The sequence below is a fragment of the Setaria viridis genome, chromosome 4 (genome assembly GCF_005286985.2).
Source record: "Setaria viridis chromosome 4, Setaria_viridis_v4.0, whole genome shotgun sequence".
NCBI classification, from domain to species: Eukaryota; Viridiplantae; Streptophyta; class Magnoliopsida; order Poales; family Poaceae; genus Setaria; species Setaria viridis.
Genome location: NC_048266.2, coordinates 19,839,190 through 19,911,278, shown reverse-complemented (window position 1 = coordinate 19,911,278; position 72,089 = coordinate 19,839,190). Strand labels below are relative to the sequence as shown.

At 45.7% G+C, this 72,089-nt stretch overlaps 1 protein-coding gene and 2 pseudogenes across 1 annotated transcript; all 3 read right to left on the bottom strand.

Moving 5' to 3' along the window:
* Window positions 1-45,770: 45,770 nt before the first annotated feature.
* LOC117854154 (DNA replication complex GINS protein SLD5-like) lies at window positions 45,771-48,547 on the bottom strand (annotated as a pseudogene).
* A 108-nt stretch (window positions 48,548-48,655) lies between these two features.
* LOC140222603 (uncharacterized) lies at window positions 48,656-49,735 on the bottom strand. The gene has a single exon (XM_072293438.1). It carries the CDS (start codon window positions 49,733-49,735, stop codon window positions 48,656-48,658), a length of 1,080 nt encoding a protein of 359 aa, XP_072149539.1.
* An 863-nt stretch (window positions 49,736-50,598) lies between these two features.
* On the bottom strand, window positions 50,599-53,042 carry LOC140222602 (uncharacterized; annotated as a pseudogene).
* Between the last annotated feature and the right edge of the window lie 19,047 nt (window positions 53,043-72,089).

Sequence of the window (72,089 nt, the reverse complement as noted above, 5' to 3'; positions counted from 1 at the left end):
ATTAGAGATGATAGATTTAGGTGATGGCACCAAACCAAGGCCGATGTACATTAGTGCTAACTTGGATCCCGAATACAAGTGTAAATTGACAGACTTATTAAAGGAATTTAAAGATTGTTTTGCTTGGGAATACCATGAGATGCTTGGCCTAGACCGGTCCATTGTTGAACACCGGTTGCCCATAAAACCAGGATATCAGCCATATCAGCAGCCCGCACGATGATGCAATCCTAAAATTCTACCTGATATAAAGGCCAAAATTACGAGACTGATTGAAGCGAAATTTATTCGGCAGTGCCGTTATGCTGAGTAGATCTCCAATATTGTACCTGTATACAACAAAAATGGAAAGCTGCGCGTGTGCATCGACTTCAGGAACCTTAATCAGGCTACGCTGATGGATGGGTATCCATGCCGACAGGTGATGTTTTGATAGACACCGTCGTGGGACATAAAGTCATCAGTTTTATGGACGGTAATGCTAGGTACAACCAAATATTAATGGCCGAAGAAGATATTTCGAAAACGGCTTTCAGGTGCCCGGGTCACCTCGGTTTATTCGAGTGGGTAGTAATGATCTTTGGATTAAAAGACACCGGCGCTACATATCAACGGGCTATGAATTACATCTTCCACAGGCTCATTGGCGTCCTGGTGGAAATCTAAATCGACGATGTTGTAGTCAAATCAAAAGGGCATCAAGAGCATCTGGCCGATCTGCGAGAAGTATTGGAGTGCACAAGGAAGCATGGGTTGAAAATGAACCCAAACAAGTGTGCATTTGGTGTATCGTTCGGGCAATTTCTGGGATTCATGGTTCACGAACGCGGGATAGAAGTCAACCAAAAAATCATAGTGGCCATCAATAAGGTTGTGGCCCCACAAAACAAAACTGAGTTGCAATCCCTAATTGGCAAAGTTAATTTTATCAGAAGGTTCATATCCAACTTTTCCGGGCGTATCCAAGCCTTCACGCCGTTATTAAAGTTAAAACCCGACCAGGAATTTGTGTGGGGAGAGGAACTGCGAAAAGCACTAGAAGACATCAAGCAATATCTGATCTCGCCACCTGTATTGGTCCCACCACAAGCTGACAAGCCGTTCAGACTATACTTATCGGCCGATGAATGGGCTATCGGATCGGCGCTGGTACAGGAATTCGAGGGAAAGGAACGGGTAATATATTATGTTAGTACAAGACTTCTGGACGCCGAGACAAGATATTCCCCGGTAGAACGGCTATGCCTATTTCTTTATTTCTCATGCACGAAGCTCAGGCACTACCTATTGTCGGCAGAATGCATAGTCGTATGCAAGGATGACGTGGTAAAGTACATGCTATCATTGCCGATTTTGAAAGGACAAATTGGAAAATGGATCCTGGCTCTGTCAGAGTTTGACCTAAGGTATGAATCGGCCAAAACCGTCAAGGGTCAAGTCATGGCCGATTTCGTGGCCCAGCACTGCGGACCGGAAATTGCCGTCGTTGAGCCGGTTCCATGGACTCTATACTTTGATGGTTTGTCATGTGGGGCCTGATCACGAATCGGCATCGTTCTCATATCACCTCGGGGGGCAAGTTATGATTTCTCTTTTCCGATAGAAGCATCTGCGACCAATAATCAGGCGGAATACCGAGCCGTCCTAAAAGGCATTCAATTATTGAGGGAGATAAAAGCCGATGCTGTGGAGATTTTCGGGGATTCCATGCTCATCGTAGACCAGTTAACGGGAAGATCTGAATGTAAAGACGATGTCCTGAGGATCTACTATGAAGATTGCCTCCAACTCTTAAAGGAATTCAAGTCCGCGGTTGTTGAGCATATTCCCATAAGTTATAATGAAGAGGCCAATAGGCTTGCCCAACACGCGTCTGGGTATCGGTCGATTCAAGGCACCATGACTCTGGAACTCACGGCCGATGATTGGCGAAAAGAGATCGTCGACTACCTAAAGGATCCGTCCAAAAAGGTGGATCAGCGAGTGCGTTTTCAAGTGATAAAATATGTATTACTCGAAGATGACTTGTTTTAACGAACGATTGACGGGGTTCTGCTCAAATGCCTAGGGACGGAAGAGGCATGTGCGGAGCTCACCAATCGACTCATAAAATGAAGTGGATGATTAGGAATAATGGATATTATTGGTCGACGATACTCGAAGACTGCTTCAAATATTATAAAGGGTGTCAGGACTGTCAGAAGTTTGGCAACGTACAACGTGCGCCAGCGTCGGCTATGAATCCGATAATCAAGCCATGGCCATTCATGGGTTGGGGAATAGACCTCATTGGACAGATTTATCCTCCATCAAGCAAGGGACACAAGTTCATATTAGTAGCCATTGATTACTTTACCAAATGCGTGGAGGCGGTCCCATTAAAGGCTGTGACATTGGCTGCCATGGTCGATTTCGTAAGAGACCACATTGTTTATCATTTCGGTATCCCTCAAAGCATCACAACTGACCAAGAGACGATGTTCACTTCAGGTGAGTTCGAAGAGTTCACTGCTGATATGGGAATTAAGTTGCTGAATTCTTCTCCATATTATGCTCAAGCTAACAGCCAGGCTGAATCATCCAATAAGGGGATAATTAAGTTGATCAAAAGGAAGATTGAGGAACAACCTAAAAAGTGGCACTTTTGTTTGACCGAGGCTTTATGGGCTTACAGGATGGCCTGCCACGGGGCTACTAAAATATCTCCTTATCAATTGGTGTATGGTCACGAGGCAGTGTTGCCTTGGGGTCAAGACACACATCGCTTTAAGATCAGTTGATGGCCAATGACTATTCCTTACTCATGAAAGGAGAACTCGACGATTTGGCAAGTCAACAATTGAGGGCCCTGATCAACATTGAGGAGAATAAAAAGAGAGTGGCCAGGTGGTACGACAAGAAGGTCAAAGTCAAGCAATTCTCCCAAGGAGATTTGGTATGGAAGTTGGTGCTGCCGATAGGGTCTAAAGATCCCAAGTTTGGTAAATGGTCTCCCACTTGGGAAGGGCCGTATAAAATCGGCCGATGCGCTCCGGGAAATGCATACATACTGGAGATGATTGAAGGAGAGGAATTCACAAGGGCCTTGAACGGGAGGTACCTGAAGATACATTATCCTAGTATATGGGTCGATGCATAACTAGTTATGGAGTGTATCAAGATGGCGCGTCCAGCTCCTATTAGATCTTGTAGCCGATGCAAAGATAAAATCGCCTTGGGAACAAAACATTCGTCCGAGTTGGCCGATTTATTATTCGGTACGAACGATGGGGTACATGGCCAACTCGGTACAAGTCACCCTTAGAACAAAAAGTACCAACACATCTGTTAACCACGCTTTTTGTTAAGCTCCCTCTCTACCCGACCTAACTCTATCAAGAGGCGGATGCTCTTTTCCTCCAAATCTTTCATCGCGGCTTCAGCCTTAACTTGGCGAGGAAGAGGGTGGCTCCGATCAAGCAGTGGTTGAGACGTTCCCGCTGTGGCGTCTTCAAGGGCGACTGGGCGGGGGAGTGGATGACTCCTTTCGATTGGCGGCTGCCTGGGGCAGTTGGCGTCGATGTGATCCCAGATCCTCTGGACTTCAGCAGGGACATGATCCCTGAGTTCTTCAATATGGCCTCTGATCAAATCTTTGTCCTCCTGCGACAATGGTTCATCGGAGTGCATGATCTCAATCGCCCGTTCCAGTTCGGGACTAGGACGTCTCGGCTGAAAAAATTAACAGATAACCGCTCGACATCAGACTGGTTAAAATGTCAGACTGGGGAATGGAGGGCGAAGGAAGATCTCGTACCTGGTTGACGGAGAAGGAGGAAAAGGAGGAAGATGAAGAAGACATCTTGGTGAATAGTCTGGTGGTATGAACTACTAGAGGAGAAGAGGACGAACGAGACGAATGCCCTTGGAAACAATACGGGGTCTCGTACTTGTAGAAAGAAAAGAGGCAAGAATTTGGTAAGACGCGTCCCATCAGACTAAAAGGGGTAATAAATGAAAGGCTGCCATGAAGGACGGGTCAAGATTGGATCCGCACATCAAATGGTCAAAAGACATTAATGTTTTTACAGAGCGGCCAGTACTTTTACAGTTCATCCAAGGAGGGCATTAATAGCCTCAATCGCTCGCTGCCTAACCTGATCGGCCGAGTCTAAAGTTTGCTGGTCGTTGTCGGCTGATCTAGGGACTTCTAGCATATGGCGATGGAGCTTGATTGCTTCGTGGGCCAGGTTATGCCTCTCTTGCTTTAGCTCGGCGATAACAGAACGGAGATCTTGGAGTTTTTTTCTCTTCAATGGCTATGTCCTTGGTTACCTGCTCCATCTCCTTGGCAAGCTCTGCCCTTCGATGCTTGAGGCGGTCTATAGCACCAACGATACCCGGGCGGGAGCTTTCAAGGAAGTTGATTCGATGATGAACCTCTTGGGCTCAATGGTTGTAGGAATTTTCCTCCTTGCGAGCTTTAGCCAGCTTAGCACGGTCGGCCATATGGCGCAAAGCTCTGAACACCAGAATCTGCATTGAATCAATGTATGCGGCAGGTGCTAGAGCTTCTTCTGCCTCTTTTGGGACTCAGCCTCTGATATCGCTGAGGAGCTGTTGAATCAGCGAGGCATCCTCCACCCATCGGCCGATGTCATCTTGGAGGAGGGTCCGTATGCTCTCGAGCTTGGCGCGGACGTCATCAGGGATTGAGCTCAGGGTAACTTGACGTGAAGCAACCTCCTCGTCATCAGAAAGCGCGACCGCGAAAGAGAAAAGGCTATTATTGGGAGTATCTTGTTCCTGTGAAAGAGTAAAAAATAATAAGCATCGGTTAGCCGACGGTAATAGGGAAATTGGCCAATTCAGGTGACAAGTCTCTTACCTCTTTGAAGCGGATTTCTTCTGCTTGCGTTGGCCGGAGTGCTGCTCTTGATTCGGGAACTGGTATGACCAGCTCATCAAAGGAAGAGGATTCGACGATTATCGATGCCCTGCTCGGACCGGCCTCCTAGAAAGATACGAGAAGCAAATTCTTATGAGTATAATACAAATGGTTAGATCTGATGACACGTGGTGTTTGCCGTACCTCCGTGGGTTCCCTGGCCGATGGCTGTTGAAAAGGTACAATTGACGTACCAAGGGTACCTTGCATCAGAATCGGTCAAGCTTTTGATTAAGTATGAAAATTTGAGTTAAGGGATTCTTTACCTCGGTGGGAGGAATTACTGGCACTCTGATTTATGCTTGGGGTGTGGCCGATTGCTGCGGAGGCACCGGAGCGACTTGTGCAGCCTGATATAAAAAAGAAGTTAGTATCAAGAGAATACTCGGGAGGATGTAAACACAAGGTTACCTGAAAGGCTTCAGCTAGCAACGATGCAGCGGCCGCTCCAGCTTCTGTAGCAGCTTGAGGGTCAACTTCCTCAATGACCGGGAGAATCGGCACAGCCAAAGATTCCACCGATGCCGCCGCCGACTGATCGGCCGATTCCGTGCGAGCGCGCACTCGGCGGCTTGTCTTCTTTAAGGTTTTCTTCAGCGTCGGTTTCAATCGGCCAGTGGTGATGTCATCAATGGATGGGGCATGATGGCCGATGAGTGGGAATTCGGTGTATGGGTAGCGATTCTCTATTGGCCTGCCACTCCGGCTGCGCGTTGGAGGAAGTTGACTCTCACCTATAAAAGAAAGTAAGAGTTAGCGATAAAATTTGTGGTATGAGAAGGCAGATGACATCAAAATCGGCTGAGAGAGAAGTAGTACCGCTGCGTTCGGGTCGATGTTCTCACGGTCTAGATCATTGCAATATGTCGTGGGAGACGCACAAAATAGATGCTGCTTCCATTCTGCCCACCATAATTTCAATGGTTGGACAACGAAAGGAGCTACTATCCAGTTGTTCAAATCGATGGTGCTGGAATCGAGCACTCGGTTGCACAGCCGACTGTAGTCAAGACCCTTGCTGAGCTTGTCTCAGAATTTTACGCGACCGGCGAAGTAGACTCGAATCGGCAGCTGACCTAGGCTGAATTGCTGTGCTGCAACTGATGGATTGTAAAACTCGTAAGTAGGGGCATCCTTCCCCGAGAAAAAGTTTGCTGGTAAGATCCCTGGTTTGATCAAGGTGTCCATGATATCATTATCAAAGGTGTTGGACGTCGAATCGTAATAGAAGGGGAGCTCAAAAAGTGGCTCTGTCCTCTGATATGGGTACCACCTGGTAGTTTCTTCACTGAAGCCATTGTAGAAACATCTGAAATATTCGGCTACTTTGGTGGCAGTGAGCTTGCAACCAGGGAAGAGTGATGCTGCTTCGCCGAAAGAAGTGAATCAGCGCCGTATGGTGGGGTTTTCTTCTGACTCAATGTTGGGGAATGTCATATGCTCCACCCGATGCTATGAGATCTTGCTCATATACAAATTAAGCCAGAGATTGATAAACCACTAGGGGCCACCTGGGTTTCCAATCAGCTCTCCCTTGGATAGTTTGACGCCGATTTGGTGTAGCATGTGATAGGCCGATCCTAGTAGATGCTTCCCGAGGGGGACGGAGGCTCCTCTATAATGCTTCGGCCAAAGCTTGTGTGTTGGAAGACGGACCAACTGCCCTGCCGCAGAAAAGATGTTTCTCCAACCACATCATTAGGAAGGCTGCGTATTCTCTCTCTGAACGGTCCCGATCTTCATGTTGTTCTTGATGTACCCCTTCCACCCGCCGATTCCTTTTGTCTCCAGCCGATGGGTCGGCTTGACCAGATAATGGAAGGGGGTATCGGGGGAAGAAATGTCGAGGCCGGTCAACATCACAACATCGGCCAGAGTGGGGGTCATAGGCCCATGGCTGAAAAGGAACTCATTGAGGGCGTCGGACCAGAAGTAGGAGGCTGCCATTACCAAGGGCTCATTTCTCTCCATCTAAGACAGAGAAAGATTGATGTACTAGCTGATTTTTCATTCGTCCCATTGAACTCTCTTAGAGTTGGCTATCCTTTGGTACCACTCTTTCCAACCGGGGGTTTCATTCGGCCAAGATCTAAAGGTGCCTGACCACTGGTCTGACTCCATTGGGGATTGTTTAAACGGAATTCTGTGAGTCTCTAAATTTATCAGATCGGTTGGGTCTGGATTCCCCATAGGACCTAGACAGTTGAGGCTAGGGGCTTCGGAAAGGCGAATGGGGATTTGGTGTCTGACCGCCTAAAAAAGGTAAAATGGAAGAACTAAGAATGGATCTAAAACAAATGCGTGGACGGTAAAAGTAAAAAGAGAAAGTTCCGGATGAGTACCTCCGGGATGAAAGTCATCATCGCCGACGGGGCTGCTGGTGGAGCTGCCGCCACGAATGAAGCTGCCGGTGGAGCCTCCGTCGCCGATGGAGCTACTGCCGCCACCGTTGGAGCTGTCGGCGGAGTCTCCCTTACTAGTGGAGTTGCTGATGGTGCCGCCATTGGGAAGATGAAGCGGAATGCGGATGAAAAGGGGGTCGCCAGAAGATGTGGTTGGAAGCTAAGAGGGCGCCGGAAGAAGATGGAAACTAGTGCGCCAAGAAAGAAAGTTACTGGCTTGTGAAGAAGAAGTGCGGGGCATGCCAGTATTTAAAGACGGTCCGAGAAGGGGTAAAGGTAGGATTTTTACCGCGCTGTCTACACGAATTTTGGGGGAGTGGTTGTCTCAGGCGCCCGATTCGAAAAGATTGCAATCATCAGGTAGAAGACCGCGAAACGGAAGGAGATTTTTGATGCGTTTGTTTCGGAGGAGAAGTTAAAAAGGAATTTCAAAGTAGAAGTTATGTTTTACTCCAAAATTGGGGGGCATGTGTTGATGCCAGATTTTGACACGTATGGAATCGGCGTCAAGGAAGGAAAGGGCTGGCCGATGCGGCAGATTAAAAGGTCACGATTGGGAATCGGTCGATTGGTGCTACAGTTGGGGATCAGTTGATTGGGCTTTAATGTTTTGGCAAACGGAGTTGGTGGAGATCGGCCGATTGGAAGGCTGGAGCGATTGGGCCAATATGGGCTTAAAGTGGGTCAAAGGAAGAAGATAAAGAAGGATTGGCCCGTGGGAGTACAATAACCAACTCCGATATGAGTTGTTTTTGTAAATATTCGTTTCTATTTAAAATTAGAGATAGATCCTAGTCGGTTAGGAAATTGGTTGTAACAGGCTATAAATAGCCATCTTTTGAGATTTATAAAACAACACATCAATCAATACAAACAAATCTACTTTTTCATCGCACTTTACTTTCAAGTCGGCGACTTCGCCAATACTTTTCTTCTTTCACGAGTTCGTACGGGTTGGCAGGGCTGCATTGACACGATCTCCAGCCAATTTTGTAAGCTCCGTTTATCGAGTAATATCTAAGCTTTAACTTCGGGCGCATCGCTGTTGTTTCGTTTAGATTTATTCACAAGTTATCGATATTTACTAGAATTATAGGTTCTATCTGGTGTTCTAGTTTTATCACCAGTTATCCAGCTTGGGATTTGAACTGTCGGCTTTGTTATTGTTATTTTCATTCATCATTATCATATAGTCGATTAGATCCGTTTCAAGTGTTGCTTTCGTAGCCTTGTTCAATTTACTCTAGTAGTTTCCTTCGCAATCGCTACGTGATTGTCGGCTGTATTATAGCCGATTATCTTCACATAGCAAATCGACCGATTCGCTGATACACTTTTCGAGATCAGAACCTTTAGCCCATCGGAACCCCTAGAAATTGACATGTTTTCTTCCTTGCCAATCAACAGGTTAGATTGGTTGGCACACCGCGCGAACCGCACTAGGGCAATCACCCAAACAGGAGGTAGGCAGATTCTCCCGGGTCGTGTGTCCGATGCTGAGGGTCAATCGGCTGACTTTTAGCGCCAACACACTTTTGGCATGCCCAGTGGCACCACTTCAACCTCCAACATGTCGAAAGCTGCCAAAATCTCCGAAGACAATGTCATCGAAGTGACGGAAGCAGATCTCAAGGACAACCAGAAAGAAGAGTTGGCAAAGCAAATGGAACAATACAGGAAAACGTGCTTGCAATCTTTCAGTCATACCAGGAGCGGGGAGACCGTCAAGAAAAAGCTCCTTTTCCAACTCCCCGTCAGATCACCATCACTGAGGATTTGACCAAGATGTCCGACATGATCCAACAGTCCGTCTACCAGGCCTTCATTGATCAATCCCCGGTGATGGCCAACACGGTGTACAATGCCATCATTAGCTCCCTGGCCAATGGCATATCTCAAGGATATCACGGGCCGGCATACGCACCCATCGCAGCCCCAGTCAGGAGCTTACCGTGCACATCTCAATCGGCTCCTCAGCCGATGCCGACACAGCATGGAGGATACAACACTTCACTGCCTTCAATGCATCCAGGATACAACGGTGCGCCATGCTTTCAATCACAAGCACCAGCGCAGCCTGCTCAAGTTTCATCCGTGCAATCATCGCCATCAAACTCAGTGCCTTGGGGGGCACCGTCAACAGCGGCCGTTCTGGATCAATCGGCCGGCTATGGAGGCTCTACGATTCAGGAACCATTCCAGTCGGCCACCCGGCTGACGGTTCCACAGTATCAACCGGCCACGTCAGAAATCGGCAGGGGGGCAGACGCTGCTGAAGCACTCTGAGGTGCGGCGCTGATGATACTGTACGATGAGATGGCCAGTTCACTGCACCATCAAATGTCAACCGCTCAGCCGGCCACGTTACCGCAGAATCCGCCGTACGCTTTGGTTCAGCACCCGGTCATCCCGCCGCCGATCCACCAACATGTGCCGATTCCCCATCCAGTAATTCATCAGCAGCAAGTAGACTGGATGGCAAGGATAGCGGAGGTGATCCAAGATCAATTTGGATTGAAGCCAAAGGTACAAACTTACACGTACAAAATGCCTTACCCGCCTGCCTACGATCTACTGCTGTTTCCCCATCGGTACAAAGTCCACGACTTCACTAAGTTTTCAGGGCTGGATGACACCTCAACTGTGGAACACGTAAACAGATTCATCATCCAATACGGGGAGGCAGCTACACAGGATGCCCTGCGGGTGCGTCTGTTCTCATCATCCCTGTCCGGGTCGGCTTTCCAGTGGTTCACTACGCTACCACCCAATTCCATCATCACCTAGGCCGACCTGGCAAAGCAGTTCCACAAATAGTTCTACGCGGGAGTCCATGAGATGAAGCTATCAGATTTGACCAGCCTCAGGTAGAGGAGCGACGAGCTCGTGACCAATTATGTGCAAAGGTTTAGGGAAGTCAGAAACAAATGCTACACCCTGGTCCTGACCGATGCGCAGCTGGCCGACATTGCCTTCCAAGGCCTCCTGCCACATATCAAGGAGAAATACGCTTCCCAGGAGTTCAAGAGCCTGAGTCAGATCGTCCACCGATTGTTCGGTCAAGAAGTACGCTCCTTTGATCAGCAAAGAAATTTTTAGAAAAAGGTGGCATACTTAGAGGGATCTAAATCTGAGGAGGAAGTGGAAATCAGCCTAGTAGAGTGGGTTAAAGGAAAAAAGCCGATATCGTGTCCTTTCGGGAAAAAGGAACCAGAGGCGTTCGGTTTTGACATGTCAAAGGCCGACAAAATTTTCGACCTACTTCTCCAAGAGGGGCAGATCAAACTCTAACCCTATCATACGATCCCATCGGCCGAGCAGCTAAGAAAGATGAAGTATTGCAAATGGAACAGTGCTATGTCCTATGACACGAACGAGTGCAAAATCTTCCACTAGCAGATACAATCGGCCATCGAGCAAGGCAGACTCAAGTTCGAGGTCCCGACAAGGCTAGCAAAGCCAATGAAGATTGATCAGCATCCTTTCCCCACTAACATGGTTGATACGGGAAGAAATGCGCTTCAAACCAAAATGCTGACGTCGGAATCGGCTAAAAAGAGTGGCGCTGTGGACCCCAGGAATGAAGCTACGTTCGAAGATGTCAAGGGGAAGAGACGGGTTGACGATGAGGGTGAAGGATCGGAAAGACCGCGTAGACCTATTACCTCCCAGTTCTTGCTCAACAAGTATCAGCGGCAACAGGAAAGTTCGAGATATCGCGAAGAAATAATGCGACGACACGAAGATCATTGGCGATGTCCTTTCTTCATCCATTGCTGGGAAAATAACCTTAGGTTGCCATCAGCTGATAATTGCCCGGAGTGCAGCGGTCCATATCGCAATAATCGCCCATTCAAGATGCCTCGCTCCAGGGACAGAGGATCACAGCCAATCAGTAGAAACTGGCACGAGCAAGAGGATCGGCGCCTTTCAGTGAGTGATCGGCTGGGGGGCAGAGTTGACCGATATGATCGGCCAAGGGACGGACGCGAACAGCACGACCGACCGGGGGGCAGAGTTAGTGCACACGATCGGCTAGAGGAGATGGCTGATGCTAGGGTGTGAGATGAAAACCCCCTAGGACGGGAACCGGACTGGGAGCGCGCCAGGCCGCTGGCCAAACCGGTGAACCCTAGGTGGTGCCCTGATGGATTGACCAAATACAAAAAATGAAGGATCCAATGCCTGCGCCAATGGGAACAATAGGAAGAAGAGCAGAGGCAGGTGGTGGATAAGAAAGATGACAGGTCTCGAGTTTGGCACCCCAAAAGAAACAACAATGAAGAAGATGGCAACCAGGAATCGGCAGCTGACATCAGCATGGTGTTCATCTTGCCGATGGAGTTCATGGCTCCCGCCGATCGGTACGACACAACGGATATGGAGGAACAGATGGCACAATTGGCTTTGGAGCCAATGACAGCCACTTTTGAGAAATCTGAAGATGAAAAATGGCAACAGCTCAAGGCACTGTTCCTCAAAGGACACGTCAATGGTCGACCTGTCACCAGGCTACTAGTAGACGGAGGTGCTGCAGTCAACATCATGCCGTACGTCATGTTCCGAAAGCTGGGTAAAAGCGACGAGGATCTAACCAAGACGGACATGATGCTCAAGGACTTCGAGGGCAACGTGTCTCCCGGGCGCGGGGCACTCTGCGTCGACCTCACCATCCGTAAGACCCTTCCCACTACTTTCTTTATTATTAATGGCAAAGGGTCCTACAACATGTTGCTCGGACGCGACTGGATACACGCGAATTGCTGCGTCCCGTCTACAATGCACCAATGCCTCGTACAATGGGTCGGCAACAACATCAAGATAGTCACCGCCGATTCCGCCTACGGTGTTGCTGCGGCCCATACGCAGCAGTGGAGCTGCGAACACGTCAATTGCATATCCGCGAGGACTTGGGACACCGATTTCCTGAAAGTGTCCGATTTTGGCCTACAACCGATTCGAGCAGTCGGCTCTGAAGATTCAGATTAGATGGATCAGTTTGTCCAAGAAGATGGAAAGCTGGGGCACGAGTTTACGTCGGCCGATTCATTAGAGATGATAGATTTAGGTGATGGAACCAAACCAAGGCCGACGTACATTAGTGCTAACTTGGATCCCGAATACAAGTGTAAATTGATAGACTTATTAAAGGAATTTAAAGATTGTTTTGCTTGGGAATACCCAGATATGCCTGGCCTAGACCAGTCCATTGTTGAACACCGGTTGCCCATAAAACTAGAATATCGGCCGTATCAGCAGCCCGCACGACGATGCAATCCTAAAATTCTACCTGATATAAAGGCCGAAATTACGAGACTGATTGAAGCGAAATTACGGACTGCCGAGTTAACTTGGTTAAAGCATAAGACCACGTGTGAGGCGACTTATTGTGCTTTAGCTAGGCTAATCTGAGCAGTTGCGCCACACCCTTGGTCAAAAGAAAAGACTCAACCGAGCCCTCGGGCGAGGCGGACAACACTCGAGCGAGGCGGACAACACTCGAGCGAGGCGGACAAGGTCTGGTTGCTTTCACAGACGAATCAGGGTCAGGAAGAGTTGGAAAGGGGTCGGCAGCTCACCTCCGGTCCTACGGATGAGGTCTTGGGGTCGGGAAGAAACAAAAAGGGGCAAAATGAGGAACAGCGGCAGCTCGGGTTGATGTTGTGGAAACTGGCGGCGGCGATCCTTGAGCAGGGGCTCCTTGAGCAGGTCGATAAGCTCTAGGCGACTAAGGCGAAGCTACGGTGAAGGAGTCGCGGTGGAGAAAAACAGAGCAGGTAGAGCGGCAAAGGCGGTTTTGGCGAAGGGAACTCCGGTAAGAGGCTTTGGTACCTTTTTATAGATGCGCGGAAGTGTTCGGAGGAAGGAAACGAGCTTGAGTGGGTGAGAAGATAAGATCGAGAGAGAAGGAAGTGCTCTGTTGTGGTGGCGATTAGTTGGCGCCTCCATTGGCCGGAGAAGCGGAGTTCCGGGGATAGGATCCTCCGGGCATTGGGCAAAGGAGATAACATCTGGCAAGCATGGTTTTGGCGGGCGGAAGGATTAGTGAGGCCGGGCGTGCGTCTGGTCGCGTCAAGCGCCGGATTGGGGGCGGCGGCACGGCCGGTACCCGGCAGTGGCGTGGCATGCGAGGGGAAGGAAGACGCGGGCGCTGGATGGGCAGAGCGGCTCGCGCGTAGGAGGAGGGGAACAGCCTCGGCGGCAATTGGCCAGCACAGCGCTTGCCCCGTCTTGTCGTGGTTGCGGGTTGGGTGATGGTGAGCTCGCCGGTGGATAGCGGCCACGCGGCGGGCGGCGCGCAGGCGAACATGCCTGGACGTGCTAGCGTCGAGGCAACTTTAGACAGAAAACAAGACCGGCTTTGGGGGCCCTCTACTCGAGATTTTTCAAACTAAACGTTCAAAGGACCCTTAAACAAACTTGTAGTACTACGGTCGTAGTTCAACTTTATTAAAAGCGTTTGCTCAGATTTTGAAAGGATTTGGAGAAAACTTGAGCCAAGGTTTGCCAAAAACCAGAGTTTTTGGACTTAGGCTTTTCAGCCGAGTTGGTGAAAATTTCAGGAGTTTGGCTATCCTTGACTCGACTTAAAGGCAGTTTCTAGTTTGAAAAAGACCAAGGTGCTATTGAAGGAGTTGCTCTTCGATCTTAGGACTTTTCTCGAGTTTAGTTCAAAAATTTGGAGGAACACACTCACCAAGAGGCGCGCTCTGGATGGTTTCCAGACTGAGAGCTGGAATGCCTAGAGGGCTGAGTTTACTGTTTTACCCGACTTTGACCAAGACTTTGAGCACGTTCGGTTACGATTTAGATCTGGGTCAGTGTAACAAAGCTGGAAACACACTCAAGGGACTACAATTTTTATTAAAGGTCTGACTCGAGGTTAGATGTAAACTTGTGAGATAACAGGTTGCAAAGTCGAAGAAAAACTTGAATTCCAGAACATAGGTTGTTTGTAGGGTTCTATAACACTCTTATTTTGATTCTTGTTTTTGACCTTCTCCCACTCTGAATTAGCCAAAGTGTCTTTAACAAAAGTTGTTTGAAATTAAAAGTTTTACAACTCTTATTTGGGCAAAATTTCAAGTTTGTATATAAAAACTCAAGTTTTATATTTAACTCCAAAAGGAGCTTCTTAGGGTCAAAAAGGACATTTCACCTCTTTTGCTTAGTGACCAAAGACTTGTTTATGTTTAATTACACCTATTTAAGCCAGAGTTGTTATAGCCTACCCCCCTTAAGAGAATCTCATCCCGAGATTCAAGTGCAGAAAGGAACTAGTGTGGCTGGTGCAAGGTACCTCCCTGGTCGAAAAGAAAACTGTGGAAGTTAGCATTGAGATACTCTTCTGTTTCCCATGTTGCTCCATCTTCCGTATGGTTACTCCACTGAATTTTGTACATTTTCACCATTTGTCTACGAGTATGTCTTTCTTTCCGGTCAAGGATCTTGACAGGATATTCCTTGTATGATAAATCGGGTTAGATCTCCAATTCTTCTGTTGCAAGAATTTCGGTCGGAACTTGAACACACTTATTGAGTTGCGAGACATGGAAAACATCGTGTATCACGGCAATATTCTCCGGGAGTTTAACTCGGTACACTACAGGTCCTCAAATTTCCACAATCTCATATGGACGAATATAGCGTGGAGCCAACTTTCCTTTCACTCCAAATCGTTGTACGCCCTTAGTCGGCGATACTCGAAGGTATACAAAATCTCCAACCTCAAATTGGATAGATCTTCTCCTCTAATCGAAATAGCTCTTTTGTCGGGACTGGGCAGCCTTAAGATTTTCTCAAATAACTCTCACTTTTTCTTCGGCCTCCATTACCAAGTTGGGTCCATATATCGTCCGCTCTCCTAGTTGTGACCAATTTAGCGGGGTTTGGCATCTACATCTATACAAAGCTTCAAAACGTGCCATTTTTAAACTGGCTTGGTAGCTATTGTTGTATGAGAATTCTGCTAATGGCAAACATTTATCCCAATTCTTGTTATAATGAATGGCACAAGCGCATAGCATATCTTCTAGTATCTGGTTGACTCTTTTAGTTTGTCCATCGGTTTAAGGGTCGTATGTGGAGCTACGAATCAGCTTAGTGCCAAGTGAAGACTACAGCTGCTCCCAAAAGCGCGCTACAAGCTGACTACCTCGATCAGAGATGATCGTTTTAGGCACACCATGAAAGGAAACAATTCGGTCAAGATACAGCTCTGCATATTTTTGTATAGTGTGGGTAGTGTGTACCGGAAGGAAATGCGCTGTTTTGGTAAGTCGGTCTACTATAACCCATATGGAATCATGCTTGCGAGAGGTATTGGGCAATCCGACGATAAAGTCCATGCTTATGTCCTCCCACTTCCATGAGGGAATAGGTAATGGTTGCAAGGTGCCCGCTACCTTCAAGTGGCTTGCTTTAACTCGTTGACACATATCACATTCTGAAACATATCATGCAATATCTAGTTTCATCCCACTCCACCAGAAATTTTGTCAGAGATCATGGTACATCTTGGTACTACCAGGGTGAATCAAAAACTTGGAAAGGTGTGCTTCATCCATAATTCATTTCTTAAGATTAGGATCATTTGGAACAACTAGTTGATCTTCATAGTGTACAACTCCCTTCCAATCTTGTCGGAAGTGTTTATATCCCTCATCTTTGTGTGCAAGCTTTTTCTTGATAAGTTTTATCTCTTTATCCTCCAATTGCGCTAAAATAATCTGGTCCTCCAAGATAGGCTCAAGAGAAATATGACTTAAGGTGCCATGGGGAATAATTTCCAAATTAAGCTTGGTCATCTCATGACATAAGGTTTCAGCATAGTTGGTTGCCGACGAGCAGTTACAATGGATTTTGCGGCTGAGAGCATCTGCGACTACATTGGCTTTGCCTGGGTGATAATGCACTTCTAAGTCATAGTCCTTGATTAATTCTAACCATCTTCTCTTATGCATGTTGAGGTCTGCTTGAGTGAAGATATATTTGAGACTCTTGTGATCCGTATAGATATTGCAACGAGTCCCCATGAGATAATGCCTCCACATTTTTAGAGCGTGAACAGCCGCTGCTAACTCAAGATCATGGGTAGGATAATTCAGCTCATGTGGCCGTAGCGCTCGCGAGACATAGGCAATGACTCGGCTGTCTTGCATAAGAACACACCCAAGTCCAGTGCCAGAGGCATCGCAATAAACATCGAACGGCCTAGTGGTGTCTGGCTGAGCTAAAACCGGTGCGGAGGTCAGTACTTGTTTCAATGTGTGGAAAGCTTCTTCACATTTATCGCTCCACACAAACTTAACTCCTTTCTTTAACAATTCCGTCATTGGCTTAGCTATCTTTGAGAAATCAGGAATGAATCGATGGTAGTAGCCTGCTAAACCGAGAAAACTTCGAATTTGATGAACTGAAGTGGGCGGCTTCTAGCCCATTACTTCTTGAACTTTGCTTGGGTCTACTGCTATGCCGTCGCTGGATATAGTGTGCCCCAAGAATTTAACACTATCCAGCTACAAGTCACACTTGGAGAACTTGGCATAGAGTTGGTGATCTCTTAAGCATTGAAGCATAGTATGAAGGTGCTCTGCATGTTCTTCCTCATTCTTCGAGTACACCAAGATATTGTCGATGAATACCATGACGAATTTGTCAAGTTCGGGCATGAACATCGAATTAATGAGATAAATGAAATAAGCTGGTGCATTAGTAAGCCCAAATGACATGACTAAGTACTCATAGAGTCCATACCGTGTAGAGAAGGCAGTCTTAGGAATATCGCATGGTCGGATCTTGATTTTGTGGTAGTCGGAACGAAGATCAATCTTGGAAAATACTTTAGCTCCAGCTAACTAATCGAACAGAACATCAATGCGGGGTAATGGGTACTTGTTCTTTATCATCACCGCATTGAGAGGTCGGTAGTCCACACACATACGGAGACTCTCATCCTTCTTTTTCACAAACAAGGCTGGACAACCCGAAGGTGATGTACTTGGATGAATAAAACCTTTTTCCAACAGCTCATGCAACTGAGTTTTCATTTCTGCCAGCTCGGCGGGTGGCATCCGGTACGGTCTCTTCGAAATTGGGACAGTGCTAGGTTGCAACTCAATAGCAAACTCAATATCTCTATTAGGCGGCATACCCGGCAAATCATCTGGAAACACATCGGGATACTCACACACCACTGGAATGTCTTCCAAAAGGGCTTCAGTCACAGGATAGGCGCAAGAAGTTTTGCACTCGCGGAGGGGTAAGTGTACGATTGAGCTACCATATTTGGGTGATTTTATATGAATTGCTCTGGCAGAGATGTCTAGTGCTACTCGGTATCGAGTCATCCAATCCATGCCCAAGATGATATCTATCCCCTCTAACCCAAGAATAAGTAGGTCTTCCTTGAGAAGGGTTCTTTCTAAACTGATAGGTACCTGGCGTGTCAACTGGTGTGAGGCTACTTTCCCACCTGGGGTAGAGATTATATATGCCCCTTTGGTGTGACAGAAACCTAACCCACACTTCGCATAGGTTCGGGACCCAATGAAACTATGGGATGCTCCCGAATCAAACAGAATAAGGATGGGTTGATTATGGACAGAGAAGGTACCCGCCATCACTGGTGCACCTTCCGGGAGCTCGGCAAGGGTGGTGAAGTTCAACCTGCCTTGTCGGACCTGCACTCTAGGCTTCTTTCCCTTGTTACCCAGTGCATTGCTCTGGCCAGGCCGCTGATTCTTGGCAAAGTGCCCCGTATTCCCGCAGGTGAAATAGTGGTTTCCAGTAGCAAGGTGTGGCGGCATTGGAAGAGCAGGAAGGGCCCTTGTGGCTGGAATCCAGGGAAACGAGGTGCTGCCTGCGATGGGGGTCGAGCAACCCATCTCCCAGGCTGTGCGGGCCTACGAGGCGCCTGTGGGGGAACCATCCTGTATCTCTGTGCAGGTGGGCTGGGTGCCAGCATTGGAGCCTTCTGCTTCATATCGGCCTTGAGGGCCTTCATGCAATCTTCCTGGGAAATTGCTAGGTTCACTAGTTCATTAAAGGAATCCACCTTGATGGGATTCAGCCTTTCCTTGAGCTCCAGACTCAAACCTCTGTGGAAGCGGTCCCTCTTCTTCTCATTAGAGTCCGCATGATAGCCTGCATAGCGACACAGGTCATTGAAAGCTTGCGCATACTGCAGGACGTCGTGGCCTCCCTAGGTGAGAGCCAGGAATTCATTGAGCTTACGCTCCAGGAGACCCTCAGGGATATGATGGCCCCTGAATGCTATCTTGAACTCCTTACAGCTGACTACGTGGTCGGCCGGCTGCATGGCGTGGTAGTGATCCCACCATAGGAGGGCGGAACCACGCAGTTGCTGCGTGGTGAACCGAGCCTTGTTCTCATCCGGGAAATGGGCCGTGAGGAGGGAGAATTTGGATTCGATGGCACGAATCCAGACGTCAGCGTTGAGCGGGTCCTCCGTCTTGTGGAACAGAGGAGGCTGTGTTCCCAGAAAGTCCTCATAATGAGCAACATGAGGTTGCTGATGAGCTCTTACTCCCTGGGGTTGCTGCTGCTGCCCCTGGGCGATGTGCCTCAGCAGCTCAGTTTGAGCAGCCAAGATCGCCTCTAGAGTGGGCGGAGGCGGAGGCAGTGGAGGCACCTGCCTCTGCTCACTGCCACTAGGAATAGAGCCGGAATGGGTGCGGTGCGCCATCTGCAAGATTCATCTTTCCATTAGTCACATAATCCTCAAAAGCTTTCCAATCATAAGGAAAATTATGTGCTGAATCTTTAAATGCTAATCTTGCCGATAGTGCAAACACAACAATCATATCTTTTATTGAGTAGGTGCATATCTCTCCTTTGAAGTATACAAGGTTCTCATCCTTATTTGAGAGTTAGGAGTCATCGTACATATCCACTTCATGTTATGCTTGTTGACCGAAAAGGAAGGGAAGGGGGTGGTTTAGCCAATTTAACACGCTGCTGTTTTGGGCTGATTTTCAGCAAGCTGAGCTGCGGTGTTTTGGTTCTAACATGAGTTTGACAGATCCAAAGGAGCTGAAATTTTATAAGCAGTTAGAACACATGTTTCCACACAACTTTGGTATTCAAACCTTGGATCAAAAACGAGTGGAGACAGGGGTAAAACTGAGGAGAAACAGCTACTAAAATTCTGCCACATATTTTCAAACATTGCAACTGGTCGGTAGCCATGGCAAAACCATACATGAAATCAGTTTTTCAACACCCTAATACTCAACTCAAGCTAACCTATTACATCACTGACCAAAATATAGGTTGCCGAGGAAACTACTCGCAACAAGTTGATACATCTAAAAGTCGTCCAGGTTGCCTACGGAGGCAAGGCTAAGAGCAGGAGAGTGTGCGTCGCCAACTCGGGGCTGCGGAGAGGCCTCCTCAAAATCCATACTCGAAAAGCCCTCAATCTCCTCGGGCTCCTCCTCCTCCTGAGCTATAGGCTCATCCAACTGCACCTCTAAGGCGTGGATAGCATTAAGCTCAGCGTGGTGCTCCTGTAGGTGCTCATTGGTGTTCACGAGCTCCATGTTCACATCATAGAACTGGTCAGCCAGCATCTCCATGTCATGCTCCATTTCTACTATCTACTCCTCTAAACCAGAAATCCAGTCCTGCATATTTGCTATCTGAACATCCTTCTGTACCAACTCAAGTGACAAGTTCACCATGCCATTTTGCACGGTGGTGAGGGCAACCTAGTTGGCCACGGCCATCCCAATCATAGTGGTCATCGCCCTGCTCTGCATCTCAATCATCCGATAGAACACATTCATGCAACGGGCTAAGACAAAGATCGTATGCTGAGGGTCCATAACTCCCAGCAAGTCCATGTGCTCCATGCGGTCCAACCAATCCGGATCTCTCCTATCCCTGGTAGGAAACAACCCAATCGGTTCTAACACAATCTCCCGGGGGTGCGCCCTGCAAAACTTTGTTAGTGCCTGTAAAGCCGCGAACTCCCACGTGTTCTGCAATGTGTGTCCCTCATCCACAACCTCCAAAAGTGGCCACTAGGGCTGGTCCGGGGGTGGGGGCACCTTCACATGCACGCAGCTTCGAGAAATCCTGTGGTCCTGGTACGTGCATCCCGCGTAAACAGGCGGTGACGGGTACCCAAACGAGCGCAGGGTGTCCCACAGTATGGCCGGAAAACCCTCATAGTGGAGGCACGTTGAGTGGGTGGTGCCATCCACACCAACCGCAACGTACACAGGGTGAGCCATTTGTAACAAAAGGACAAGTGAGGAACGGAATCAACACTTGGAAATCAAAACAGATTTCTAATAGTTAGAGAAAAACTCATAAGTCAGCAAGCATTTATCCAAAATTCCTCAAATTTTATTAACATGTTCTTTAGATAGTGTGCAAAAAGTTTGGTATTCAAAGGTAGAGCTAAAACAGAACCTAACAGAGTGATAATCTCAGATTTTTATTAGGGGGTACATGCTGGAATTTTTCAAACCGAGCTGAAGTAAGCTGAGCATAACTTCAAAACTAGAGACCTAATGAAGCTGAAACTTTACCACCAAGTTCTTTACTAAGTTCTGAGCAACTTTGATTAAAGGACTCGTAGAATAAAAAGTTGTTAAAGTGGTCGAAACAGTAACACTCCAACTGGTGTACACTCAGTATTATCAGCCAAACAGGGGGTTTCAAAGCTGATCCTAACTTTCAACCTAGGTGGTAGCTTTTCATGAAAATTTTACAGAAAGTTATTTAGGATTTTTAACACAACTTTCTTATATAAAGTTTCTAGAGTTATCACTTGGAACAACCTGAAAGATTTTTATCAAGACTTGCATGACGGAAAAAGAACAGCTAGAAAATCCTTATCGTGGTACATTGCTTTTATGACATACACAAGATCGAATTTATTCCTTTAGGTTGCAATTTTTATTTCACAATGCATGCACGTCCTAGTCATCCTCACAACCAAAACAATCGCCAAAAATCTTGGACTTACGCAGTTAGTGCCGGTGGCAAGGCAACAATATGACTCTCACTATAATAACTAGTCGAGTTGCTAAGCTTCGTTTCGTAGGTAAACATGGTTAGTGTATCTGTAGAAAAACACATCACACCTTGAACCTTTCATGCCAGCACCCACGAAAGCATCCACAAACATTACCATTCACTATAGAAATGGCACCCATGCGTTTAACGCTGCATGGACATCGCAACAACCGTGGAAATAGGTTCCTTTGAATAGAACCACATAACCCTTCACATTCTCGTGATGCGGAATCTTGCACACGTATAATAGACGTGGGCGAACAACCATGACGATAGGCTCATTGGAATCAAACCATACCATCCTTCGCATGCGTTAACATACAGAACCTGCACACATATAATAGATGTGGGCGAAAGACAACCGTGATGATAGGCTCGTTGGAATCGAATTCCTATCACCCTTCGCATACTCGCGATGTGGAACTTTGCACACGTCTGATAAACGTGGCGACAAGTGTTGGAAGTCAGTACAAATAACCAATAGTTACTAGCCACCTTAAATGACCCCAAAATTCCCCTAGGGCTTCTCGTACTACACTCATCCTTAACGAGCTTACGGATTTTTCAACTAGTTTCTTGCATTTTTTATTCAGAAAAGGTGTTTTTAAGGTTTGTTGCTCTCTATACCATGCTTCAAGCTCTAATGCCAGCTGTGGCGGAACCGCCCAAATTAACTTGACTAAAATGCACTTAAGTCGCCTGACACACAATCATGCACTTTAAGCAAGTCAACTTGGTCGACCATCGGATTTCCTCCGATAAACCACTCACAGGATCGAGAAGCATTGCTCACACGAAGGTGAGTAGCACAGAGGTTACAACATTCCAAGGACAGCTGTACTAGGACCGCACTTGCACCCACATGATGCACCATGGGAACGACGTTCCAAGGACAGTTGGAGGGTATGCCACGCCCCAGTTCAATTAGGTACTAGGCTTCCCTATCCCATACTAGGTATGAGATTAGTACTTTCAAAAACTTGATCATGAACGCCGACACGTTTTGACCTTAGTCCATTTTCGTGTAGACAGACGGGGCCAACCACCAAGAACTGAACATAAGCCTGGCCCGTCCATCATCCTTATAGTTGTAGCAAGAGTAAACAAACAACTCCTATAACTCGCGAGTGACAGGCAATCACTCGACTTTTACCGAGTCCTATTTAGTATTGCATCTACGCGACTTATTATGCTAGTGTTCAGATCAGAAGGGTACTAAGTTCATGCATCTAAGGTGTCCTTCAACTCCTATAAACATAATTGCACAATCATAAGCATCAACATATTGCATAATTTAAAACAGGGAAACATGCACCGGGGCTTGCCTTCAGGAAGGGTCAGCGGTTCTTCGAGATCTTGATCTAGCTCGGGCTCTCCTTCCAAGTGATGAAGCTCCACGATGGGTTCTTCCTCCGGTGTGGGGTGGAGTTCATAGGTTCCATCAGCGAGATTTGCTTCTACACGACATGCACATGCAGGAGTTTAATTTCAACCAGGCGCGAACACGAACGACGCACAGCATGGATTATGGTAGAAAGGAAGTTGCCTAAAGGCCACATTCACCTAAACAAGGTTTTAACTTCTCTTAACTTCACAAAGGAAGGTGAGGTCGGGTTTAAACTTGCAGTTAACTTTGATGGTGACTGTGTACACATTTACATTCTTGCAACTTAGAGTTTGCACAAAGAGAGAGAGAGGATGTGTTTGGGGTGGTTCAAGTGCATTAGGAGAGTTATTTACTTCTGAAAGTTTTTACGTACCTCTTCCCCAAAATTTCTTGTTTTTCTTAGCTCGGGATTAATACTTATGCAAAAAGTAAGATTTTTAACTCTAGATTTCAAATGTAAAGCTAAAACAGTAAATTTAAGTTCTTCTCTAGGGTCCTAAACATTTCTCTGAGCTTCAACTCATAGAAACATTCACCACAGAGTTGGATTACCTATTTAGCATTTTTCTTCTATTTACTATGATTTAAAAGGCCTAAACAAGGAATAAAATCATAAGATATTATTTACAACAGTAACATGAGCAAACTTATTTTTGTAAGAAACTAGACAGAACAAGGATTCCAACAAAAGTGATTTAGTATTTTTCTGATTTTTCCTCGATTTAAGATGTAACTTCCAAGTTCCTATCGATTTAAAACGAGTTAAAAGAGTTGGATTGGGGAAAACTTACGATCTGACCCTTAGACTTAAGGAAAAACTGTACCGGGATCCTCAGATTTAACATAGAGAAGTCCTCAGAATTTAACACAGATACCCTCGGTCAAAAGAAAAGACTCAACCGAGCCGTCGGGCGAGGCGGACAACACTCGGGCGAGGCGGACAAGGTTCGGTCGCTTTTGCGGACGAATCAGGGTTGGGAAGAGTTGGAAAGGGGTCGGCAGCTCGGGTCGGCGTCGCAGAAACTGGCGGTAGCGTGGCATGCGAGGGGAAGGAAGACGCGGGCGCTGGTTGGGCAGAGCAGCTCGCGCGCAGGAGAAGGGGAACAGCCTCGGCGGCGATTGGCCAGCACAGCGCTTGCCCCGTCTTGTCGTGGGCGCAGGTAGGGTGACGGTGAGCTCGCCGGTGGATGGCGGCCATGCGGCGGGCGGCGCACGGGCGAACATGCCCGGACGTGCTAGCGTCGAGGCAACTTCAGACAGGAAACAAGACCGGCTTTGGGGGCCCTCTACTCAAGATTTTTCAAACTAAACGTTCAGAGGACCCTTAAACAAACTTGTAGTACTGCGGTCGTAGTTCAACTTTATTAAAAGCATTTGCTCAGATTTTGAAAGGATTTGGAGAAAACTTGAGCCAAGGTTTGCCAAAAACTAGAGTTTTCGGACTTAGGCATTTCCGCCGAGTTGGTGAAAATTTCAGGAGTTTGGCTGTCCTTGACTCGACTTTAGGGCAGTTTCTGGTTTGAAAAAGACCAAGGTGTTATTGAAGGAGTTGCTCTTCGGTCTTAGGAATTCAACTTCTATTAAGGGCTTTTCTTGAGTTTAGTTCAAAAATTTGGAGGAACATACTCGCCAAGAGGCGTGTTCTGGATGGTTTCCAGACTTAGAGCTAGAATGCCCAGAGGGCTGAGTTGACTGTTTTACCCGACTTTGACCAAGACTTTGAGTAGGTTCGGTTATGATTTAGACCTAGGTCAGTGTAACAAAGTTGGGAACACACTCAAGGGACTACAGTTTTTATTAAAGGTCTGACTCGAGGTTAGATGTGAACTTGTGAGATAACAGGTTCCAAAGTCGAAGAAAAACTTGAATTCCAGGACTTAGGTTGTTTGTAGGGTTCTATAATACTCCTGTTTTGATTCTTGTTTTTGACCTTCTCCCACTCCGAATTAGCCAAAGCGTCTTTAACAAAAGTTGTTTGAAATTAAAAGTTTTACAACTCTTATTTGGGCAAAATTTCAAGTTTGTATATAAAAACTCAAGTTTTATATTTAACTCCGAAAAGAGCTTCTTAGGGTCAAAAAGGACATTTTACCTCTTTTGCTTAGTGACCAAAGACTTGTTTATGTTTAATTACACCTAATTAAGGCAGAGTTTTTACAGGAACATCCGATGGTTGACTTTGCCTATTTTCTTCCGCATACTACCAAAACCTCCGTCGATTACTCCGACGCCTTTCTAGGGGCCATCGGAACATCCGATGGTGCTGTTTTCTTTGATTTCTTCGGTCCATTGCATGCACCTAAGATACTGTGACTTGGATGGTCCTTCTAATTGGTATCCAAACATCCAATGTGACCGGAACTAAAAATTAGTCCATTGATCCAAACACAAATCCCTAAGTTCATGGGTTGTCATAGATTCTTTAAAAAAAATATTATGATCAGAATCTGAACTGACGAACACTATGAACAAGTATGAGGAAGGGTGACCTTTTCAGATGGATTAATCTTGGGCCAGGCATTGCTATGCAACATGATCAGAAACCAAAGCTGAACTGAGGACGATGACCAGGACTACATGATCCTTATTTCATTAACCAATGGATAGAAAACCCACAAAAATAGATAAACTAAGTTTGGTACTGTCGTACATACATCTATGGGCCCACAGGAAGGTTTGGGCAGATCTGTATACAAGGCTGCGCACCGAGACGTGTAAGACATGAAGACTACGGTGCAGGGTGGCATAGTCTACGTGGAGGACAGGAACTAGATGAGGACTCGGAAAGCTACTCGTAATAGTTAGAGTAGGACTCTCTAGTCGAATCCTACTAGTATTCCTATAAGATAACTAACCTATAACCCTGTTCCCCCAATATATAAGGGTGGGTAAGACCCCCTCAAAAGAAGTTCAATCCAATACAAGAAAATGACACATAGGACGTAGGGTATTACGCGATCTAGCGGCCCGAACCTGTCCAAATCGCGTGCCTACGTACACCATCGAATTCCTAATTTCAGCGACACCCACCTACCAAAACTCTGCCCCGAGTACTCCCCTGGGTAGGTTGCCGTGTTGAAACACCAACAGCTGACGGGCCAAGTAGGGGAAGTTACCGAGATTTCCCTTGTGAGTTTGATGGCACAAGTCACCATCAAACCCGCAGTTGCGTTCGAAGCAAGCGTGACGTTCATGTTTGGCTCTTGGGTCTGCATCGCAAACTACACTGGAGGCTTCCACCGCCACATCGCGAAGGCCCCAGAGGAGAAGTTCTATGACATCAATCTTAATCGCCAAGCTTTGGAGGAATTCATTAAGAGATTCAACAAAATTTTTGACCTATTCCAAGGATCGAGAAGCAAGTCTAAGTACCACTCAGGCCCTACATCTACTCAGATTGGTTCTCATGAGCGGGCATTCCAGCCGTCGTCCGAATCAATTCAAACTCTGAGTCGATTCTCGTTCGGACTCCGTAACGGAACTGTGAAAGGATCTTGTGATGCCTAGAGGGGGGGTGAATAGGCTCACTTCAAATTTTCCTGAAAAACTTCGCAGCGGTATTAGATGTGTCAGAACTTCCGATGCTATGCTAGAACTTCCGATGGATCGGAGCTTCTGGTACAAGATCGGAACTTCCGACAGGATAGAGTGAGCTGAACGAAATTTCAAAATGCAACCTGAATCTGCCAATTCTATTTGAATCAAAAGATACTAAATGAAGTATAAAGACTACTCTAGGTGATATATATGCACGAAACCACTCAAATATATAGATCGGATAAAAACAAGCCTCTAGGTCAAGCTAGAATCAAAGAACACAATAAGAACACGAGACAAGGATTTATTACCGGAGTTCACTCGCACTAAGAGAGCTACGTCTCCGTTGAGGAGCTCACAAAGAGCTGAGTACTCACTAACCCTTTACCTCTCTCAATCAACCACAAAGGAAGATTGAGTCACTTACTATGAATCCATGAATGTTGCGTGATACAAACGTTCCCGGGCGCACCACACGAAGAGGGCACTAAAATGGGTGACGCCTAGCCATCTAGAAGCAAGCTTCAAGAGTAACAAATGTGAATCGAAGCCGATGATGCTTGAAGTGCTCTTGAGATGAACTTGTTGAGCTCTTCACTCAAACCTCAAGGCACTCACCCTCAATCTTGCCCTCACTTAAACCCTAGCTCAAGAACTCAAGGATTTGGCTCAAATGGGTGAGGGAGAGGTGTATTGAATGCTCTAGGGGGCTTTTGTCTCGAGTTAGTTCAGCAGCCTTGAATGGGGGGGCTGAGGGGGTATCTATACTCAAGCCCCCAAAACTAACCATTACAGTCCCGTTATGTGCTTATCGGAACTTCTGACACAGTGTTGGAACTTCTGATGGATTTAGAACTGGTGTGCAGAGGACCCCTGTCGGGAGTTTCAAGAAACACCCGACACACATTTATCGGAAGTTCCGATGGTGTATCGGAACTTTTGACACTCTCAAGTCAGACGTGCAGAGGACCCTTGCCAGGACTATTTGGAAACTTCCGATAGGTATTGGAACTTCCAATACAGTATCGGAACTTTCGATATGCTCAGAAAATCTGAGAAAAAGGTTGTGCAAGTGGGTGTTTTGTGTCAATGGGTGGTTAGCATCCCAAGTGAGCACTTTAGCATCTTCAAGCTATCCATCCGCATCCCCCTTAATAGTACGGTGTTTCAAAACTCAAATTCAAAATTAGAAAACATAAATGAAAATCCTTTTGAGCTCAACACCATTCTATTTTCGCATTTGGGGACTTCTTGAGAATATTTAAGTACACCTTTGCACTCTTTTGCAATTAAATCCTATCAATCACTTGATAATCATACTAGTCCCCTAATCATGCGCGTCATCAACACCAAAACCCACATATGGGGCCAAATGCACTTACAAACTGCCACTTATCAGGTAGGCCTATCCATATTGCAATCCGACCCGGGTGCGATCGAGGACCCTGACTACGATTACTACTTGGATTCCGATGAGGAGACGCCATTATCAGGTCCGTAGCAGGGGTTGGTGATCACTTCGACACCCCAAGGCAGATTCGTCTATTGGCCTGGCATGAGGCCGCCCACCCTCACCTAGGACAACGAGTCACGCTTCATCGCCCACCTCGACGTTCTCCCATATCAGGAAGGGATGCCTCTATCCCCTATCTCCGAAGGCGATGGCTCTACAGAAGTCATCACCTCAAGTTCTGGAAGCTACTCTCCAGACAGAGAACTCTTCACCCTCATCACAGGGCAAGATATGGAGGACGGCGATCCACCGAAGAGGAATCCTCTACACGAGCGTCACCTAGATGACGTCTCGCAGGATGAACTAACTGCCAAAGTCGTCAGGGAGGAAACCGAAGCTCAAAGAACACATCGATGAGCAAGGAACACAACGAGAGAAGATCATCACCGCCGGCTGGCAGAGAGGCTCCCAATCATGAATCTGGACAAAGCCTTTGAAGTAGTCCAAACGCGACAACATCGTATGCATCTCGCCACTATTGCTTCCATCGACCTCATTACCCGAGCCATGGCACATGACAGATATACCAGGCAGTTGACAGCATTGGTAGAACATGCCTATGAACAACTCGACAGGCAGAATCCGATAGCCTCGGTATCACGTACTCCATCCCAGCGAATTCAACACGACAATAGATACAGAGGCCCTTCAACTTGACAATCTAGAGGTGCCAGACAAAATAGAGATTTACCTGAGGGTAATTGGACACCTTCTGAGGGAGGCCGCCGCCACCACAGAGCCGATCCTGAGCTTGCATGTTCCATGGTGGATCTTTGAGAAGTGATCAAAAACAATCACAACCCTCATAACATCATCGAAGGACTACGCCGTGAACGCGAACTCGAAGTTGATCTCAGGGGTGACGACAACGATAGCTTCCCAGCTTTCACAAGTCGGGTCACGAAGACTATTTTGCCCAAGAAATTCAAGCCTATAGGCATCTCCAAATATGATGGCAAGTAGGACCCAGTTCAATAGCTCCGATGCTACTCATTATCAGTTCAAGCCGTAGGAGGGAACAATGACACAAAAGTCATCTATTTTCCCATATGCTTTGAATCAGCGCCGCTCACTTGGCTCGAATCATTGAAGTCAAACTCAATTGACTCATGGCAAGATCTCAAGAAGGCATTTACCAACAATTACGTGGGAGCAATGTCAGCATCCAGGCAATAAACTTGACTTGGCACAAGTCAAGCAACGGCGAGACGAGACCCTGCGAAGCTACCTGTGTCATTTCTTCGATAAGAAGGCCACCATTGTAGATATCTCAGAGCAAGACGTGATCGACTGTTTCCAGAACAGATTCCACGATCACCGTATGTTCCAAGATTTTGGCAGACGGCGCCCCCATGATGTCAAGTCCCTCAAGATTATGGCGCAAGCATGGGCAGACGAAGAAGACAAAGATCTTGAAAGGTTTGAATCAAATTGCAATCAAGGCTAGTACAACAATAATCAAAGCAACGGCCAAGACAATGACAAGAACCACAGTGGCGATCACCGAAACAATTACTCAGGAGGTCAAAGCCACAAACGCAAGCCAGACAATACTGTCACGATGATATCTCAATCGTCCAAGAAAGGAGGTGGCAAAAGCCAAGATAGGCCCGCTTTCAGCGAGCTCTTGAAAAAACAGTGCCCGTGGCATCCTCACCACAAACACGTTGCGATAGACTGCTACAGCCTACGCAGAGTAATGAAGAACTTGCTAGGGCCATTGGGTACCAATGACAAAGGGAAAGCCAAGGAAGACGAAGACGAGGATGGCAACGTCCAAGACTGTCAACATCATTTTTGGCAGGATCCCAGGTACCGCCTCGAAGCAGTCCCAGAAGCTAGTACTACGAGAGATTATGTCCATTGAACCAGCTGTACCCACACCCCTCAAGTGGTCAGAGGTACCAATTAACTTCTCTCAAAAAGATGAGTGGATTAATTTCTCAGAACCAGGATGATTTCCTATCATCTTGGACCAAGTTGTTCCTGGCTTGAGGCTCACCAAGGTACTCATCGATGGCGGCAACGGCCTCAACATCCTGTTCGCTAAGACTTTGAAGAAGATGGGCCTCAACATCATGGAGATGCTCACCCCGACAAACTCTCCCTTCTATGGGATCGTCCTAGGCAACGCGGCTATACCTCTTGGATAGGTAGTCTTGCTAGTTACCTTCGAGACCAAGGAGCACTACTGGACAGAGTACATCCGGTTCGAGGTGGCAGATTTATAGACTTCTTATCACGCTATCCTTGGAAGACCAGCATTGGCAAAATTCATGGCCATCCTGCATTATGTGTACTTAGTACTCAAGATGTCAGGTCCCAAGGGAGTCCTCTCCCTCCATGGAGACTTTAAGAAATCATATGAATGCGATACAGAAGCTGTCGAGTTAGCTGCAACTTCTCAAGTACCCAGTTCAATGCAACAAATCTTCGCCACCTCAAAAAAGCTCTCCTCAACTGAACTCAAAATTCCAGAGAACAAGTCGGGGCTACAAAGGTCAAGCCAACAAGGGACATGAACATCAAGGCCATTGACCTCGAGACTGGTGACACCTCCAATATAGCCCTGATCGGTTCAGGGTTGGATCCTAAATGAGAACTCGCGCTCGTCAGTTTCCTTTGGGCCAACCGAGACATCTTTGCGTGGAAACCAGCAAACATGCCAGGGGTGCCCAAGGAGCTGATCGAGCATTCGCTAAATGTGGATCCAAAAGCTACTCCTAAGAGACAACGACTACGATGTTTTGTCTAGGATAGAAGGAAAGCTATCAAGAAAGAGTTGGCAAAACTACTCGCGGTGGGTTTCATAAAAGAATTCTACCATCCTGAGGGGCTCGCTAATCCCATCCTGGTTTGAAAGAAGAACAACAACAAGTAGAGGATGTGCGTCAATTATACGGATCTCAATAAGCACTATCCAAAGGACCCCTTTGGGCTCCTGATGATCGATCAAGTCATCAACTCCACTGGTGGATGTGCACTACTCTGTTTCCTAGATTGCTACTCGGTGTACCACCAGATAGCTCTCAACTAAGAAGACTAGACCAAGACCGCATTTATCACCCCTTACGGAGCTTTCTGTTATACAACGATGTCCTTTGGGTTGAAGAACGCAGGCGCCACCTATCAACATGCAATCCAGATGTGCTTTCAGAAATAGTTGCACCACAATGTTGAGGCGTATGTGGACGACGTGGTAGTCAAAACCAGAAATCTAAATGACCTCATCACTAACTTAGAAGAGACTTTCGCTAGTCTGCAGAAATTTTGGTGGAAGCTCAATCCAACAAAATGCGTCTTTGGCGTACCATCTAGAAAACTACTCAGGTTCATCATTAGCCATAGAGGCATTGAAGAAAATCTCGAGAAGATATCCTCCATCATCGATATACAAGCACCGTCTGGCATTAAAGATGTTCAGAAGCTAACTGGGTGTATGGCGGCCCTTAACAGATTCATATCAAGACTTGGAGAATGAGGCCTTCCCTTCTTCAAATTACTCAAGTGGCAAGACAAGTTCCAATGGACCGAGGAGGCAGACCAAGCCCTGTAACAGTTGAAGGACTTCCTATCAAGGCCACCGGTCCTCATGTCACCTAGCCCCAACGAAGACTTGCTGCTCTACATCGCTAGAACTACTAACGTCGTAAGCACGACGATAGTAGTTGAAAGATCAGAACCCGGCCATGTATACAAAGTGCAGAGGCTCGTCCATTTCATCAGCGAAGTACTCTCAGATTCCAAGGCTAGGTACCCATCGGTCCAAAAATTTCTATACGCCATACTACTCACTTCGCGGAAGTTGCAGCACTACTTCCAGGAACACAAGATCTCCGTCATCATTGACTTTCCCTGAGCGAGATTCTCCACAATTAGGATGCCACAGGCAGGATTTCAAAGTGGATAGTAGAACTTGGAGCATTGTCCCTGGATTTCAAGTCAAGAACCACTATCAAGTCCTAGGCTCTAGTCGATTTTATGGCAGAGTGGTAGGAAAATCAACTACCGATGCCCACAGAGCGCCAGAGCATTGGGACATGTACTTCGATGGGTCCCTCAAGCTCGAGGGCGCCAGGTAGGGGTACTCTTGATATCTCCCAAAGGAGAGCAACTCAAATACATCCTACAGATCTTCTGGGAGGTATCCAACAACAAAGCTAAATATGAAGCGCTACTGCACAGGCTTCGCCTAGCAGTATCATTGGGAATCAAAAGATTGTTGGTCTATGGTGACTCACTAGTAGTGATCAACTAAGTCAATGACGAGTGGGATTGCAACAAGAGGAACATGGATGCGTACTGTACAAAAGTACGCAAGCTCGAGAATAAATTTTCAGGTTTGGAATTTCACCATGTAGTCCGCGACAACAATGTCGCCGCGGATGTCTTGTCCAAACTTGGCTCAACTCGTGCCCAAGTACGAGCAGGAGTCTTTGTCCATGAATTACGCAAGCCATCCATAGTGGAGCTGGCACCTTCTACAAGCACCGATCGTGGTCCTGAGGCACCAGATCGGGAGGTGATGTTGATTGACATCGATTGGAGAACCACGTTCATCGACTACATACGGGAGCAAAAACTACCCTCGGACAAGACACACGCAAAGCAGATTCTACGATGAAGCAAAAATTACATTCTAGTCGGGAAGAAGCTCTATAGAAGAGGCGCGTCTTCAGGAGTACTCATGAAGTGTGTCACACGTCAAGACAGCAAGGACATATTAGAGGAGATACACGAGGGCATTTGCAGTAACCACGCATCCTCACGCACAATCATGGGAAAGACTTTCAGAGCAGCGTTTTACTAGCCCACCGCCCTAGCGGACGCTGAAGAACTAGTCCGCTAGTGCCAGGGTTATCAATTCTTTACCAAGTAGTAGCATGTCCATGCCTACAAGCTTATCACCATACCGCCAACATGGCCTTTCACATGCTAGGGGCTTGATATGATCGGTCCGCTTTCTACAGCGCCTGGAGGATTCAACCGAGTATTGGTAGCCAACGACAAGTTCACCAAGTGGATCGAGGTCAAGCCAGTAACCTGCCCCAAGGTAGATAGAGTACTCAACTTCCTTGATGAAATCATCCACCGCTATGGATTCCCCAATCAGATAATCACAGATTTTGGTTCCAATTTCAACAACCATGAGTTCTGGGAGTAATGTGAAAACAATGGCATCAACGTTCGATATGTCTCTATTGCTCACCCGTGGGCCAATGGCCAGGTTGAGCGCGCCAACAGGATGCTACTAGAAGCCTTGAAGAAAATATTACATGACATTGGCAACACCAAAGGAGGCAAGTGGCTCAAAAAACTACCCAACATCTTCTATGGTCTATGGATCGCCCTACTTATAGTTGTGCAAACCTACAGGGCAGTCACCCTACTTCCTGGTCTATGGATTGGAAGCTATCCTTCCTACTAATGTTATGTGGAAATCCCCAACAGTTAAGCAATGTGACGAGGGGAGCAGAGGAGACAAGGCGCCTAGATCTTGACCGCCTAGAACAAGCCCGATGTGCAGCACTCGTCCAGTCTGCAAGGTACTCGAGGGTCTTTGCTGCTATCATGATCGCAATGTCAAAGAACATTCTTTCAGCATAGGCGACATGGTCCTCAAGCATATCCAAGACACTAAGGGGCTGCACAAGCTTAATTCCCCATGGGAAGGGCCGTACATCGTATCCAAGGTCACAGGCACAGGATCGTACAAGCTACAACATCTCTCTGGCGAAGATGTCGACAACTCATGGAACATCGAGCATCTGTTGATTCTATCCATAGTCAGAACATTATGCAGCATTCTAAATAGTCCACTGGCCACCGTTGTTAGTTTTTTGCATAATAATGCAGTTATCTTCGGCGAAATTCGACTACTCATTTCCGCCCCCATTGTGTCTCGCAAAAGCAGGTCAGCAGCATCATAACGATGCATTGAGCTCTTTGGGCCACGACACCCCAGTATGACTTGTACTTACAAGTCTACATGAGTTATCCAACTCACCCAGGTGATTCGCTAAGCGAACTAGCGGCGCAAGAGCTATCTAGTCATTTTGGAGTTCACAAACTAGCTGATCGACTACTTATTTACTAGAAATCTATCTTAATGTATCTCATACTAATGAGCTTCACAGCTCTAGGTTCCCAGGGCACAGCAACAAAACAGCCAAAGAAACAAGATAGCAATATCTCATCAACAAGGCGTACGTGTTTTCATTAAGGTTACAATAGAAGTCCTAGGCTTTTACAATATCACAAAGCATATGTGAACAGTCCCAGGACTACCCTAACCTCAGGGCAAGTAGCTTTCAATGCGGAAGAAGAAAATAGAGTGAATGCAAGAAAGCTGTGTTCAAGGTCTTCCTCAACGGTGTCCTGGACAAAGCCAGGGGCACATGATGCACCTTCCTCACAAGGATTCTTCTAGCATTATGGCCTCCAGGCTAGGTTGAAGAGCTTGTAGAGGGAAGGAGCACCTGTGTATTCTTCATGAGAATTCTTCTAGCATCAGGAAATATGGTGGAAGCTACCCCTAGCAAACAACAAAAGCCTCAACCCAACAAGAGATATAACGTAAGCCATGAACACTCCGGATGCAGATGCAGCTCTATTTATAGCCAAGGCAGTCAGCGACAATCCAAAGTGCTACAATATGCTCCCATGAACACACGATAGATCTCTCTGTGCACATCACACCCATACAGTGTTCACGTGACGCTTGTCCTTACCGTTAGGACTCTGATGACCAGTGTTCACATGTTGCTTGTCTTTATCGACTGGACACGAGTGAATAGCACTCCCATGTGGCCCTCCTGACAAAGCAGCAATCATGCAAGTACTCTACTCAGGGGAGTCGAGGAAACAAGCCCTAGTCAGAAGAATCTTGGAGAAACAACACAGTGTCCACTACCGGATAGCTTGAGTACCCGAGTACCCAACAATTTGCTTCCGAAGAGGCTCACAATAGTAGCCTTGTGCGCAGACACTCACCTTGGTCGTACAAGCAAAATAAAGACCAAGTGTGAGAAGGACTAAACACAACAAATGACAAGTCAAGAGCAACAAATTACATTAAGACTGAAAGTTATCTACACATTTATCCCATTACAAAACTAAATTTTCTTCGTGTCCCAAAAGGTAAGAAATTAATTGCAGGTCCAAGTGCTTGGCTACTTCCACGGCAATGGGATCCATCTCTTGAAGATATTGTTGGAAGATTTCGTCCGTGCAATCTCCTGCTATTCCCTCTGCGATAGGAGACAAGTCGGCGTCGGGGTAGAAGGACTTTATGAAGGCCAGCAACTGTTTCGAGATGGACTACTCCATCCCTTGGATGTAGCCTGTGATCTTCCCCGGCCCATCTCGGAGTCTCTCCACCAACGAGCGAGGATCCGCGCCATTAACCGGAGGCTCCCCCATATCAGCCAAGGGCTGGTCTACTGCAGACAGCTCTTGGAGCTTCAGCTTACAGGCTCTAAGCTCGACTTGTTGCGCTTGGATGGTTGTCATGACATTGATCAGTTCAACTTTGCCATCTCGGTGCATTTTCCTCTCTTTCTCCAAGTCGCGCTCCAGCTCAGACACCTGTTGCCTCAGTCTCTCATGTTGATCAGTGGCCCGGTAGTAGGCGTTCTGCCAATTAGTTGTGGTAGCCTTCAACTGGGGCTCCTAACTCTTACACTCTGCTCAACAAAGACCAAGTATCAGTTAGAAAGACTATAGGCTACAAGTAGATGAATACAATAAGAGGATGAGTACTCACCTTCAAGCTTCTGGTTCAGCGACTTGTTTCGGGCAACAAGGCATTCTTTCTCTTTCTCCAAGTCCTCCCTTTGTGCCCGAATGGTGCCGCCACGCTATCAAGATTCATGATGAGGTGAGAAGACTGCCGCAACTCCTCAACCAATTCTTTCTCCATCGCCTCAACCCGACGCACGGCATCGCCATGGTCCCACAGCAGCTTGGCATTCTGGTGAGAGTGGCTGATCAAGTTCTGTTTTCAAAGAAATTAGTACTCGGGAGCTGCGCAGAGTACAAGTTGCAAGCATCTAGAAGTATAGTACACAGCTAAAATCAAAACTCACCTTGGTATAAGACGCAACGTGCTAGTTCATCTCAAGGATTGTGGCCACCGTTTGTGCATTCATGTGACAGCCTGAGTAATTGAGAACCTAAATCGAATAATCAACAGGGTGATTACGAAGCAAATCAAAGCTAACTCCAAATTGCTGAGAGTTAAGATCGAAAAACACCTTAGATTTTGCCAAGTCTTAAAACTCCTTCCTGTTGATGATCACCTGGAGAGGCCAATAAAAATAACTTTCATATGAGAACTTAACTATTGGCCAATACAAAAGTGGTAGAACTTTTCACATGGAACAACCTTCATAATCAACACTTCTTCTGATTTTGAGCAGAGGGAGTTCAAAACTGAGTTGAAGTTTGGTCAAATTTCAATCAAATTCCAAAAAACAGCTTTGACCGACGTCCGCTAAAAAAATCCCACAATCCTATCTCCAAATCAGTCGAGCTTTTCCTTGTTGGCCTTTATAAAAGTCCTAGCCCACACCTTAAACTCCAACTTTTATTTTTGGAAATGCAAGCACAAAGTCCAAACTTGGTGAAAAAATACATGTTAAACACGACACCTTTGCACGACATGCATCATAAGCATCATTGTGCATATTTGAGCATCATGAACATCCTTTTGTGCATAGTTAACCATCATGAGCATCATTTGTGCATAAATGAATGTTTTGGCCACGCATTGTTAAGTGCCTAGAAATTTGTTTTTTTTGAAAAACCCAAATTTGTGAAGCAAACCCAATTTATTTTATACAACTTTGACTCCTAATATTTTATTCAAATACTATATACCATTTAGTGATTTTACAATATTTTTACCAATTTTTTCAGAGATGTTTTCTTGTGCCAAAAAAAATTTAGTTAAAGTTCAAATTTAGCTATTTTGTTTGGACCATTGTGTGCAAACCATAACAACTTTTGAGTTGATTCTTGTTGCATTGGAGTCTTCATGATTTTATCTTTCCAACGAGTATTTTTTGGGAATTTTTGGCACCTGTAGCTAGGTCGTTTTAGGGAGCAAAGTTGAACATTTTATTTTATCGCGGGCCCACCTATCAGCTTCATCTCCTACCTGTCTCCCCACCTATTCAGCACTGGTTGGGTGACCCAGGGCCTGAGGATGGCCGTTGGCCGGCCTTCCCAACGGCAGCAGGACCCTCTCCGCCCATAGGCCACCCAAGCCTCGCCCACATGAAGCTCCTTCCATCCCACGCCACCCCTAGCGCTCCATTGGCCAGAGCTCCATGCGAACGACATGCCAGCCATGAGTTTGTCGATCACCGGTGCTCGCCACACCACCAATGGCTGTCCTGTGTCGCTGTGGTGTCCATATTGCCTCGCCGTTCTTATCCTCACCTCGCCCCGGCTATATCAGCAGCTCCAGCCCCTCCAGAACCACTCGCCCGTTCCTCCAACCTCCATTGCCAGTATTGCCACCTCCAAATCCCCAAATTTTGCTGCCGAAATTCACTGCTGTGAGCAAGCCTCGGATCGATTCCTCGCAGCCACGCCTTTCCCATGACAATGCGCATCCATTTTGCCCCTTCCCGGGTTCTCTCCCTCGCCACACGGCGCCCTCCACGGCAAGCACCCCCGTCGCCCATTCTGCTGCTCATGGGCCTCCCTGCGCACTGCCTATCCCTCGTCACCGGCCCCTTCTGGTGAGCTTCCTAGCCCCCGTGAACCACCCTTCTCCCTCCCCATGTAGTGCCCCTTCTTCCCCTACCACCCGCCCAAGGCCACCATGGTACCCAACCGTGCGTGCCTCTATTGTGAATCTGTGTCTGTGTGGGGGGGATCTGTGTGGGGAAGAAGAAGGAAATGTAGGGGGTATGGGAAGGATTCCAGGGATCTTTGCGCAATTAAACCTTAGATCTAGGGGCTAGTTTGCAAGTTGACCTCGGTTTTCTTGATTTCCTAGATTTAAAAAGGCTGAAACTTTGAAAATGCATAAGTAGATATAGAAAAATGGGAAAATATGATCCTTGTTTTGCTAGGTTCCTGGTGACGTCTAGTTTCATTTAAAAATACTCATATGCATGTTGATGATCTGTATTTAGCACTAGATTTTATTTTGTGTTCAAGCCAATAAATGCACCATAAATCACCTAAAAATGGTAAAATGACAAATCCACCTCTTTTGGCTTAGTTGTGTTGAAATTGTTCTATATATGATTTTTGTAACACTGGTTCAAATGTTTAACCCACTGATTTGAAGCCAACATTGAAATACTAGGCTAGGTTTTATCTTTTTCAGTATGGACAGTAGAAAAGTGAGAAAAATACAAAACCACTTTTGTTAGATCATGGATGCAATACACTCCCTATGAAAAATAATGGTCCTGTATGAAACTTGATGAAACATGCTTAACTTTTTGTACAAGTTTAAATGAAGGAAAATATGGAAAATAGATGTCCTTCACTGTAAATCATGGAAAAATTTCAGGAACCTCTGTTGCATTAGGTTAACTCACTGTTAAAATTTCAGAGCCAAACTCTCTGTGAAACTGGAGACAAAAATAGTTAAGTGCAATCAACCATAGGATCTTTAGTTAATTTTAATTATTTTTGTGGAAACAAATTATGAAAGTTAAACCCAAAAGAAATGAATGAAAACAAATTAAGTAATAGTAAGGGTAATATGGAAAATATCGGAAGAGGTATAGAAAAACATTCAGAAATAGGATAACTTTCCGATTTAAGGTTGATCAACCCTAGGATGGCACCTTTTCTCTTTGGCAGTTAGTAATAACAAACCTAATATATGTGTACACAATCACCATCAAAGTCATCTCTGAGTTTTGAATCCCAACACACCTTACTTTACAAGAAAATAAATGTTTATAAACTTGTCTAAGTGAATGTGGTCCAAAATACACCCTATGCTTGTGTAATAACTTATGAAATTCAACCTACACATAAAAGCTTGTTTTTGAAATCATGCATTTGCATCTCGTGTAGAAGCTAACTGCGCTGACGGAACGTACGAGCTCGGCCCGGAACACGAAGTAGGAGGGTGTCTGCTAAGATGAATGTGATCAAGGCAAATCAAGGCCCAAACCAAGTTCAGAAGAGCCCAAGGCTGAGTTAGGGCAAGAAGGCAAGCCCCGGAGCATAACCCAATTTTCTAAATTTATGCACTACTTATGCTAGTTATGTTTGTACATTATGTTTACAGGAGTTGTTTGAAAACCTAGTTGCATGATCCTAGGTACCTATATACTGAATACTAGCATGATAGGTCGTGTAGTTGCTATGCTAAATAGGAACTCGGTAGAAGTTGAGTGATTTCCTGTCACTCGCGAGTTATAGGAGTTGCCTGTTTACTTATGTTGAAACCATAAGGATGATGGACGGGGCCGAGCAATTGGTTCTGAATTGGTGGATTGCCCCGTTTGTCTAGAAGAAAGCTACTAAGGTCGTAATGTGTTGGCGTTCGTGGTCAAGTGTTTGAAAGTACTAAGCTCATACCTAGTATGGGATAGGAAAGCCTAGAACCTGATTGGTCCAGGACGTGGGCATACTCCCCACTCTCTCTGGAATTGGGTTCCCCTGCTGCAGCATGTGGGTACAAGTGCAGTCATAGTACGACGTTGTTCCGGGACCGTGGGGCCTTGTATCCAAGGGAAGTGGGCCCTGGCCACATGCCTAGGAACTGATGGGGATGGCTAACATGTGTGGACCCATCGTGGTACGCAATGTCATGGGATTAGGTTCACCTTGCAAGATTAAGAAACTCGATTCGAATTGTCTGCCTCTCACAGCTTGAGACTGCTTGACTACTGTGCTGCATTAAGTAACAAGTGAAACATGGAATGCTAATTTAATGATGATGATGCTTGGAATAAAATGTTTGCTCAACTTGCTTGCTTAGAATAGGTTGCTTACCTAGAACAAATAATCTACTAGAACCTGATGCTAAAACTTAAAAGTAAGGATCTACTTAGATGCTTTGGCAAAAACAAACCCCTCCGCCAAAAAGCCTTGCATGTCTAGAAGTCGGTGGAGTAGTTGCCACCCGACGGGTAAGTCTTGTTGAGTATTAGTATACTCAGCCTTGCTTGTGACTTTACTTTCAGGTAACTTAGATGTCAATGAATTGGCTGCTAGCATCACTTGGCCTACCTAGCTTCCTCTGGGTTGGACGGTTGAGTGGGAACCCTCCTCAGATGGTGAGGATAGGGGTCATTGATGTCATGAACGGCTTCATCATGATATCATGTATCGATGTTTAGCTTCTGCATGTTTTACTTCTTCGTTGTTTGAAACCGTGCAAACTCTATCTGAATTTCTAAACTCTGATGTAATAAATTGTTGATCTATGTTTAATGTGAATGGAATGTTGTAGTCTCTGTGTAACCACTCACCTTCATGTGAGCAATGCTTTCTGCATCCTGAGTAAGTGGTTTATCGGATGAAATCCGATGGACGACTAAGTTGACTTGTTTAAGGTGCATGATCATGTGTTAGGCAACTTAAGTGCACTTTAGCCAAGTTAATTTAGGCAGTTCCGCCACAGTTGAACAGAGGATCGTTGAGCTACTGGACCTCCTCAGATGGCATCCGATCCTCCACGCTTGGCTCAATCCTCATGCTGGGCACTAAGGCCATCTCGCCTGTAGAAGACGTACTGGCTCCGTAAGACATCCTGATTGCCGAAGCCACAGCTTCAAGGGCTTGGGTGGCTTCAAGCTCAGAGGCATAGGGAGCAGCAGCGCTGAGAGGGATAGCGTCCAAGATTTCATACGGGGGCGGATTCTCCACCGGAGTTGCCTCAGGAAAAGCTCCGGGTACATCAAGCTCGGGGGCTTGCTCAGCAGCATCACTCATCGAGTCGAGTATGTCATGCACCAAAGCAGCAACAAATGATGCGGCCCCTGTTTCTGACACTGAAGCCGGATTTTCTTCCGCTGGGACCACAATAGGCATGGAGGCTGGATCTTCACCTGAGTGGCTAGCGCCATTGGTTGTAGACTTCAAACCCGATGCAGGAAGGCTAAGGGCCGAAGAGGTCCTGCACAGCACAAAGTGTCAGTGACGGAAGACAACCAAGTACTCAACCTAGAATTAGTACTCATACAACAACAAAATGCTTACCTTGTGGATCACCATAGCTTTAGCGACGGGTTACCCACCAAGCGTAGCGGCTGGACAGTGGGGGCGAACTCTCCTTGCGAGACATGTGGAGGTGCTTCCTAACTACCACCAGCTAGGGTAGTCTTGTCTTTTTCCTGCATGGGTACTTCAATACCGGTAGGGTTAACTTCAACAACGGGGAGTTCTTGATTATCGCCGACTTCAACGACCTCCCTGGGGGCTGGAACTTCCGACAGGATGGCACCAGTAGCTGCCTCCATCACCTCGACTACATCATCAACTACCTACAAATACAACAAAATCTTGATTAGTAGCCATGAGATCAACATACATATACAATCATACTCGCACCTTAGGCTTTTGCCCTTCGTCAAAGGTTATTATCGACGGAGGCGTGTCCTCGATGATGCGAAGACTCCTCAAAGCACGCGTCTTGGCAACTGTTCATCTCTTCCTCGGCGGTGGGGTCAAATTGGCCTCAAGCTCATCTTCCGCAGGACGCTTTGATGAGCCAGAGGATGCCCTGGCCTCGCCCGAGGCATGGTGCTGCACAACAAAATCCTCAACGGCATTAGTGTCTGAGCTGCTGAGGGACTCGGTTCCTTCTTCCTCCTCCTCCTCTTGGGTGGCCTCTAATCCAGCTATATTCCACCCAAAAACCCGCGGTGCACTTTCAACATCATTGGTGCCAAGTGGAGGAGGGGGTGAAAAGAACACGAGTACATCCTCCTGCATAAAGGGAGACCAGTCGGAACAGAAGATCAACAACGAATAGGTACTCGGGGGCTACAGCCACAGGTACTTACTTCTCTTGGCGGGTTGAAGGAGTTGAATGCCGAGACTATTCAAGGGATCTCAGAGACATTCTTGAAGATGTGTTTCAGCCTCGCCATCACCTCATTGGTGGAGAACTCCTCAGGTGACATCCTTAACGGATCATCAAGGCCTGAGTACTCATAACCCCATGTGTGGTGGAGTTGCAAGGGTTGTACTCACCTCCTCAGGAAACTAAAGGTCACTCCAATGCTTGTCAGTCCTTGCTCCTTCAGATGGGCGATCTTGGCTAAAAGCTCAAGTACCTGGAGACTGCTCCCGAACGTTGGCTCATCAATCGACCCATTGTTCCACTCCGGGCGGTGGCCAATCATCTTTGGCAGCTTCAGTTCATGGTCTTCAATGTGACTCGATCATTTGGTAGTCCAAATACAGACTACTACTCTTCTCCCATATCTGAGTTCTGGTGCCTCCGACTACTTCAGTGTTCTCCATTCTTGGATGCGGCTTCACCCAGAATATATTACGGAACAACTGGAAGTGGGTTGAATCCCCAAGAAAGCCTCACACAAATGCACGAAGATAGAGATGTGGAGGATGCCATTTGGGTTGAGGTGGACTAATTAAAGTTTGTAGTAATCCAGAAGACCCCGAAGAAAATCAGATGAGGGGACAGCAAAACCCCGCTCAACAAAGTGCGCAAAAGTTACCGTCTCGTTGGGGTGCATCTCAAATGGCCATGCATTACCGTAGGCACACCGCCAGCCCACGACTACTTGGTCCTTCAGTAGCTTCGCCGACACCAGGGTTTGGATCTCCTCTTCCTTTAGGGTGGACGTCTTCAAAGCCAAGGCCTGATTTGGTAACACGGTCTGGTTCATTTTCCTGTACTTGGGCGGAGGCAGCCGTGGCTCCTTCCCCTTTTTGGATCCCTTCTTGGAACCCTCATCACCTTTGGCACCAGCATCTTTCTTCCCCATCCTGATTGTTGCAAGCCTCTTCACGCGCATATACTTGGGCGCTCGATAGGGGGAAGACGGTGTTGGCGATCTAAGATTGGACTGCAGCGGCGCTTGGGGCTAGGGTTTTTAGCAAAGGCAAATAGCAGATGCAAATGGCAAAGTAAATGGGAGAGGTAACTTCTCCTATCTGTTTATAATAGAGGTGGAGTAAACGGAGGTAATGACCTTGCCTTTTTCTGACGCGCAAGCTACCGCAAAATGAATGGGTTATCGCCCCCAGCCGCAAAATTCGCATATGGCCGTCAGCTACTGAAATTTTCACAAGAGATAATATTACTGTTGGCAAATGGTCACGGTGACTATTGGTTAACCCTTATACCTCCTGAAACTAGTCGAGTAACGGCTCGGGGGCTGTGTGCCACGTGCTCATCAGTAGGAAAGTTTTTTGTTTTGAAGTTCAAGGCAAAGACAATGAAGATGCAGATTGACCCTCAGCCTGATTCTTCGATTCAACCTAATGCTCAGGGGCTACTCCATATGGAGTGCGATTTTCATCGCACTTCCATATATAAATTCAAGGACAGACATTTAAGGCAGCATCAAATGAGGCTTGAGCACATTCTAGCCGCATGACAGTACTCGAGTCACTTAAAGACTCAACCTTGATAGAGTGCTTAGGAGAGCACTAAAAACTAGTCGGATGAAGCCTATGAAGGTACTTAAGACTGCTGCATTTGACTAAAACGTACTTAGGGGCTTGTCATACATACATCTATAAGCCCACAGGAAGGTTTGGGCAAATCCGTATATAGGGCTGTGCACTGAGACGTGTCAGACATGAAGACTACGGTGCAGGGTGGCGTAGTCTACGTGGAGGACAGGAACTAGTCGAGGACTCAAAAAACTACTCGTAACAGTTAGAGTAGGACTCTCTAGTCGAATCTGACTAGTACTCCTGTAAGATAACTAACCTGTAACCCTGCGCTCCCGATATATAAGGGCGAGCAGGGCCCCTCAAAAAAAAATTCAATCCAATACAAGAAAACGACACATAGGACGTAGGGTATTACGCGATCTAGCGGCCTGAACCTGTCTAAATTGCGTGCCTACGTACACCATCAAGTTCCTGATTTCAATGACACCCACCAATCAAAACTCTATCCCAGGTACTCCCCTGGGTAGGTTGTCGGGTTTAAAGACCGATAGGTACCATCACAATCATGTACGAATTACAAAATACAATCCAATGTGAGTCTTACATATGGAGCCTAAGCCACATGCTGCACTTAGACGGTATTTACCAATTCAGGTTATCCTTGTGGTGATACAGAGTAAATATCATTCCTGCCCTTGATTCCATCCGTTCCAAGAATTCAGAAGAATCGTGGACCAAACGCTTCATAATATCTTCTATGGCCTAGCTGTTATGCTTTCAGAGCTCGCACTTTTACAAGTACGAATTTGTGATTTGACATCAGATAAGGTCGATTCGGCCAGCCTCGACAAGGCCCTTGATGGACTTGTACCGAGAACATACAAGTCGTCGGCAACCAAGTCCACAACCTCCTCTATACTGCATCGAAGCATCACAGGTAAGCAAAGCATGTAACGGTGCAAATCAAGATTTGAAGTGTGCTAAACATGTCATCTAGCTGGAAGGCTGCTACGTCACTCTTAGTCTTGCAGAAGACAAAGGTATCAAGCTGAGGCTCTGGCACTAAACATGGCATTTCAAATCGAAATCAAATTAGAAGTTGGTCTATTAAATGGACATTCCTAAATTCCACATCTTAAGAAATAAAAAATCAAAAGCATTCACTTTTTCACAAATACGGAACAATTCTTTATTTACTCTTGAACTTTGCCTCAAAGTGAAGCAAAAAAAAGGCTTGTTCAAGAAAACGTGAAGCTAAGTTTCTGTTCTAGCTATGCCTATGCCCTATAGTGATCATCTCCAAAAGCTCTGAGATGTTTGTGACTGCAGACATGTTAGTTAACCCTTCGGTGAAGAAAGTTAATTATTAACTGAATGCTTTCTTCAAAAGTATTTCTTAACCAAATGCACAACAGTTCATTAGAGGATTGTTAATTTTCATCATGCAACAGGCCACAGCTTTACAGATTTAAAGATTCTGAACATGGATCCTTGGGCATTGGGGAGACATGAGAAGAAGGTTATTATGCTAGAAAGATGCACTGTGTGCCTGGTCGAGTATCTCCTGGATCACTTTCTGGAGTGTAACTTTATACAATTGCAGATTATCATTTTGTGACCGCATCACGAACTTTCAGTTCGTTTCTTTCCATTAGGCTACTGACATTAAGATTATGATGCATCCAAATGTGATAAATCCGATAGAAACGTGTCCCTATGCATTAGTTTACAGATTCAAGCATTAGTTACGCATCAATGGATGAGGTTGTTAGGATAATAAGAACACTGCCAGAACAACAAATTTCAACCTGATAAGGATATAAGGCAGTATAAGATTCAGAATCAAATAAAATTGTCACGCTTCGTGGCAACCTGGTAGGAGCATCCGATGGTTGACTTTACCTTATTTCTTCCGCAGCGTACCAAAACTTCCAACGCTTAATCCAACGCCTTCTGGGGGCCATTGGAACATCCGATTGTGTTGTTTTCTTTTATTTCTTCGGTTCATTGCATGCACCAAAGATACGGTCACTTAGATGGTCCTTCTAGTTGGTATCCAAATATCCGATGTGACCCGAACAAAAAATTAGTCCATTGATCCAAACACAGATCCCTAAGTTCATGGGTTGCGTAGTTTCTTTAAGAAAAATATTATGATCAGAATCTGAACTGACGAACACTATGAACCTTCTCTACAGGCCAATTTTTTTTTTGATAACTTGAATGAGCCACTGGTATATCACCAAAACAAGTATGAGGAAGGGTGACCTTTTCGGATAGATTAATCTTGGGCCAGGCATTACTATGCAACATGATCAGAAACCAAAACTGAATTGATGATGATGACCAGGACTACATGATCCTGATTTCATTAACAAATGGAGAGAAAACCCACGAAAATAGATAAACTAAGTTTGGAACCATCACAATCATGTACAAATTACAAAATACAATGCAATGTGAGTCTTACATATGGAGCCTAAGCCACACGCTGCACTTAGACGGTATTTACCAATTCAGGTTATCTTTGTGGCGATACAGAGCAAATATCATTCCTGCCCTTGATTCCATCCGTTCCAAGAATTCAGAAGAATCTTGGACCAAAAGCTTCATAATATCTTCTATGGCTTAGTTGTTATGCTTTCAGAGCTCGCTCTTTTATGGGTACTGATTTGTGATTGACATCAGATAAGGTCGATTGGGCCACCCTCGACAAGGCCCTTGATGGACTTGTACCGAAGAACATACAAGTCATCGGCAACCAAATCCACAACCTCGTCTCCACTGCATCGAAGCATCACAGGGAAGCAAAGCATGTAACGGTGCAAATCAAGATTTGAAGTGTGCCTGGGCACTTACATGTCATCTGGAAGGCTCCTACGTCACTCTTAGTCTTGCAGAAGACAAAGGTGTCAAGCTGAGGCTCTGGCACTAAACAAGGCATTTCAAATCGAAATAAAATTAGAAGTTGGTCTATTACAAGGACATTCCTAAATTCCACATCTTAAGAAATAAAAATTCAAAAGCATTCACTTTTTCACAAATACGGAACAATTCTTTATTTACTCTTGAACTTTGCCTCAAAGTGAAGCAAAAAAAGGCTTGTTCTAGAAAACGTGAAGCAAAGTTTCTGTTCGAACTATGCATATGCCCTATAGTGATCATCTCCAAAGCTCCGTGTTAGATGTTTGTGACTGCAGACATGCTAGTTAACTCTTCTGTGAAGAATGTTAATTATTAACTGAATGCTTTCTTCAAAAGTATTTCTTAACCAAATGCACAACAGTTCATTCAAAAGTATTTCTTAACCCAATGCACAACAGTTCATTAGAGGATTGGTTATTTTTATCATGCAACAGGCCGACAGCTTTACAGATTTAAAGATTCTGAACATGGATCCTTGGGCATTGGGGAGACATGAGAACCTAGTTATTATGCTAGAAAGATGCACTGTGACATTTGTGCCTGGTCGAGTCTCTCCTTGATCACTCTCTGGAGTGTAACTTTATACAATTGCAGATTATCATTTTGTGACCGCATCAGGAACTTTCAGTTCGTTTCTTTCCATTAGGCTACTGAAATTAAGGTTATGATGCATCCAAATGTGATAAATCCGATTGAAACGTGTCCCTATGCATTAGTTTACAGATTCAAGCATTAGTTACGCATCAACGCATGAGGTCGTTACGATAATAAGAACACTGCCAGAACAGCAAATTTCAACCTGATAAGGACAAGGCAGTCTAAAATTCAGAATCAAATAAAATTGTCATGCTTCATGGCAACCTGGTGGGAGCATATTGATAACTTGGGGATGGAAGTCCCAAGATGCGGTAGGTAATCAGAACCATCACATGATGGCAAGAGGCATTCTTATACCCGAGCTGCTATTAACTTGGCAGCTAAATTTTGTTATGTAGGAACGCTACTTTTGAGTACAACTAATAACCAGATTTCCCAAAGATACTTTGTACCAACTATCAGGCCGGCCGCCTCAAAAGAAATGGTGAAACTTATATTACCAACTACTCACATCCAGCAGCCTATGCAAAATATGTAATGACTGAAGCTGCAAATGACAGAAGCAGTACGGCAACAGGACAAGGAACTCCAAAATTTGGCAGATCAAGTGAAGGGTATATACCTATGTCATCCTCAGTGCTCGATAAGGACTGTCTGGTAACCGAGTCATAGCCATACGGTAGCTTCGACAGCACCGACTGTTCGAGATATATGCTTCTCTATGATCACAGCGCAACTAGTGACAGATCAAACACAAGAAATTGGTTCCCATCAGACTCATCTAGTTTCACAAGCCAATGCGAAATAATTGGGGGAAATGCCAGTCGCACAGTCAGAAGATATCTCTTAGCAAACCGGTGCTCCTGCAGCGACAGCCGGCTGAGGAGGTCGTCAGACCTGGAGATATGCATTGTGTACTTCTCAATCTATAGCCAGCAAGTAATCAGACTGGCAACAATTCGGTAATTGCATTTACAACTGGTCAGTTTTAGCGAACAGATTGGGATTTGATGCGACCGACCTTCTGCAGACGGAGGCGGAAGTAGGAGAGTAGGAAGAAGAGCGTGCGGTTGGCGTCCATCTGGTAGAATGAGACCACCAGATCGTCGATGCCGCTGTCGACCAAATCGTCCAGTGTCTCCTCCTGGTGGCATCGCGGTAGCGAATCCGCATCAGACCCAGACAAGTAACAGAGGGAGAGGAGGGATGGCGAGAAGAAGAAGAAGAAGCAAAGGGCATACGAGGAGCTGGATCTGCTCGTGGACGTGGGAGACGAGTGGGGGGTCGAAGCGGAGGATCTCCGGCGCGGCCTTCTCATTGCGTCAGGCTCGCTTGAGCAGCTCCGCATCCGTGGTCGCCGCCTCAGCCGCGGACGCTGTCGCGGACTCATCGTCGTCCTAGGAACACATCTTTCTCTCTTGTCCCTCTCGCTACTGGCTCGGGTGAGCGAGCCGACTACTTAGGCCATGTACAACCCTCGGTGAAGGTTTTCGTCTATTAAGAGACTCGAATTTATCATACAGACAGGTACAAAGATAGGTCATACAACCCACAGACACGGATCTGTCTCTAAATTGTTTAATGCTTTGCATGTAGTTAGGATCAACTATAAATAAATTTTTGTATACCACCATATGTCTATTTTATAGAAAATGTATCAAGGATTAATAAGAGCAACATGATTACAATTTTTTTAAAAACCATCAATATAATAATTATATTTCATATAGATGCAACGTCTTTTATCTAATTTCCTTTGTTCCATAGCGTTGCCATATGTGCTCCATTAGATCCTTCTTGAGTTTCCTATGTGTTGGCCAAGCTTTGATAGTGGAATTTCTACGAAGTACCTCTGCAAAGGTATGATTAGGGTTGTCGCTTGTACGCACTTCAGGTGGGAACACTATCATCGCACTTGGATTCTCATTCAAATCCAAGACTTCTCTAATTGAATCCTTCTCATCTTCCACTATCATATTGTGAAGGATAATACAAGCTTGCATTATGTTAATAACGTCCCCCTGCTTCCATAACCTTGCTGGTCGACGAACAATATCAAAGCGTGATTGCAACACAAACGCGCATTCGACATCTTTCCTCGTCCCTTCTTGCATCAGTGCAAATAATTTGTCTTCCGTTGATTGAGGGGCTGCCACTGTCTTCACAAATACTGCCCATTCTGGATATATTTTATTGGCAAGATAATAACCCATGTCATATTGTGTTCCAATTACATTATAGTGTACCGCAGGAGCTTCCCCTTTTATTGCTTGAATGAATAGTGGTGACTTGTTTAGAACGTTTATGTCGTTCTGAGACCCGGCGGTACCAAAGAAAGCATGCCATATACGAAGATCCCGAGTTGCCACCGCTTCAAGGATCATAGTAGGAACGCCTTTATCACCACGTGTGAACATGCCTGCCCAACCTTTCGGACAATTCTTCCATGCCCAATGCATACAATCGATGCTTCCCAACATTCCTGAAAAACCACGAGCCTCATTTTCTCGTAATATTTTTTCCAGTTCATCGCTTCTTGGAGGGCGTAGATATTCTTCACCGAATTTTTCAATCACCCCTTCAGCAAATTTTCCCAAAATCTCCAAACAAGTGCTTGCAGCTATGTTTAACACCTCATCAAGTTGATCAGCCGAGGTTCCATAAGCTAGCATCCTGATAGCCGCGGTACACTTTTGAAGCGGTGAAAGTCCATTCCTACCAGTAGCATCGGGTCTTTGGGTGAAATAAGGAGACCAATCACTGAGTGCATGCACGATACGTAAGAACAGCGGCTTATTCATCCTAAATCTCCTACGGAACATCTTATTGGTGTAGATAGGATTTGCAGAAAAGTAATTAGCGATAAGATCATCATGAGCTGCTTCTCGATTCCTTGGTATATACCTGCACGGTCTAGTTTGTCGACGACGGCGAGATACTGTTGATGCTTCTCCATCGATGTAGGCCTTCAATTCCTCTTGTATCATATCTTCTAAGATTTCATCCTCTGCTAGCATATCTTCTACGGTGAACACCTCTGCAGGATCAAATTCCTCGGCACCTTGCACCTCATCTTGCTCCATAGGAACTAACTAGAGTGGAAAATGTACTGCTCTGCGGTGAACAAGAGTGGAAAATGTATCTTGCTCCAATTTATAGTGACATGTTTTGCGGTGAAAATGTACTGCTCTGCTCACATTCCTGATAGCATTCACATTAAAATAACACTCACAATGACATGTTCACACTCACAGTGACATGTTCACATTAGCACTACGCATTCAGATGACATTTAGATGACATTCACACTCACAGGAGCACTACGCATTCAGATAGACATTCACATTCACATTTCAGTAAACGTGACCAGCTTTGGAATCATATTCAGATAGACACCACATTCACATTCACATTTCAGTAAACATGATAGTATATGGGAAGTTTAGAGAGACACCACATTCACATTCAAATTACATTATATGGGAAGTACCTCATGAAATAAATTAACATGGTAAGTAGCTCATGAAATAAATTAACACAGTGCCATGGAAATAAATAAGCTCAGATAGCACTTGTCAACATACAAAATTAACACAGGTTCTGCTTCCAAACACTCATATAGCACTCAGATTCAATGACATGTTCAGATAAAAGATAGCAATGACATGTTGCTCAAGTTACCTGTTCAGTCACTTTCAGGAAAAAGGGCCTTCCTAAGACACTTCATGGCAGCAACTCGTCTGCCTTTTCCACATCAGACATTGAACTTGTATCTTGTAAGATGAGGCTATTATAAGCCTCCATCATCTTTGATTCTTTCTCAAGCTTCTTTCCCTCTTTGGTCTCTTGTGCAGTAAGGTGAACAAGTTTTGTGATCTGAAGCTTCTCAGATGATAGCTTCTGCTGCAGTTCCAATATCTTCATACGGTTTGCATTTGTTTCCTCCTAGATTTTGCTTAATCTACCTAATTTATCTAGATCAATGGCAGATTCCTTTGAGTTACCATCATCTTCGCTGCTGGAGCCTTTTGACTTGCCTTTTGCAGCTAGAGCTGCCTTTTTAGCTGCCTTCTGACCCATTGGTCGATTTGGCATCTCTTCCAAACTTTCATCATTTTCCTGATCCCTTTCTTCTTCAAGGTTCCTTTTACGTGCATTTCTCAGCTCTTCATTGTATGTTTTCCACTTTGACACTTCTCGACAAATTTTCCAAACCTCAATCCCAACAAAGGGTCCTAGTTTTGCATCTTTGTTGTCCTCCACATAGAACTTGTGGGCTGCATCAATCCATATTTGATCGGAATATCCACTTGTAAACACTCTGCGAGCCTTTACATAAGCACATTCAAAGAGGTCCGTCCACCTATTAATCTTGTGCCATCTATCCTTGCATTGCTTCAGATTTCTCTTTCGAAGTGGTGGGGTAGTCTTGTTGTAGGATTCAACAACCTCACCCCAATACTGGTTACCACCCTTATCGGCTCCACAGGTAGAGTCTGTTGAATGTTCTATCCAAGCGCTCATCAATCTAAGATCCTCTTCCTCTGTCCATAGGATCCTCTTCTCAGTCCTAACATTGTCATTGTCAAGTAATATTTCTACTTCAGGCGGTGAACTTGCATCATTGTTGGTGGACAGTGGTCTATTCAAAGGGCTGTTATGAATAGGTGCACCAACCAAATGGAAGTTGTGTGGCTGATTTCCAAAGTAGCTCATGAAACCACCAGATGGACGTGGATCTTTGTCCTTGCAAGAAACAAACAATGTTCAGATACCTTTACAGCACACAGTACAAACATCTTCCAAAAATACTCCTACAGTTCTGATTATGTTCTGACCATTAGCAACCATAACCACTATGGCTTTGATTTACTTTGCCTCAGAAACCATCAATTTGCAGATTTTGTTCTATGGTTCATCTTAACATCTACAGTTCTCAGATACAGTACTGTGATTCTAAACCACTTAAAATAAATATGTTATCAGATACAATACAGTTCTCAGAAATGATTAATTGATGATGGACATACATGATGAAAAGAAGAGCTCACAGAATAAACTAGTGAATCCTAGAAATAATCACTCTGTTACTAAAAATCTATAACCAATCAGCAACTTGCATCTACTGGTTGCTCCCTGTTCAGCAACAGTCTGTCTGACAGTCTGAGTATCATCAAGAAAATATTATGAGAAAAGAATCATCAAGGAAATATTCCAAGAAAATCTACTGCTAACGAACGATCTGATAGGTGCCAAAAAAAATGTTTCGGTGCATTGCAAGGGGAAACTACTACTTAAACTAGTTGGTGGGCATCTAAATACCAAAATCATGCAAATAACTTGAAGAAAATGCACACGCACAGCAATTATATATAGCACAATCATCTATCCAATATGTTGCAGAATATAGCACTATATATGTGGCAGAATGTATGACAGTATGAGTGGATTACCATGATACAGGAGAAGACGGATCACTGCCAGCCGCATCAAACCAGGCTTGAGACGGTGAATGAGAGCGGGCCGTCAGCGTCGAGCGGCCACCGTCTGCACAAAGAACCTCTTTCAGTCTAACACATTCAGTTGGATATAATACAGAATTCAGAAAATCATGCAACAATCATGTAACTCTGAATTCTGAAATCTGAACTATGAGCTGACACTAAAATTATTTGTGGAACTCTGAATATATGAACTCTGGAATCTGAACTGTAAAATTTTTCATGTGAACTCTAAAATCTGAACTATGAGCTGACACTAAAATTATGTGTGCAACTCTGAATATATGAACTCTGGAATCTGAACTGTAAAATTTTCCATGTGAACTCTGAAATCTCAACTATGAGCTGACACTAAAACTATTTGTGGAACTCTGAAATCTGAACTCTAAAATTATTTAGGTGAACTATGAGCTGACAGTAATCCAAATAGCATAAAAGATAGATATTACCATGATGGATCCCAATCTGCTGAACGCCCAAACGATGGAGAAATCGGATCAACGATGCCTAATTCTGACCAAGCAGTAGATGATGAAGGGGGTAATGGAAACCCACCATCCAATGATGGAGTTGTCGCCGGGCCGAGGAAGGCAGCTCCGCCAGATCCATCAATGGAGGATGGAGCCATCGCTGCGCTGTACCCGAGACCACCAAAGATAGGGCGGGACGCCACTGCCACCGACGCTGATCTGCTTCCACGACCTAGGGTTCGGCCCGCAGAATCCGCGCCTGAGGCTAAGCCGCCACCACAACCGAGGGTGCGGGCTGCCGTCATCGAGCCACTTCCATGACCGGATGTGTGTGTTGGGGCCGCGGCTGTCACCGTAGCAGCAGCCGAGGCTACCTTGCTCTTCTTACTTGCGCCAACTAGCTTGCTCTTCCTAGTCGATACGCTCAACATAGCAGTCGCCAAAGGTTGGCGGTGAATGGCGAGGAAGAAGAAAGGACCTGGCAATGCTTCACCTTCACTAGGTACATATGGAGAAGATTTGGGAGCGAGAGCACCTTCTCCCGCGCGCGCAAATCACACCTGCTCGCGTGAGCGCCCGGGATCCGCGCAACGACGAGTCGAGGAGGTGGCCCGTACAATGCTGCTGGAGCCATCTCTTTCTCCTCGGAGCACGGGACGTTCCTGTCGCCTCGCGAGGTGACGCCGGCTCCGTCTCTACGCTCTCACAAGGTGTTTTCTGTAAAAACTACACCGAAGGGATGGGGTGAAGGGACCGTTGTACATGCCCTTAGTGGCAGTGGGGGGGCGTCTCCGTTGGTTGTTGCCTCTTCTCCGCTGGAGCAGGGCTCGGTTTTTGGTGGGAATTTGGGGCGTGTTCGTGGGGAAACCATGGGAAACTGGAAGAGCAGCAGCGCTGGCGGTCCGCCGCTGAGGAGTGAGGAAAGTATGCAGAAGGCCAAGATGGGCTAGATTGGTATTGCTATTGGACTTTGATGGGCTTGTGTTGTTCTTTTTTTTAATAAAAGCCTGGTAGGGCTGGCTGGTATGAGTCTATCCAAACTCTTTTCACGAACTGGTACTCGCCAAGCTCACTCAACTCGGGCGCACCATCTTCAGGGCCAAAGCCACGGTCACTGTCACGATCTCGTCCTTGTGGCTTGCAGCTTTGTTCCTGATCTCCCTTATCTGGATGCATGCCATGATTGGCTGGCGAGCAAATAGCTCACTCAAGATACTACTCTAGGAAACTAAGGGTACACAAGTTGTAAGTATGAAATGCAGAAATGTAAGGAGGGGATTAGAGGAAGCAAACTCTTGACACAAGGATTTTTTTTCCCGTGGTATCGATAGGCACTAAGCCACCACTAGTCCACGTTGTTGAAGCACTCACACAAAAGTATTGCTACCCAGTCACCAAGTCTATCCCAAGGCACTCCTTGACTTGCCACAAAAGCTTGGCCACAAAGGCACACGCCAAGTTCCTTGATTACCTTCATGCCGTTTCCACTAAGGAGCTTCTTCACGAAGGAAGGGGGTCTCCACGTCCCCCGCACAAGGTCACCGATGCCGCTCCACACCAAGTCGGAGGGTCGAAGACTTGCTAGCGAGCCACCAAGGCTCCAAAACACTGGCACACCTCTTGTACAGCAGTGGTTCACTCTAGAACCAGATCACAAGGTCAGCACACCATGCACTCACTCCTCTCTAGGCCTATCCTAGCACTAATCACTCTCCTGAGCTTGTGCTAAGCCTTAGATAAAATCACTTAAGCACTTTTGGTAGCTTGGATGTGTTTTTGATGAGTCTTGGTCTTCAATGCATCCCTTGACACTCCAGCAACTCCAAATGGGCATGTAGTGGTAGTATAAATAGCCCCAAAGGCTCAATGAGCCGTGACTCCAACGACTAGTAAAAAATTATACCATCGGATGTTCCGATGGTCTATTTTTGGCCTGCATTAGAACATCCGGTGCAACTAGTCGTTGGACTCCCCGCGCTGAAATTCTTTAGAAATTCATCCGACGCTTGATCCGATGCCCCCATTGGATCATTTGTTGCCACTGGCCATGTCACATAGTCGTTGAATCCTCTGATGTCATTGCTCCAACGCTTCCTCCGATGGTGCCATCGGATCATCCAGTGCTGAAGGCATTCTAGCCAAAAACTCTTCCGTCAGGGGTCAAAGAAATTATGCTTGGTCCGATGCTCCTATTGCGCATACCGTCGGATCATCCGCTATTGTATTTTCTTTGTCTTCCAAGCCTGTCCCTCAGAATTTGTCCGACGCTACTAGATTTGCGACAATCGGAACTGTGGCAGAACCACCCAAATTAACCCAGCTAAAGTGTTCTCACCATCGCCTCAAATGCGAATAAACACTTTAATCGAATTAAAATGGTAGTCTGTCGGGTTTCACCCGATACAACGTGTTTCTGATCAAAACAAGCATACAAACTCGCACGAACAGGAGTTCAGAGATTACAACAATCCAGATAACACATTATAGGTCCCACATTAAGTTATTACAACCAAGTGTTCGAATGCACAAAAGAGTAGTTCAGGTTCATAGCAGTGGAAAAACAAAACGATGGTTCTAATGACGATACATAATACCATGGTGAAGCTTGCCACGATATCACTCACCACAATCCTCACCAACCGAGGATGGATCCCACTCAATTGTCCAACCCAGAGGGAGCTGAGACAACCAAGTCACACTGGCAATCATATCCTCAAAATCAACATTACCTGAAAACGTAGCCACAAGCAAGGCTGAGTGGCTGAGTATACTAATACTCTGCAAGACTTACCCGTCGGGTGGTATCTAATCCACCGACTCCTAGACATGCGAGGCTTTTTGGCTGAGGGATTTGTTTTGCCAAAAGCTTCTAAAGTGGATCCTTACTTTCGAGTTTTAGCACCAAGTTCTAGTTGATTAACCATTCTAGGTAAGCACTTATTCTAAGCAAGCATGGTGAAACTGTTGGGATACGAGGTAGGCTACACTAGCGCAAATCAAAATTTCTACCACGTAAAACCAGGAAGAACTGCCGTATAAGGATCACGGGATTACCACTCGACGCACTACTGGTGCGGAAGATGTAGATTTGCGTCGATGCAGCGAAAATGATCAACGTAGTCGTACGTAGTCGATCAACGTAGTCGTACGTAGTCGATCAACGTAGTCATACGTAGTCGATCACATCAACATCCAGCAGCTCCTCAGCAGCTCGTCCACGTGCAGCAAGATCGCCCTCGTGCCGCGGCTCGTCGTGGCTCATCAGCGGCTCGTCCAAGTGCTGCAGGCGCAACACCTCCAAGGTATCCACACGTGCAGGGAGGAAGCGTCGCAAGCCGGACTGCTAGATCCGCGAGTTGCAACAGGCGAGGACGTGGGAGGCACGGCAGATGTGTTTTTCCAAAAGGTGTAAAACCTAGGACGCCCCCACCCTCTATTTATAGAGGTTCCTAACGGGCCTCTGGGTCCGAGGCCCATTAGTACTTCTAAACCTAATCCAACTCGGATCACATCCGAATTGGGCTTCCAGCCCCTTAAGTGTGTGACCCTATGGGTTCGGATACGTATAGACATGGCCCGAGTACTCCTACTCAGCCCAATAGTCGGTAGCGGCCTCTAGCAAGATGTGCCAACTCCTATACGCACACGAAGATCATATCAGACGAACCATCACAACATAATATACATCCTTTGCCTCACGATATTTGGCCTAGCTTCAAGCCGACCGCTCTTTCTCGATCCTGTGATTCAGAATCCCTTTGTAGGTTAACTCTTAACCGTACGTAGCATGGCCATGCATTTTCGGATCCGATCACTCGAGGGGCCCAGAGATATCACTCTCAATCAGAGAGGGGCAAATCTCATCTTGATTGACCATGTCTCATAGCATGCTTCTTGACAAACCCAAAAGCTACCTTTATAACTACCATGTTACGGTGTAGCGTTTGATAGCCCCTAAGTAGGTCGATCCACATCTTGAATACATGCGACAATCTCAGGTCTAAGGACAAAGCGTATATGTTGTTTAAAGAGAGAACTACTTCTCGTGTTGGGTCAGTCCTAGCACATGTCTCCACATGTGTCCACATTATTAGTTCAACATCTCCATGTCCATGACTTGTGAAACATAGTCATCAACTAATACATGTGCTAGTCTAATATTCATGTGTGTCCTCACATGAACTCCGACTCGGGACAACTTTAGAATAACCATACAAGTAAAGAGTTTCACATACAATTCTCATAATTGCAAATCAATTCAAGTAGCCTTTAATGGATATTCAATGAACACAATATACAAATCATGGATACAAATGGAATATCATCATCTCTATGATTGCCTCTAGGGCATACCTCCAACAGTCTCCCACTTGCACTAGAGTCAATGTAGAAGGTACCTAATACCCATAGCTCTTACATGCGCATCATGCTTAGCCTGCAGGAGTGGTTTTGTCAACGGATCAGAAATGTTCAGATCCGTGTGTATTTTGCATATCTTGATCTCACCCCGGTTAACGAAGTCTCGAATGAGATGAAATCGCCGCATTACGTGTTTGTTCTTCTGGTGGTTCCTTGGCTCCTTTGCTTGCGCATTGCCCCATTATTATCACAGTAGAGATTCAATGGGCTAGACGCATTTGGGAACACACCAAGCTCAATGAGGAAATTCCTTATCCAAACACCTTCCTTCGCGGCTTCCGAAGCCGCGATGTACTCGGCTTCTATCGTAGAATCGGCCACCGTCTCCTGTTTGGAACTCTTCCAACTAACAACACCATCATTTAGCGTGAACACAAATCCTGATTGTGACTTTGAATCATCTCTGTCGGTTTGGAAACTAGCATCGGTGTAACCTGTTACAACGAGCTCCTCCTCACCTCCATAGACGAGGAACATATCTTTAGTCCTTCTCAAGTACTTAAGAATGTTTTTCACCGCTGTCCAGTGACTCTCACCTGGATCAGATTGGTGTCTACTTGTCATACTTAGCGCATATGAAACATCTGGGCGAGTACTTATCATTGCATACATGATAGATCCAATAGCCGAGGCATATGGCACTCTACTCATGCGATCCCGCTCATCAGTAGTCGAAGGACACTAAGTCTTGCTGAGATGTATGCCATGTGACATAGGCAAGAACCCTTTCTTTGCCTCTTCCATGCTGAACCGCTTCAACACTTTGTCAATGTAAGTATCTTGGCTTAAACCTATAAGCCTTCTCGATCTATCTCTATAGATCTTAATGCCCAGAATATATGCCGCTTCCCCTAAGTCCTTCATCGAAAAACTATTTTTCAGTGAAGTCTTTATGGACTCAAGCATAGGAATGTTATTTCCAATCAGTAATATGTCATCCACATATAAGATTAGAAATACTACAAGCTCCCACTAACCTTCTTGTAAACACAAGACTCTTCTTCGTTCTTGGTGAAGTCAAACCCTTTGACCACTTCATCAAAACGAATGTTCCAACTCCTAGATACTTGCTTCAATCCATAAATGGATCTCTGAAGCTTGCATACCTTTCCAGCATTTTTCCGATCGACAAAACCCTCGGGCTGTATCATATACACGTCCTCAGCTAGGTTTCCATTCAGGAAAGCTGTCTTGACATCCATCTGTCATATCTCATAATCGAAATATGCAGCTATAGCTAGAATAATCCAAATGGACTTAACATCACTACGGGCGAGAAGGTCTCGTCGTAGTCAACTCCTTGAACTTGTCGACAACCTTTTGCGACAAGTCGTGCTTTATAGGTGTGAACATTTCCATCCATGTCCTTTTTCTTCTTATAGATCCACTTGCACTCTATGGCTTTAACACCATCAGGCGGGTCAACCAAGTTCCAAACTTGATTGTCTCCCATGGACTCTATTTTGGATTGCATGGCACTCTGCTATTTTTCGAAGTCTGGGTCCATCATTGCTTCTGCATATGTCGCAGGCTCATCATTGTCCAACAATAATATTTCCCGCATTTCGCGGAGCCTTGCCGACCTTCGTGGTTGTGGCGGTGCTTCTCTTGCCATAGGTATCTCAACTTGTTCTGCTACGTTAGCATCACTCATTGATTCTTGCCTGATCGGCTCATCTTGAACTTCTTCAAGATGCACTGTCTTTCCACTCTTTTCTCCTTTGAGAAATTCTTTCTCTAGGAAAACCATGTTCCGAGCGACAAACACTTTGCCTTCTTATCGGTTGTAGAAATAATATCCCAAAGTTTCCTTCGGATATCCCACGAAAATGCACTTATCCGACTTGGGTGTGATCTTGTCCGACTGAAGTCGCTTGACAAACACTTCACATCCCCAAATCTTTAGAAAAGACAAACTAGGAACCTTTCCAGTCCATATCTCATATGGTGTCTTAACTACGGATTTAGATGGTACCCTATTAAGTGTGAAAGCTGCTGTTTCTATAGCGTATCCCCAAAATGACAACGGTAGGTCCGACTGGCTCATCATTGATCGAACCATGTCTAACAAAGTTCGATTACGTCGCTCGGATACACCGTTTCTCTGAGGTGTTCTAGACGGCGTAAGTTGTGGAACAATTCCGCAACTCTTTAGATGATTGCTAAACTCGTGGCTCAAATACTCGCCTCCACGATCAGATCGTAAGGCCTTAATTTTCTTGCCACGCTGATTTTCAACTTCATTCTGAAATTCCTTGAACTTTTCAAAGGTTTCAGACTTGTGCCTCATCAAGTAGACATAGCCATATCTACTAAAATCATCAGTGAAAGTTATGAAGTATTGGAATCCTCCTATAGCCGTCGTGCTCATTGGTCCGCATACATCACTATGTACGAGTTCCAACAAGTCTACTGCTCGCTCAAGAAATCCTGTGAAAGGCGTCTTGGTCATCTTGCCTAGCAAGCAAGCCTCACATGTCTCGTATGATTCAAAATCAAACGAAGTTAGAAGTCCATCAGAATGGAGCTTCTTCATGCGCTTTTCACTTATATGACCCAAACGACAATGCCACAAGTAGGTAGGACTCAAATCATTAGGCCGATGCCTTTTAGCACTTACATTACAGACAGGTGAACCATCAAGATTTAAAACAAATAATCCATTCACAATGGGTGCAAAAGCCATAAACATATCATTCTTAGAGATCACACAACCATTGTTTTCACTCGCAAATGAATAACCATCCTTCATCAAGCATGAAGGAGACAAAATGTTTCGACTTAAACTAGGAACAAAATAACAATTATTCAACTCCATAATAAATCCTGACGGGAGGTGGAGTTGCATCGTCCCGACGGTCAACGCAGCAACTCTTGCATTATTGCCCACGCAGAAATCAACTTCTCCTCTTTCCACGCTTCTACTTCTTATCATTCCCTGCATCGAATTGCAAATATGAGCAACCGATCCGGTATCAAATACCCAAGAATTAATAATTGTATCAGCGAGAAAAATGTTGTCTATAACATTAACAACAAGCATACCTGAGGTAGAAGTACTCTTACTTCCGCCATTCTTCAACGAAGCTAGGTACTACTTGCAGTTTCTCTTCCAGTGACCAAGTTCATGACAGTAAAAGCACTCTTTGTCTGGAACAGGTCCAGGTCCAGCTTTAACCTTGGGTGCTGGGTTTGGCTTGGACGTTCCAGCCTTGCCCTTCTTCTTCCAAGAATTGCCCTTCTTCTTAAAGCTAGGCTTGTTCTGTATAGCCATCACATGGCTGGTACTAGCGCTTTTCTTGATGTCAGCCTCTGCTGTTTTAAGCATGCCACACAGCTCATTCAGACCCTTCTCCGTCCCATGCATATGGTAGTTCGAGATGAAGTTCCCATAGCTAGGCGGAAGAGATGAAAGAATGAAATCAGTGGCCAACTCTTGGCCCAGTGGGAAGCCCAGCTTCTCCAACCGTTGAGTGTAACCAACCATCTTGATTACGTGTGGTCCTACTGCTGCGCCTTCTGCTAGCTTGCTCTCCACAAAGGCCTTAGACACATTGAACCTTTCAGTCCTGGCCTGTGTTTGGAACATGTCTCTAAGCGCCACGATCATATCATGCGCCTCATGGTTTGTTTCGAACTGCATCTGCAGCTCGGGTTCCATGCAAGAAAGCATAAGGCAGCTTACTTCGAGGTTAGCATCACATGCTTTCTTGTAAGCATTCTTAGCAGCAGCGGGTGCATCATCAGCAGGTTCTTCTGGTAGTGGGTTGTCTAGAACATCTTCCTTTTTCTCAGCCCTGAGAACAATTCTCAGGTTACGGATCCAATCCGAGTAATTTGTTCCATTCAACTTGTCCTTCTCAAGGACCGAACGCAAAGCAAACGGTGTAGTGCTGCTAGGTGCCATTTAATCTACAACAAAAGTAATGCAAAATACACTATGACAAACGTATCCATGATAGAGCAAATCACATTAAACTATTTTAACAGAATCTAATCCCACTAAAATAAATATCTCTCTATTGATACTTAGTGATTCAGGATCCATAACTAATAAGTCTACTAGTGAGCTTTAGCATCACCGCTAGCAAACAAGGTAGATCGGTAAGCAACTTTTGCTAATCATATCACATATGACTCCTGTTGTTGGGTGACATCTTGATGTCTCGGCGCCCAACCTTTATGCCCCAAGGTCCTTAACCGTTAAGATAACCTTGTTAAGCAAACCAACCCTTATGCGCGTAAGTGTCCGACACAAACCCGTCTAGTCAAGGAAAACTAGTGACACCCTAATTTCATAGACTCACCACTAATTGTACAAGACATGGGACGGTGCAAGTTTTAGTTGGGAGGGCATACTAACTTAAACTTTGTGAGGGATCGTTCTACTTCTAACATCACAGCATGCAGAAAGTAAAACATAAACAGAATAGCATTCACACAGTTGTGACACAGTATGGCCCGTTTTCATATGGTGATCTCCATCTCCATAGAACCTGTTCACCATGGTGATCTCCATCTCCATGTTCCATGTGCGCCATCCTCCTGGTGATGAGTCCTCCAAGAACTAGAACATGCTATTACGCCTAATAGCTAGTAAAGAAGCTAGTAATGAAGATTACATAGTTGCTTGGATCATCACAGATTGGTACGCAGACCATTAAATACAATAAAGTGACAACACATATGGCTCCTGCCGTGTTGCCGTACGCGCGACACGCAGGTCACGAATGAGTTACACACATGCATCACATACACAAAGGGCCATACTGATCACAAGATACATACATCCTGCAAAACAAAGTTAAGCGTCCTAACGTTCCAAACTTCGGAGGCCCGAAACTCCATCTTCCAAGCCAAATTTGGGAAATCTAATTTTGCCAAAAATGGCAAAGCCATTGAACTTCATGTATGACTTTTTTTGTAGATCAATTTTCATATAAAATTCGCCCCGATCCGAGATCGTACCGAAAAGTTACGGCTGATTTACCGAAGCACACGCATACGGCAAAAATCCCGACCCCGGTAGTAGATCCCATCTACTATTGCACATCTAATGCGCCTAGCGTATGACCCTGGATTTCGATTCGACCAATCATACTGATCTTCACTCACTGCAACTGGAATTACGTGTATCACTTAACTCCGATGGCGGAAACCGACCGATAGGAGTATGTCGTTACACTACCATTGCAGCAAGGGCACGAAACCAGGACATAGATCAAACTGAAAACTCGCATATCTCCATATGCACACATCCCGAATCCAAAACTAAACAGCTACGGCTCTGATACCACTGTTAGGATACGAGGTAGGCTACACTAGCGCAAATCAAAATTTCTACCGCGTAAAACCAGGAAGAACTGCCGTATAAGGATCACGGGATTACCACTCGACGCACTACTGGTGCGGAAGATGTAGATTTGCGTCGATGCAGCGAAGACGATCAACGTAGTCGTACGTAGTCGATCAACGTAGTCGTACGTAGTCGATCACGTCAACGTCCAGCAGCTCCTCAGCAGCTCGTCCACGTGCAGTAAGATCGCCCTCGTGCCGCGGCTCGTCGTCAGCTTGTCGTGGCTCGTCGGCGGCTCGTCGTGGCTCATCGGCGGCTCGTCCAAGTGCTACAGGCGCAACACCTCCAAGGTATCCACACGTGCAGGGAGGAAGCGTCGCAAGCCGGACTGCTAGATCCACGAGTTGCAACAGGTGAGGGCGTGGGAGGCACGGCAGATGTGTTTTTCCAAAAGGTGTAAACCCTAGGGCGCCCCCACCCCTCTATTTATAGAGGTTCCTAATGGGCCTCTGGGTCCAAGGCCCATTAGTACTTCTAAACCTAATCCAACTCGGATCACATCCGAATTGGGCTTCCAGCCCCTTAAGTGTGTGACCCTATGGGTTCGGATACGTATAGACATGGCCCGAGTACTCCTACTCGACCCAATAGTCGGTAGCGGCCTCTAGCAAGACATGCCAACTCCTATACGCACACGAAGATCATATCAGACGAACCATCACAACATAATATACATGCTATTCCCTTTGCCTCACGATATTTGGTCTAGCTTCAAGCCGACCGCTCTTTCTCGATCCTGTGATTCGGAATCCCTTTGTAGGTTAACTCTTAACCGTACGTAGCATGGCCATGCATTTTCGGATCCGATCACTCGAGGGGCCCAGAGATATCACTCTCAATCAGAGAGGGGCAAATCTCATCTTGATTGACCATGTCTCATAGCATGCTTCTTGACAAACCCAAAAGCTACCTTTATAACTACCCTGTTACGGCGTAGCGTTTGATAGCCCCTAAGTAGGTCGATCCACATCTTGAATACATGCGACAATCTCAGGTCTAAGGACAAAGCGTATATGTTGTTTAAAGAGAGAACTACTTCTCGTGTTGGGTCAGTCCTAGCACATGTCTCCACATGTGTCCACATTATTAGTTCAACATCTCCATGTCCATGACTTGTGAAACATAGTCATCAACTAATACATGTGCTAGTCTAATATTCATGTGTGTCCTCACATGAACTCCGACTAGGGACAACTTTAGAATAACCATACAAGGAAAGAGTTTCACATACAATTCTCATAATTGCAAATCAATTCAAGTAGCCTTTAATGGATATTCAATGAACACAATATACAAATCATGGATACAAATGGAATATCATCATCTCTATGATTGCCTCTAGGGCATACCTCCAACAGAAACAAGCAAATTAATCAAGCATCCATATTAACCATCAACTTTTGTTCTTCTTCTTACTCAGTGTAGAAAGGCCGTCATTTAATCCCAAACTGTAAGAAGCAGACAATTCGAATCGAATTTCTTAACCTTGCAAGGTGGACCTAAACACACTCATATGTGTACCACGCCGGGTTCACATATGTCAGGCGTTTCCATCGATCCCCAGTACATGTCCAGAGCCCACTTCCCTTGGATACAAGGCCCCACCAGTCCCAAAACTACGTCGTACCGAGGCTGCACTTGTACCCACATGATGCATCAGGGGAATCTTGTTCTAGAGAGAGTAGGGAGTATGTCTACGCCCCGGTTCAATCAGGTACTAGGCTTCCCGATCCCATACCGACCTTAGTATGTGTTTAGTACTTTCAAACACTTTACCACAACTCTAACACATTTTGATCTTAGCAGTTTTCCTCTAAACAGATGGAGCATCCACCAATTCCACAACATATTACCAAGCCCTGCCCGTCAACCTTATGATTCCAACATAAGTAAACAGGCAACTCCTATAGCTCGCGAGTGATAGGAAATCACTCGACTTTTACCGTGTCCCTATTTAGCATAGCAACTACTCGACTTATCATGGTAGTATTCAACACATGGGTACTAGGAGCATGCCACTAAGGTCTCAAGAAACTCCTATGAACTTAATGCACAAACATAAGTAACAAAAGTATTGCATAATTTTAGAAACCAAGGTTATGCTTCGGGGCTTGCCTTCTTGTACTAGGCTAGCCTGTGGCTCTTTCAAAGCTTGGCTCAGGTCTTGTGTGGCCTCCATCAGGTTCACCGCAGCAGCCGAGTGTTCCTCTTCACCTTCTAGAACCAACTCGTGCGTACCGTCAGCGAGATTAGTTTCTACACGAGATGAATATGCATAACATTTCAATTACACGTTTTCATGGTGTAGGTTGCATTTCGTGAATCACTGCAGAAGCATAGGATGCATTTTTTACCACATTCACCTAGATAAGATTTTAACCCTTTCTTTCTTTTTGGCCACATTCACCTAGACAAGACGTTAACAAATCTTTTCTTTGCAAAACAAGGTGGGTTGTGATTAAAAGATGGGTTTTACTTTTATGGTGATTGTGTACACAAATAGGATCCTCACAACTTAGAATTCTTAAAAGAAAGGTGGTGTCATGTTGGTACTGTTTGGCAACCATTTCAAAAGTTATCCTGTTTCTAAATAAAAACATAATTAATCATTTTGCTAGTCTACCATTTCTAGTAGCAATTTTATTAATAAATAAACTAGCTCTTAAACATGAATAAATGTTTCTAGAAGCATCTGTTTAGATATGATCATGAATTTTCTACAAAAGTTTTCCCTCTACACAAGTGATCTACTGTAAAAATTTGAGATGCAATTGACATCTATAGAACTTATTAAAAACCAAACAATATTAAATGGCAGAACATGAAGATTGATTTTTAACTAGATTTCTATCATCAGTTTGGTTCCACAAATTTTACAGAAGGGTTACCAACACTAACATATGCTCCTATGAAATTTTTCAGGATTTTATATGCATGAGATCTATTTATTGCATAGAAAGGAGATTAAATAACATGTATTTCATTAAGCAATGAAAAATACATATTTTACAGGAGCAAGTATTTTTACTAGTCACACATGGACATCAAGGTTCTAGCAAAATTTAGCTTGCACTTTTATCTACTGTCCACTATTTATTATGCAAATAACCAGATTAAAATAGCAATTAAGCATTTGAATTTGAAATAGTCTGAACATCAGGGATTCCAGTGACACAAATTACACATCGACAACATGCATGTCAAAATGAAGCTAACAAAAGTGGTTTCATATTTTTCAGAGCCTCCTATAATTTATTAAGCATTTAATGGCTTTTACACAAAATAAATTCTAGTGCCAGATATAGGATAGTAACATGCACATGAATATTTTCAAATTAAACTAGACATCATCAAGAACCTAGCAAAACAAGTTTCAGCCGTTTTAAATGGATTTTAAATCAAATGTGAGTTCCACGTTTTATAGAACGACCCTTGAAGTTCTTAAACGTTCAGAACGAGGCCCTTGAATCTTACACCTAAGACCTTGGAGATCTTTTTGGTTTTGCAATGTCATCCTTGGGGTTCGGCCGACGGTGTTCTGGTGAAATTCTGGCGAGCTCCAGCGATGGGGGTGCGAGCTAAGGGTTCGAGCGTGACAAGGGGCTCACCGGGGGTCGTCAGGCTGTGGGGGTCGAAGGTTGAGGAGGTCTGGCGGCGGCGCTCAGTGGTGAGGCTTCGGGCACGGCTTGGGGTGTCGTCTCCGGCGATGGCGGCAGCGGAGAAGGGCAGGAGGTGCTCAGGGAGGGGCTGCGAGGCGTGGATGGTCCAATGGAGGGGTTAGGAGGCGTTGGTGGGGCTCGGGTGAGTGAGTTCGATGGTGGGCTCCAATGGCGTGCATGGCAGAGGGGGAAGAACGGAGGGGGTGGCACCGGCGGGCTTGGGAGGGCGCCTTTTATAGCGGCAGGAGGGTCTGGTCGAGCTGGCGAGTGCCAGGATAAGCTCGTGGCACAATTGGGCAGGCTAGAGGCGGCCGGGCATAGGCAGCAGAGCGGAGGAGGCGCGCATTGGCTGGTGGTGGCGTGAGCAGGTGCGCGCGAGCATGGCCCACGTTCCGCGGTTGGCCGACGGAGATGTGGCGTGGGGAGGGGGAGATTGCACAGGCGTAGAGTGGGTAGCGGCCATGCTCGTTCTGTCTTGTCACTGGTGGGGGTTGGCCAAGTGGCGGAGGCCAGCTGGGTGGTGCGATGTGGCGACATTGCACGCGCCATGCGCGATCACCGCGGATCCGGCGCAAGTGGCCTTGCCGTGGTGCGCGAGGGCAGCAGGTTTTAGGCAAAATTTCTCCAAAAATTTGAACTGAACTTTGAAATCTTCAAATGTAGAAGTTGGAGTTCAACTACGGACTACAAGTTCTACAAAAGCTGACATGTGAAATTCGTGCTAGATTTGGAGATAAACTGATTGAAACTTTCGTGGAACACCGAGCAAGGTTGTATTTGAATTTGACTCAAACTTGACCAAACTTTGATCCATTTTTTGGATGCCTTCCACTCAAAATTAGAGAAAGTGAAAATTATGAATGTTGTTTAGTTTGACAAGCTCTACAACATTTACATTGGCCAAAAGTTGAGTTCTTATATAAAATTCTGTTTTAAATCCTACCGAAATAAGTGCCTTTTAGGGGTGTTTTTCACACTTAGAAGAATTTGAAAAGGTTTTTGAATTTGACCCTTGGTAAATTTGGTTTGTTTCTAATCTTCTCCCTATTTTCTTTTGATTTTTACTCTTAAACACTAGGCATGTCATAGCATATCCCCTTTAAAAAGAATCTCGTCCCGAGATTCGGATGATTAAAACTAGTGTGGCTATGTGTGTACCTTTTTGGTTGAATAGAAAACCGCGAAAGTTTTTGTTCAGATATTCTTCGGTTTCGCATGTTGCCTCATCTTTGGTATGATGGCTCCATTGAATTTTGAACATTCTCACTACTTGCCTCCTAGTTCTTCTTTCCTTGTGATCAAGAATCTTAATTGGAAACTCAACATAGGAAAGATCCAGTTCTACCCATACTTCCTCTTGTTCAATGATCTCGGTTGGAACTCGCACACATTTCTTGAGTTGAGAAACATGGAAGATATCATGGATAGTGGAGAGTCTAGGTGGAAGTTTCACTCGATAGGCAACGGGTCCACAAATTTCCATGATTTCATATGGACCAATATATTGAGGAGCTAGTTTTCCCTTTACTCCGAACCTTTGCACACCCTTGGTTGGTGAAACCCGAAGGTATACATGGTCACCAACTTCGAATTACAATGGTTTCCCTCTATCGGGCAGACATTCATGGGCCCACCATAAGGTTTGTACTGATCCTTACAAGAAGTAGTCGTAGACATGGAGACTACGATACAGGGTGACGTGGTCTACGTGGACTACCAGGAGACTAGTTGTAGACAAGGAAACTACTCTTTTGAGTTAGAGTAGAACTCTGCAGTCGTATCCATCTAGTACTCTTGTAAAACAACTACCCTGTAACCCTGCTCCCTCAGCATATAAGGGTGGGTAGGGACCCCCTCAAAAGAAGTTCAATCCAAGACAAGAAAACAACACACAGGACGTAGGGTATTACGCGATCTAGCGGTCCAAACCTGTCTAAATTGCATCGAGCTCCTAATTCCGACGACACCCACCAACCAAAACTCTACCTCGGGTGCTCCCTTGGTAGGTTGCCAGGTTAAAACACCGACAGCTGGCGCGCCAGGTAGGGGCAATCGCCGAAATTCTCTAGGCGAGTTTGATGGCTCAAATCATCATCAAGTCTATGATCACGTTCGAAGCCAGCGCAATGTTCATCTTCGGCTCCTGGGTTTGCATCGCCAACGGCTCAGGAAGTTTCCACCGCTACATTGCAGAGGCCCCAGAAAAGAAGCTAGTCGACGTCTCCCTTCATCGACAAGTTATGGAGGATTTCGTCAAGAAATTTAGCAAAATTTTCAATCTGACAAACAGCCAGCTTGAGTACAACTTGGACTCTACAACAACTCGGACTAGCTCCCACGAGCAGGCATACAAGCCATCGTGTGGAACGAATCAAACTCCCAGTCAATTCCCATTTGGACTCTGAAATGCAGATTTGGTTTATCAAGCAACTCCATCCGGATTGGAAACAATTGAGGACGACAACCTCGACTTCTACTCGGATTCCATCGAAGAAATTCCTTTATTAGGATTGTAGCAAGGCCTAGTGATCACTTCAACTCCCCAAGGCAGATTCGTCTACTGACCAGGCATGAACCTGTCCTTCATTGACTAGAGTGACAAGTCACGGATGATTGCCAACCTTGAGATCCTACCATACCAAGAAGGAATACTCTTGTTGCCAATCTATGAAGATGATGGCTCCACAGAAGTCATCACCTCAAGCTCTGGTAGCTATAGTTCAGAAAGAGAACTCTTCACTTTAATCACAAATGGGGAAGAAGGTGAACAACATCAACCAAGAAACCCCCGACGAGAGTGTCACGTAGATGATGTCTCATAAGATGAATTATCTGCCAACGTCGTTGAAGAAACTGAAAGCCAAAGGACTCGATGGAGGGCAAGAAACGCGCAGAGAGCAGAACGACGTCTTCAACTAGCCGCCCAGCTCCCAATTATGAACATTGATAGAGCATTTAAAGCAGTGCAAATGTGGCAACATAATACGCCACTCGCCACTATTGCCTCCATCGACCTCATTACTCATGCTATGCCTCAAGACAAGTACAATACAATGATAGCACAATTGGTGGAACACGCCTATGAACTACTCGATAGAGCAACTCCAATTCCATCAGTATCTCACACCCCTTTGGGGTGTAGTCAGCATGGTAGCAGCAGAGACCACGCAGGACCTTCAGCTCAACCACGCGAAGGCACCAGACAACACGGGGGCGTAATTCAGGCTCCAAGGCAAAATAGAGATGTACTCGAAGGCCGAAGACAATACAGAGAAATGCCTGAGGGTAGTCAAACAGCTTCTAGGGAAGGCACTCGCCACCATAGAGCTGACCAAAAACCCTCGCTATCGATGGTGATCTCAGGAATAAAATCAACAGCAATCATGATGCACGCAACATCATCAACAACCGACGTCGGGAGCATGAACTTGAAGAAGACTATAGGGGTGATGACAATGATCACTTTCCTGCCTTTACAAATTGGGTTAAGAGCACAATCTTAGCATAGAAATTCAAACCCCTAGGTATCTCCAAGTACGATGGCAAACAAGATCCAGTTCAGTGACTCCGCTGCTAGTCGATGGCGGTCTAGGCTGCATGGGGGACTGACGACACAAAGGTCATCTACATTCCTATATGCATGGAAACTACGCCACTAACCTGGCTCGAATCATTGAAGCCCAATTCCATCAACTCCTGGCAAGACTTAAAACGAGCTTTCACTAGCAACTGTGCAGGGGCAATGAAGTGCCCTGGTAACATAATAGACTTGGCACAAGTCAAGCAGCAACAAGATGAGTCACTACGCAGCTATCTATGTCGTTTCTTTGACAAAAAGGCCACAATTGTGGACATCTAAGAGCCAGACGTGATAGAATGTTTCCAGAATAGCCTCTATGATCGCCACATGTTCCAAAACTTTTGTAGGCGTCGTCCCGCGGATGTTAAGGCACTCAAGATCATGGCCCAATCATGGGCAGGCGAGGAGGATAAAGAACGCGAGAGGTTTGACTTAAATCGCAATCACGGCCATGACAACGACAATAATCACGGCAACAACCAAGAGCAAGACAGAAATGGCAACGGTGACCACCGACATAACTACTGGGGCAACCAAAACCGCAAGCGCAAGCATGATAATACCGTCGTAGCAATGACGAACTCAAGTAAGAAAGGGTCTAACAAAAATGAAGAGAGGCCTGCATTCTGCTAGCTGCTGAAAAAGCAGTGCCCATGGCACCCGCACAGCAAGCACGCTGCAATAGATTCTTACAGCCTGCGCAGGGTTATGAAAGATTTGCCAGAACCCCCAAACAATAACAACGACAAGGGGAAAGGCAAGGTAGATGAAGGCGAAGACAGCAAAAACAAGTTCCAGACCCTATCCAAAGACCGTCAACATCATCTTTGGTGGGATCCTAGGCACTTCCTCTAAGTGGTCCTAGAAAGTAGTACTCAAAGACATCAGGTCCATTGAACCCCCTACTCCTACACCCCACAAGTGCTCCGAGGTATAGATTACCCTCTTCAGGAAAGACCAATGGACAAGTTTCTCAGAACCAGGACGGTTCCCCCTCGTCCTGGACCTAGTTGTCGTTGGCTCAAGACTCACCAAAGTACTCATCGATGGTGGCACCGGCCTCAATGTCATTTTTGCCACAACTCTAAAGAAGATGGGCCTCGACATTACTAACATGCTGACCCCAACGAACTCCCCATTCTATGGGATCATCCCAGGCAATGCAGCTATACCGCTTGGATAAGTAGTCCTACTGATTACCTTCAGAACCAAAGAATGCTACCAGACAAAATACATCCGGTTCAAGGTGGCGGACTTCGAGACTTCTTATCACACTATCCTCGGAAGACCAGCACTAGCCAAATTCATGGCAATCCCACACTATGTTTACCTACTCCTGAAGATGCTAGGACCCAGTGGAGTACTCTCCCTCCGTGGAGACTTGCGAAGATCATACGAATGTGACATAGAAGCTGTTGAGTTGGCGGCGACTAAAGTACCCAGCTCGATACATCAAGTCTTCACTGCTTCAAAGAAGCTCTCCCTAACGGAACTCGAAATCCCGGAGAACAAGTTAGGAGCTACTAAAATCAAGCCGGAAAATGATGTGGACTTCAAAGCTATTGACCTTGAGACCGGTGACTCCTCCAAGGCAGCCCTGATTGGCACAGTGCTGGATGCCAAATAAGAAAGCGCGTTCATCAGCTTCCTTCGGGCAAACCGAGACATTTTCACATGGAAACTGGCAGATATGCTAGGTGTGCCCAAGGAGTTGTTCGAGCATTCACTCAACGTAGATCCTAAAGCTACTCCAAAGAGACAGCGACTACGCAGACTCGCCCAGGACAGAAGAGAAGCCATCAATAAAGAGCTAGCAAAACTACTCGCGGTAGGCTTCATCAAAGAATTCTTCCATCCTGAGTGGCTCGCCAACCCAGTCCTAGTCTGTAAGAAGAACAACAATGAATGGAGGATGTGTGTGGACTACACAGACCTCAACAAGCACTGTCCTAAGGACCACTTCGGGCTCCAAAGGATTGATGAAGTCGTCGATTCTACAGCTGGATGCGCACTACTCTGTTTCCTAGATTGCTACTCAGGGTATCACCAGATAGCTCTCAAGGAAGAAGACCAAATCAAAACTGCGTTTATCACCCCTTTTGGAGCTTTCTACTACAAAATAATGTCTTTCGGGTTGAAGAATGAAGGAGAACGTATCATCGCGCCTTCCAGATGTGCTTTGAGAAACAAC

Coding starts and splice junctions, on each gene's coding strand:
- LOC140222603 (XM_072293438.1), bottom strand. CDS start 49,735: ATGTTCCGTAGGAGATTTAGGATGAATAAGCCGCTGTTCTTACGTATC.